This window comes from Passer montanus, unplaced genomic scaffold, assembly GCF_014805655.1.
Source record: "Passer montanus isolate IOZ18808 unplaced genomic scaffold, ASM1480565v1 scaffold9, whole genome shotgun sequence".
NCBI lineage: Eukaryota > Metazoa > Chordata > Aves > Passeriformes > Passeridae > Passer > Passer montanus.
In genome coordinates, this window is record NW_024374367.1 from 16,137,011 (window position 1) to 16,207,871 (window position 70,861).

Here is a 70,861-nt window from a genome sequence, read left to right on the forward strand (position 1 = left end):
GGTTTTGTTGAGTCTTTTTTTCCCCATCTAAATTATTTCAGGGTGAAAGGAAAGGAAAGGACAGGGACCCTGGTGAGGTGTTCGTGCAGGAGAGGGGGCAGGCTGGGTGACAGCCCCTCTGCAAACCTTGGATCTGGGAGCTGGTTTATACCCTGTGCTCATCCTGGAGCCTCAGGAGAGCAAGGACGAGGTGGCTGGGGCTGAGCAGGCTGAGCCCTGGGTTTGCAAACCTTGGATCTGGTTTATACCCTGTGCTCATCCTGGAGAGCAAGGACGAGGTGGCTGGGGCTGAGCAGGCTGAGCCCTGGGCTTCTCCTGCAGGGCTCCCCTGGAGGGCTTCAGAAGCCTCATGGATGTGGCACCTGGGGCCATGGGCACTGCTGGGCTGGATGGAACTGATGGCCTTGGTAACTTCCTGGGGAGTTCATTTATAATAGAAATAACTTGTTTATATGCTTAGTTTGTTTATCACTCTGTGTTTTAGGAGGCTGTTTCCCCTGAGCTGCCTCTTAACCAGCTGGACTCCAGGAAATTAATGTTCCCCTGGCCTTGGAGGGCTTTTCCAGCCTCAGCGATTATCCCATGACCAGGAGCAATCCCCTGCAGGGTTTGGGGAAGTCCTGCAGCATTTTGTTTCACAGGGATTGTTTTCTGGAGGCCGAGGCAGAGCCCAGGATGTCCCAGCCCTCAGGAGAGGCAGCCCCAGGGGATTTGTGCCCTCCCAGCCCCTGCCTGGGGCACGGGGAAAGGGTCCAATATTCCATTTTGTGCATCACTGGCCGGGTCAGGACGGGCTGATTGATACTCAACATGGAAATTGGATTTCCAGGCACCTTCAGGAGAGCTGCGAGGAGGCAGCTGGGCTGATGGGGAGATTATTCTGTATATCAGTGCATGATGGAGCTAATGAATTAGATCCAACCACCCACGGTGAAATCTGTTTGCTGAGTACAAAAATGAACAGGAAAATGAGGTTTTTATTAAAAATATCACAACTATTTTTTCCTTCAGCCAGAATGTGTAGTGCATCCATACATCACCCATACAGCTGTAAGGCTAATGCTGTTACACCACAGACATTTCATCTAAATAACAAAGTTAATATTGAAATATTGTTCTTACCAATGGCAGGGTGGTTTTTAACAGCCCATTGACATCAAATCACATGAACAATACCCACTGCAGCTCCATTTTTCACCTCCTCAGGCAGGAGGGGATTCCCTTCAGGTGCCATGTCTCCTCCCCAGGCAGGGATGGGCCACCAGGTCCCCTCTGCTGCTGCACCCCCTTTGCTGGGTGCAGGGGGCTCCTGGCAGTGCCACTGAACTCTCACTCTCTGGCTGGGTTTCACGGGGGGAAATTCAGTGTTTTAAAGCAGCTGAGGCCTTTGTGTGCCCCTGGGAGCTGGGATGCTGGAACCCACCCGTGGCTGAGGCTGGAGGGTGTAGGCAGGGCGGGATGGGATGTGTGCAGTAGCCACAGTTCCGTTCCTGGCACATCCCTGGATGAAGGCAGTGATGCAGCAGGCTCTTCATGGCTGGGAACACGGCACAGAGGAGAGCCAGCAGTCCCAAAAGGATTGCAGATGTTGACACCGGAGCTGGAGCTCTCACTCTGGCAGACCAGGAGTGTTTCCTTTGGAATCAGCACTGTTGGAGGAACTGAAGGTTCAGAGTGCAAAGCAAGCAATGGAATTAAATTTTTTTTTAAGAAGGAGTGCAGGGTGAAAGAATGCTTCTGGTAACAGCAAAATTTCATTTGCTTATAGTATATTTTGCTGGAATAATCACTGTGGGTTCCTGCTTTTTAGCAGGTATTTTATTTGCCTCAGTGAGAGAACAATGACCCAAAACATCTGGCTGTAAACAATTGTTTTCCTAATTTGTTCTCCTGTGAGCTTTCAAGGTGTGATCAGAGCTAGTTGTGTTGTATTTTAGAAATACAAAACTGTGTGGGACACTTGGTTTCTGTGTTCAGTTCTGCCATGAGGAGAAAAACAACTGTTCTGCTGTCAAGGGCTTATTTCCTGGGCAGATTTTACATGAAATGTAAATGACAATGCCACCAAACACTGTCAGCTCAGAACTGGCTCCTTTTGGGAATTGTGTTCAAGGGAGATATTGATGGAGATCCGAGTGCGGGTCCCAAAATGTGCTGGGGAGTTTATTTTGAACAGAAATCACTTATTTACCTGCTTGTTTTGTTTACACTGGATTGCAGGAGGCTGTTACCCTTGAGTTCCTCTGAACCAGCTGAACTCGGAGATTCCTGTTCACCTCCAGCCAGGGGAGAGTTCTCCTGGCTCACACTTGCTCTCCTCAGAAACATCTCCTGACAGCTTTTCCAGCTCTCCCCCTTGCTGGGGCTGCCTGGAGGTGACAATTGGGCTGGGGCCAAAGCTCAGCCTGGCCTCCAGCAGGACGTGTCCCTCTGGGGAGGTGTCCTCTCCTCCAAGGGGTTTTCCCATCACTGCCCAGCACAGGGTGCAGGTGAAGAGAGCCTCCAGAGGGTTTTCTGCTGCCCTTCAGCAGTGCAGCTGTCTCCTGGCATGGGTGGTTGCTGTTCAGCTGCTGACAGAGGTTTCTCTCTAATTAACCTGGGTTCCAGGTTAATTCATCTCTCCCCAGCCAGGGCTGAGACCCCCAGCTCCTCTCTGCCAGGGAAAGGTGGGGATGCCAAATGGACAAGCCCCAGACTTGTTAAAATTCCAGGAGAGGAGCAAGCTTTTGATCAGATACAATCTGTTCTCAAGCTCAGTCTAATATCCCTGGATGGCAGCTCTTTCTTAAATCTCTTTTTTTTTTTTTTTTCCCCCTCTTATTTTATCAGGCAGTTTTCTCATGAACTTTCTCCTTTCTCCCTGCAGGACCTTAAACGTGGAGAGGTTTTTTTTACAGTGATGATCTTAAACAGGGATCAGCTGTGCCAGAGGAGGGATTTTAACCCACCCTGGAGCTCTGCTGCCTCGTGGGTGCACTGGCTGGGTATCCTGGAGATAAAAAACCTTTCCACCTGCTGGAGGTCTCAAACCTTTGCTTTGTCCCTGTGCAGCCTTACCACAACCAGCTGAGTTCAGGGCCTCAAAAGGAGGGTGTGATTTTGCCCAACGTTTGAAGTTGATCCAACATCCCTGCCTGGCGGTGTTCCATCAAACTGCTCCTGGTCCGAGGGTGCTGCTGCCTCCAGAGGGACACGGCTGGCTCCTGGACCAGGCTGTGTGTGGCTGCCATGGAAACGGCCCGAAATTAGGAAATCAATTAAAGCTGGAAAAAGTGCTATCACTTCAGCGCACTAAATGCTTTTCTGTATCTTCTCGGTCTCTGCGGCTTCTCCATTTTGACTTGCAGGTAATTGAAGTTTTAATTTGTTACTGTGTATCAGGTTAATGAAAGGAGCTGGAAATGAAGCTGAATTCCCCGGTGCCCCCAGAGTGAGGGCAGGAGAGCTGCAGCTGCCTGGGGAGGAGCAGAGCCTCAATTCCTGCACAGCCTGGAGGGCTGACTTCTGGAATGAACCTGGGAGAAATGCTCATTAGCAGCCGGGGACAGGGGCATGCAGGAGCTCCTAATGGCTCAGTCAGTCTGCGCAGCAATTTGGGCTAAAAAAAAAAAAAAAAAAAGGCATTCTCTACCTTTTCTATTTCTGCTGGTTTCAGGAAAGGAAGGATGTGCTCAGCAGTGACAATAATTGGCTGTAAGCAGGCGGCGTGTGCTTTATGAACTGGCTGGGAGTGGGGTGTGCAGCACAGGGAGCAGCTCCCTGCTTTTCCTGCTCAGGTTAATAAACCCCTGGCAGGCACTCCCGTTTCAAAGGGCAGGTTTCAATCCCTGCAGGAGCTGGGATGGTTCAAGGCCCTGCAGGTCCTCAGGGCACAGCCAGGTAGAATTGTGGCCTTCAAACCTCAGCCAAAAGTTGCTCCTTGTTGGCTTCTTTGTTTGGCAATCAGAGTGGGACTTTGACCTGCCCAGGGAGATCGAGTTCCACTGAAAATCAATGGGACTTTGACACTTTAATGGCTGAAGAACCCTCAGAAATCCCTTCTTCAGGGCTCTAAATGGCTCTCTCATTCTCTGAAGTCCTCCTGGGTTTTACAGCTCCTCCCTTCCACTGGGCCTGCCTGACTCTGCTCCCTTGAAGGTGAGGATCTGGGAGCTGTGCTGAGGGCACACCTTTGGGAGGTTAAATCCCGTTTTTAAAACACTTGACACAAACCTCGACCATAGAGATGAAGCTCTGTGTTATTCCCTCTTTGTCAAGGCCTCAATTCCCTGTTTGATTTCCAGGATCTAAGTAAACCAGCGTGTTTGCCTGCCTTGCTCAATGTCTAATTAAACATGGAGATTGCAGATATGCTTGAACTGAACAATGAACGCTTGATACATTTTCACTGAGATCTGGGGTTTTAATGAAATTATTTGTAACTTCCAAATTAGAAGCATCAGAAGAAGCCACAGTGTTTGTGCTGGCTGCAAACTGCTTGTGGTTGCATCTCATTTTTGTGTGCCAACACCTTCCCTCTTTGGCCAGACTGCCCTGAGAAGATGGCACTGCCCATGTGAGACTTCCCTTTTTTGGCTGAAGCTTTTTCAGAGACAGCAATGCCTCAGGGAGTGGCTGAGCTTTAATCTCTCACATTTCTGGTTCCAGTGGCTGAACTCAATCTGAGGCTTGAAATGCCACACTAAAAATAACATTTGGGGCTGCTACAGCTCCTCTCCTGCCTGTAGTTCTGGCTGAGTTCCACAAATTTCATTTAACATCAGTATCTAGTTTGATGGTTTTTTCCAGGAATATTTTTCAATTGTTCCATAGGTTTAGAGAGTGTGTGGAAGTCAAAAATGAAATTCTTGCTGAGGTGATTATGGTGCCATGATAAACTTGGTGGTAAATCCCAACTGACCCTCGTGGCAAGAGATGACCAGGGCAGGGGGTTGGAACCTGAGGCTCTTTAAGTCCCTTCCATCCCAAGGCCTTCTGTGGTTCTGAGAAGAAAAACTACATCTAAACACTAATGGTGTAAGTGTGATTTGCAATATTTACTGAATAGTTGAGAAATGAGATTAAGAGCTTCTTAATTTAATTAAAATCCGTATAAATGGTGGAATTTATTAGTGAAAATCAGCTCTTCTCATCTTTGCTTTGGGTTTCCCATGATCTGGCATAAAAATAATGTGTAATGTAAATGTTTATACCTTGGTGGATCTCGTTAAGCCATTTAAAGTTAAGTAATGTTTGTCTGTTTCAAAACTTTAATTAGCATTTAACAAGAAAGCAACAGTCTAGCCAATTAGAGATTTAAGCAATAACACACACTCACTTCCATTTTCTAGCAATTAATTGATAAGTAGTTTACTCTGGGCTAATAATTAAAAGAGAAAACATTCTGAGCAAATTGAAAGCATTGATGCAAATGAGTTCTGCTTTCCTTCTTTTCAGACTCACTGACCACGGTATCTAATCTGCTGTGAGCAGAGGAGCTGAATTATCCCAAACTCCTTGGGCTGCCAGAGCAGCATTAAAGGGGCAGCAGGGGGGCTGGGAGTGCTCTGCTGGGGGAGCAGCCTTGGGGATGGGAGTGGGGATGGGAATGGGCTCCTCTTGATGCCTCAAGTTTCAGCTTTTCTGTTTTTCACATTCTGTGCTGCTTTAGTGTGGGGTCTGAGCTTCACATTGGGGATGGTGGGGTCAGCCTTCACCAGGCATCACTCTCCTTGTGCTTGGGATCAGTCAGGGCAGAAATCCTGGTGCTGCTGCTGGGGCTCTGCACCCACCCATGTCCCCTGGGTCATTCCCAAGGGGAAATCTCCCTGTGCCTGGACCCAAGGGTTGTGGTTCCTGTGAGCAGCAGGCCTGCCACAGCAAGAGCAATGGAATGCTTAACAAAGAAGGATCTGAGTTGGCCAAATCACTTGGTGCATTCTGGAGGTGGAAATTGAAGGCATTTTTCTCCGGAATGCGGCGGTGATCGCTGGGAATGGCTCCTTGCTAACAGGAAATATCCCTGGCTCCTGCACTCCAGGTGCAGCAATCTCCCTGGATGGAGCAAAAGGTCTCATTTTGTCTCGGAGTTCACCCATTTATGAGCTCTTCCTCATCTGGATGGGCAGAGAGGTGAAATTGCCTGAGCTCTGTTAAGCGTTAAACACGAGCCATCCATCCCAAGAAAACACTCCTGAAGGGATTGTGCTTCTCACTTCCCCTCCTGCCTGCTCCCAGTCTGCCCTGTCCATGGCAGGGGATGAAGCCAGGCCCTTTCCACTGCACCACGGAGCTGTGAAACGGGGACGTGACACCAGCAGTTCTGTGGATTGCTCCCTGTGAGATTCCTGCTTGTTTATCCTCTCTAAAGTAACAGCTGCTGCTTTTCCAGTGGGAACTCAGTGTATGTGACCTCCTGACAGCACTTGAAATAATTCACATTAGGAAAGGCCTTTGATCTGAGCGGGAATTGCCCCAATCTTTCATTTGTTTGAATTCTAATGTATTGTGTTTAACATATTGTGTTTTCCCTCACTAGACTGGAGATGAGAAGTGGGAATGTCAGCTATGCTGAATTCCAGGTTGAAGATTTAGCAGATCCCTCTGCTTTCCCTGGGAGGAGCTGAGGAGCAGCCCTGCAGTGCCCGTGGCAGGGTGGTGACCTGGAGCCTCCTGTGAGTGACCATCCCCTGGTCAGGTCCCTTCCCTGCCCTTCCCTGCCCGTTTTATTCCCAGAGCATCCCTCTGCTGCTGTTCTTTGGACTGCTGTAAATGCAATTTCTCCAAGGCTGCTGTGGCCATTCCTGGACAAGCTGAGGGATGACCTGTCCCTTCCCACTTATTTAATAAGCAGCTTTTACTGGGATCCCCAGTAAGAGTCTCTGGCTCTCCCTGAAATGCTTTCCGAGCTGAAAACCAGATAATATTGGGAGTAACTTGGACATTTTGGGATATTTCATGTCAGAGAAATATGGTAGAACTGCACAGTAAGTATTGGTTCCCATTTATCACTGCTTCATAATAGTTTTTTATTAAACTTTATTTAATCCTTGCTTTCCAGCTCATTCCGTTGTCTCCGGCTGTGCCAGGCTTTGATGATTTATTATGTCCTGTTAATAGATATACATTTGGAGCTCCAGGGGGGAGAGCCAGATTAGTTCCTTCAATCTTTTCCAGTGCTCAGAGAGGATTACTTTGGGGAACACTCGCCTGAAAACCCTTCCTGAAGCTCATTTCCAGTTGGAAGTAACTCCAGGGATGGGCTCAGGGCAACTTGAGCCAGGGTTTGAAGAAAAGGTTCCTATTTGGGGGCCTGGATAAGTGGAGATTTTAGAATAATTTGTTTTTTCTTCCTGCAGAATGACACATCCCGTAGGATCTGGGGTTATGGGGTTGTTTCACGTGGAAATAAGGGCAAGGCAAAGCTCATCCTTCCAGTTTTCCCCTCCTTCCCAGCAGCTGTTGGGAACACAAATATTATCCTGCTGTATATGCACAGCTATAATTTGAAATTATAAATAGTGCCTAATTTTACTGGTATTTACTCCACAGACATAAATAGAGCTCAAACGAACTGGAAAATAAAAATAAAAGAACGCTTCTATCTCGTGGAGATGTCAGTGCTAGGTTGAATTTATTTTGATCTGATTAAGTATCGCATATAATTTTTCATCACACTGTATATTTAACAAAATCAGTCTGTGATTTAATATTTAGATGAAAAACAGTGACAAATATAAATGCTATTTATTAAGCAGCAAATAAGCGTGGCCAGTCACCAAAAGGGTTGAATTTTATAGTGAGTGTCAAAAATAAATAGTATGAATATTTCAGGTAAAAATGTATTTATTTTTTCTTATGGGCAGATTGAAAATTCTGAAATTTGGCAAGATAATTTTTAGCTATAATGCTCAGGAAACAATTTATTCAAGAAACAGAGCTCCTTATTTGTGGAGTTTTGAGACACTTCTTGCATTTTTTTGCCCGTCACTGATTTATTGGAGGTGTCCCTCAGAAGTGTCCCCTCTGTGGAGTGGCAGGGTGTGCCACGGCCAGTGCAGTGGGGAGCCCCTCCAAAAACCACCGGTGTGGGGTCACTCACTGATGTGACAGCCCCTGAGTGCTTTGTGCTCCTTTCTTTTAAACTTGCTGCTTTCTCCTGGCGCCACGACTGAGGTTTGTGATTGTCATCACCAGAGTGCAGCCTTTTCAAACCCAAACCACGTCCTCCAAATCATTTCAGGGAGCAACTGAGACAATTTGTTAATGAGCTGATGTCTGGAGTGCCTCCTCATATTGAGTAGCACCCTAGAGCATGGAAATTTTCTTTATTCCTGGCTGTTAATAAGTTATTATTCCCCCATTATCATCACTATTATTTATTAATGGCTGTTCCAGTGCTTTGGCCATGCTCATCATCCCCTTTTCCAGCAGCAGTTCTGGGATGTTGATGCTGTCCCTCTTTCCCTGCAAACACAGCCAGAGGTTTCTCTGCTGCAAGGCAGGAGAAAATCCTGGCTTGGGTCCTGGTGACTTCTGGGGGTGGAATTTCCTGGGAGGCGCAGTCTGAGCAGTGCTGGGAAGTTGGGAATTGCTCCTTAAATTCCAGAGAGCTGCCGAGAGCCTGGAATGGCCCCGAGCCCCTGGAGCTGTCCCTGGTGCTGGCGGCACTGGGCTCCTCCAGCTCCTGGACACTGAGATGTGCAGGGGACTGTAGTCATGATATTTTATGAAAAATCTTGTGCTGGGATTTTTCTCCTGAGGAGCCTCAGGAAAGAAATGTGAACAATTAACTCTCTGCTGCTGTGGAATGCAACAGGTGCAACTGGGATTGGTGCATATTAATTGTTTCTAATTAAAGGCCAATCACACTCAGCTGGCTCGGGCTCTCTGGGAGTCAGGAGTTTTTGTTATTCATTCCATTCCTGTTCTTTCCAGCCTTCTGATGATCCTTTTCTTTCTATTCTTTTCGTATATAATTTTAATAGAATATATATCATAATGTAATAAAGCATCCTCCTGAAACACTGAGTCGAGATTCTAGTCTCCTCGCACAAAGCATCAACCACAGGGAACAAAGCTTTTTTTATACTTTTGCACTGGTTTTCTGGTTTTTATCACGGAGGAGGTGTTTGATCAGCCCCTGCCCCTCTCTGTGTGTTGGTGAAGGAGTGTCCTGCAGCGCTGGGAGCTGGAAGGTGCCAGAGCTTGGCTGCAGCCAGCAGGGCTCGGGGGCTGCATCCCCCTCCTCGTCTGCAGGATTTCTGCTCTCCTCCAGCAGAGTGCATTGCAGCAGTGCTGTTCAGCTTGGCTCGCTCTGCTCTCCTTGTTTTGCTCAGTGCGCTGCTGTTGCTGGTGTTTATTTTCATTTATTTATTTCCAGCGGATTGCTTTCAGGGAGATATTCACCAGACACATAAAGAGCCGTGGGGCTGTCCTGCCCTGAGGATGTGCAAAGCTGCAGTGAGATGGGATGGGCAGGAGCTGCTGCTGCCTCAGACTAGAGGAGCTCTTTCCTTCCACCTGTGGGAATCATTTCTCACTGTGCTTTACAAGGCTGTGCCAGCTGGGCACGGGGAAGAGGGATGGGGGAAAAAGGGGCAGGATGTGCCAGGAGCCCCTCTGCTTCCAGCAGAGTGCTGATGGACAGCTGGCAAATCAAACAGTGTCCCAAACGTGGTGAGTTCCTCTTTACATTCATGAAAATGCCCCACTCTTCTTCCTTCTGCTGGGAATGCACTCAGTAACTCAAAGCATTGGGTGAAACTCTTGAGTTTCCACATGAGCAGAGCTCCAGGGGAGGTATCCCCTCCTGCCCAGCCCTGGGTGCCAGCACCCTGCCTTTCCAACCAGGAAGATTTGTTTGAATAGTTTGGTTTGTCTCTGCTGACTCACAGCTTAATGGGGTTTTAAATCTGTTTGTCTCAGTGCCTCGTTCCAGTCTCTGGGTGTTCCCTGGGACAAACTCCAGCACCTCCCAGGGCATCCCACCCAAAGGGCAGGGCCATGGAAGGACCAGCCTGCAGAGGGAACAAGGGGGGACAGAGCACGGGTGGCTCGTGCTCTGCAGGAACCTCTGCAAGGCAGGAGATCTTCTCCCAGTTTTTTTCCACTTGACTGCACTGGTTTTTTATGGAGGGGAAAAAAACCCAAGTACTTTTTAATGTACTGTGTTGTTTTTAATAGCTCAACGCTCCGTGGATCTGTGTACTGCTCAAGACCTCATGAATTTTTAAAAAAACCCAACTGAAAACACAACCAGAACATGTTTGTACCCGGGAGGATTTTTCACGCCTTTTCTGACTCTTCTCTGAGCTCCTTGGGGTCACAGCTCCTCCTGCAAGGCTGGAGTGCTCCAGGAAATCCTGGGGCTTCTCCTTGGTGCTTGGAGCTGTCACAGGAGTCACAAAGCACCTCTGGCTCTGACCTTGCTGAAGGAAAACCCAGCGTGGAGCACTCGGGGTTCCAGCAGAGCTGGGGTTTGCTGAGGGACACCCCAAGGCTGCCACCCACAGGAGCCCAGCACTGCCAAGCAAACACGAGCAGGGAAAGTTTCTTCCCATTAACCACTCTTGGTTCCAGTAATGATTTTGGTGGTTTCCTTCAAGGAAACTTGGGTTCAGAGGGGCACTGAGCTGCTCCAAGTGCTTCATGTGAGGTGAGAGCCCAGAGCAGCTGGGGCTGCCCTGGATCCCTGGCAGTGCCCAAGGTTGGACACTGGGGCTGGAGCAGCCTGGGACAGTGGGAGGTGTCCCTGCCATGGCAGGGTGGCACTGGATGGGACTTAATCTTCTGTCCTATAATTCAAAGTTCTCCAAGGTTGTGCCTGCACCAGGCAGCTCCGAGGCCTCTCCATTCCCTGAAACAGTTCCCAATATTTCTGCCTTATATTATCATTCTTCAGTGAGAACATTTTCTCTTTTCAGCAGTCTTTCCGATATGGAGGATTTAAGCTTCTGTCCTATAATTCAAAGTTCTCCAAGGTTGTGCCTGCACCAGGCAGCTCCGAGGCCTCTCCATTCCCTGAAACAGTTCCCAATATTTCTGCCTTATATTATCATTCTTCAGTGAGAACATTTTCTCTTTTCAGCAGTCTTTCCGATATGGTTTTTTTTCATTCCCTCCTGGTCCATTTTGTGAGAAAATTGAAGCACATTTCAGGACAGGTTGTTTTGACAGAAGGGAAATAACCCTTTTCTTCCCTAGTGGAAGCAGCTCTGTCCAAATTGGTGAGATTCTTTCCCTCCCAGGCATTTCTGCTTTCCTGGAAGGGAAGCTGGGCAGTCATTCTCCTGCCACATGGAAAATGAGAGTTCTGCTGTTGGATTTTCAAGTGAGAACAGGATGCAGATGCCTCCACGTTATGGGAAAACAGTATTGCAAAATCTGCTGCAAACAGCTCATGGGGAAAAACTGCCCATGACAAGGGACAGGCACTTTAAATCTCATTTTCAGAATTTATAGGAGATCTGTCTGCCTTAAGGGGCTTCTTGGAGTTCATTGTCCTGTGCCAGGAGGAGGGACTGAGTGAGAGGTGCTCTGAAGTGAAGCATTTCAGCTTCTCTTTGGCTCTCTGGCTCTTTAGAGATGATAATTTTCTCAGCCACATGCCTGAGGTGGGGTTTAGAGGCTGCCCAGGCTCCCCAGGGAATGGGCACAACCCTGAGGCTGCCGGAGCTCCAGGAGCCTTTGGAAAATTGGGATTGTTGGGGGTCTGTGCAGAGCCAGGGGTGGGACTGGATGATCCCCGTGGCTCCCTTCCAGCTCGGGCCATCCTGTGATTCCAAACCCTTTCCAGTTCTCCCTCCACGAGTAATGTTCTACAGGAAGGCGCGGAGCACTGTGCTGATTTTTGGTGAGCTGATTGTTTTTCCCTGAATGTCCCCAAATCTCCTTCCAGAGTGGGGCAGCAGCAGGTCCTGTCTCTCACGGCGTGTGGCTGTGCCTTGTCCCGTGCCTGTGGCCCAGGAGCGACCTGCACTCCTCATCCTGTGCCTGCACAGCCCTGGAGCCACAACAGCAGCAGCAGCCAGGGCTGGACACTTCTCCTTCTGAAGCAATTTCATCCTCCGGGCTAGAAACTCCTTGGGATAGCAAAATCCAGGAAAAATACAGCTTTTACGGCCTTTAAATCAAAGATTCCTGACAAGCTAATAATGGGCTGCTTGCTCTTGGTGACGAGGATTTTGCAGTGGCAGCGTTAGGAATTGCCTCTGTCATTGCTCCTGGCTGGACACGGGCTGGGTTATGGATGGAGCCTTCCCAGGGCAGTGCAGGGCAGGAATGCTGCCTGAATAAATGCAGCCCCACGCTGGGCTGGAGCGAGGAGCCCTGGCCAGGGAGAGCACAGGGCAGAGCACTGCAGGAGTGCAGCTCCGTGCCGCCAGGGCTCCATCTCTGCACGGTGATGTCACTTAGGTTTTCCTCCTTGCCAGCACTCATTGTGGAGGATTTCCATCAACATTTGCTCTGAAGGAAAAGGGTCAGGTCAGCTCTTCAGGGAGATGTTATATTAGGAAGCTGCTTTAGTAGGCTGCCTTGTAGTTTTGAGGCTTCATAAGGAAAGGTTGTGGATATTCTAGCCTTGATTTTATAAATTGCTTTTTAGCACTGTTTACAGGGGAATCCTCTGTGTGCTGGGAATCCTCTGTGTGCTGGGAATCCTCTGTGTGCTGGGAATCCTCTGTGTGCTGGGAATCCTCTGTGTGCTGGGTATTCTGTGTGCTGGAAATTCTGTGTGCTGGGTGCTCTGCTGGACTGATTCAATGGGCCCTCAGTGGGGAGAAGGTTCCCCTTTCCCAGCACTTTTTGAGTTGTTTTTATCAGCTTTCAGAGAGAACCTTGGTGAAAATCTCTTGAATCTTCCCCTGGCTGGGAAACAAACAAGCTTATATTTAGAATGCATGTTGAGGGTGAAAGGAGGGGAGGTTCAGAATGAGCATTTTGGCCCAGGCTGTGTGTGGGAAGGGCCATGTGTGCATGGGGAGGAGTGACAGAGCTCCTCAGCCAGCTGTGCTTTCCAGGCCAACTTTGGAAAGTCTCCCAAGCAAACTTGTTTATCCCATGCCATTGTATTTCTCTTTCAATGTGCACTGGAGGTGACGTCAGGTATACATCAAGTAAATGGCTCAGGAGAAGGGAGCTGTCAGGCAGCCATAAATTACAGAGAGTTATGGTCGAGTTTATGGTTCTTCAACTCTTAATACACCTTGCAGCTTTAGCATAGCACTTGAGCTCACAGTGAGACAACAGTTGACAGGATTATATTTTATTTTAAGAAGTTTATATTTTAAGAAGCCCATTTGCTGCTTTCTTTTTCTCCTACTTCAGTTTTTGTCTTGGAAACAAATGATTATGGAACTTGGGCTTCCTTGTCACTGTCTGAAGTGCCCCCTCAGGTCAGTTGGTTTTTTTTCCTTCCCTCTTTCCCTGCACATTTAGGAGCACCTGGTCCAGAAGATGAAGTGGGGTTTGTGGTGCTGGGGCTGGGCTTTGCCTCTCCCTGGTACCTGCAGGGCCAGGATGGGGAAGGAAGGCATGGAACAACTCAGAACTGAGGTGAAATGTGTGTCCTGTGGCATCTCCAGGGATAAATGTAAATACTTAAATGGCCTCATGATCTATTAAAAAATAAATGTCTAGAAATACCTTCAGTTTTTATACATGCACGGATGGAGGGAGGTGGTTCTGCCCCTCTGCTGGCTCCAAGGGCTGCTGCACTTTCCTGGGGAGCAGGACAGCCTTGTTGCAGGTGTCCCCTCTGTGCTGGGACAGGTGTGCAGGGCTGCTGGGCAGGGATGGCTGCAGCCCACACTGTCCCCTGGCAGGCAGGCGTTTGGCACTCTGCTCTCATGGCAGGCTCCAGCTTCATTTTCCTGAGCTTTCAGCCACTTCTGACTCACTGGGACATCCTGAGCAGCACAAAACCGACTGGAAAAAGGACAAAGCCCAAGGACTGTGTGGTTATTTACCCCAGTTTGTGCCAGGGGCCCTGAAGGAATTCAGCTTTCCTTCAGCCAGGCCAGCTTCTTGTCCTGGCACAGGTGAGAGAGGGCAAAGCTGGGCTGGAACTGTGCTGAGGGATGTGCTGGGCACTAGGTGACCCCTGGGGACACAATTCAGCCACTTGTGGCTCCTGGGAGCATGCTGAGCTGGTGTGAGCAGCTCTGCCCGAGCTTGCTGGTAGATCTGCCAGAGCCAGCAAAGCCTCTTTGCTGCTGCCTTTCTGTTCTGGAGCTCTGCTCCTCGCTGCCAAGGATTGCAGAACTAGTTTTGAGCCATAACAATATCCTGTAGAACAGCAGGCTCTTGGGGGAGAAAACAACATTTAAAATTAAAAAAGAAATGGTATTCAAATAGAACTGTTTATGGTTCTCACATTTATTTTTAGCAGAGCAAAAGGAAAACCCCATGAATTCACCTTTCTGTGTGCTCCTGCAAATTGGAACGCCCTGTGCCTTGTTTATTTGCAATTCTCCCTGCATTTTTTTGCAGGGTAAATCAGCTTGGATGAAAGCAGAGCCAGCCTCGTTCCTGCCAAACCCTCGGGGACCTGGGGACGATGAAACCCAGCTGGATCCTGCAGGATGGGCAGAGCCCAGAGGCAGAACCCTGTTCCTGCAGTGCAGCCCAGCCCGGGTGGGTCTGACACTGCTGTGGGTGAGCTCTGGGCTGGGAACAGACCCGAATGTGTCCTCAGCACGCAGGGCTGGTCCTGTTTCCCTGTCCTGGACAGTCCTGGGAGTGCTGCAGCAGGATTTGGGAGTGAGGTGGGGCTGCTGCTGCAGGGCTGGGGGGGTCACTCCTGCTCAGCCACCTCCAGAGTGCTGCCAGAGCCCCCTGCCCAGCTCTGGGGTGCTGGGGCTGCCCCTGCCAGCATTAGATAGAAGGTCCTGGCCCCTTGCACAGCTCCTGGCCCTGCCAGAGGGCTCTGAGCAGGCGGGTGACCCTGGGCTGTCCCTGCCAGAGGGCTCTGAGCAGGCAGGTGACCCTGGGCTGGCCCTGCCAGTCCTGCCAGAGGGCTCTGAGCAGGCAGGGTGACCCTGGGCTGTCCCTGCCAGCCCTGCCAGAGGGCTCTGAGCAGGCAGGTGACCCTGGGCTGGCCCTGCCAGAGGGCTCTGAGCAGGCAGGTGACCCTGGGCTGGCCTTGCAGGGTCGCTGAGCCTTGCCCCCAGTCCCCTTGCCCTCCCTTTGTGCTGTGCATGACCTGCAGGCAGTTCCCCAGCAATGCAGCTGCAGCAGGTCCCCGGTGATCCTGAGCAGGGCTCTGATGAAAGCAGGGTGGGTGCAGGAGCAGAGAGCTCCTGATCGTTGCTGTTGGGTTGCCTGGTGACTTTGGCACCGAGGGATGCTGCAGTTCCCAAACGCAGTGCTCCACAAGGGGATCAGTAGCCAGCAATGAGCAGGGGATGTGTTGGAGGCCTGTCGCTGCAGCTGCGTGCTTTCTGCACTGCCTGGTGTGTTAATTACCCCATTTTTATCTGGTCTGGCTAATGCCATTCGAAAAAATGAGATCCTGTGAGGGGAGAAGAGCCTGAGAGCAGAGAGTGAGACATGGCCATTGAATGGCACAGCTCATCAGAGGGGAATGGTTTTGTTTGGTGCCTGGCCATGGTAACAATGCTTCCCTGGGTGGGAGAAGCAGGAGCTGCTCCTTTACCCCGTGTTTGCTGCCAGCCCCGAGTCTGAGGGAGGAGCTGAGCCCTTCCCAGCGTTGCTTTGCTGTTGGGTACAAATAAAATCTGAATTAACAGCAGAGCCTTCCCCACCAGCTCCCGTTTGTGAGGCTGCCTTTGGAACCTCCACGGTAAATCAGTAATTGTGTGTTGGGAGGTGGCAGAGACGAGTTCATGTACATTTGTTACACAGAGAGACCTCTCCAGGTGCTCCTGTGCTCTGCCATTACTGTAATACATGGTTTATTTTACCAGCTTGTGTATCTCACTGAGAAATGGAGCTATCAATTTATGTAGGCATTGTAGTCCTCTTTCCATTCCTGTAATAGCTGCTGTATTTCAGCCATTTATGTACTGCACTAAACTCTTTATTTTTGTTCAGCAAACATTTTTGCCTTAAAACACAAGTTGCAGCTGATACAGTTATAGAAATGCCCCATTCTCCAGGAACTTCTTGGAGTAAAAAGCTCATTTTAGCGTGGGTTTTTGAAATCATCTCTAAAGGCAATTAAAAAAACAAACCCTAAAATTCTATGGAGCTCTGAGTGCCCACAGTGGGGGTTAAAGTGATTTTTAGCCGAGCTTGGTTTTTTTTCTGATCTAGGGGTATAAGTGGCTGATTTTCTGTCGGTTCAGGTCTGGTACTGGTGGGTCTGAAGTACCCAAGGCCCTTTGGGATGTTCAGCCCTGGTGCCCCTTAGATTGATCCCATTTCTCCCCTTGAATTTTTCCATTAAAATTTTTCCAGGCCCATCCCAGCACGATTCTGGGACTTGTCTCATTCCTGAGACAGGCACACTTGTAGAAAAGTCTCCAGAAACTGAGCTAAAGACGTACAAACCTAAGGTCAAAAGGATTTCTGTGGAAGAGCGGGATGTTTGAGTCCTTAAAGAGAGCCCTGAGAAAAGCTGGTGTGCCCAAACTTCCTTTGTTGTCTGTCTAGACTCGCAGCCCTCAGGATGTTTTTGTTTCTGCGGCTCTGAATTATGAATGGCCTTCACTTTTTCTACCTTACACTTCAACAAAAGAGCAGGAGGCACAAAGCAGGGGAAGAGTAATCCCGGTGGGAATGGGTAGAAATCTCTGTGTGACAGCCCAGGACATTTCTATTGTCCCTGCTGAGTTATTTCTGAGACAAAGCTCAGCTGCAGGCAGGGAGGGCAGGCTGCCCAGACCCCTCTGGGTGCATCCCTTCCCTCCAGCAGCACCCACTCCGTGTCCTGGGACACCTGGAGAGGGTGTCCCAGTGCCCCTGCCCGGGTCAGCGTGGGGAACATCCCTGCTCACTGCTGCCCTGCATGGGCACCGAGCTCCTGGAGCAGGCAGGAGCTGAGCCAGGAGCTGACCCAGGAGCTGACCCAGGACCTGAGCCAGGAGCTGACCTAGGAGCTCACCCAGGAGCTGATCCAGGTCCAGTCTCCACTCTGGAGACAAGGCTGGCATGTGGGCACTGCCCAGTGCTCTGCACCAGCTGATGCTCCACCAACGCCAGGACTCCCCCAGGTCTGCCAGCTCTGATTAACCTCCTGTCTCCTCCTTTAATCTCCCCTGGACAGATTTGGGATAAAAGATGTGCTTAAGATCAAAGGAAGAGCAGCAGCACACAAAGGCATTAAAGCTCGCAGAGCTCAGCAAGAGCAGTTCTTTAATCCCAGCCAGAGCAATTCCCCGGTGGGAACGTGCCCAGCGTGGGACATTTCTGCTCCAGAGCAGCCTGGGGCTCACCCCAGCCCCTCCTGAGGAGCTGGCCAAGCTGGCTGGAGCACCACAGCCTCTCACTTGGGGCAGGCTGGCTTTGGCTGCCAGGGAAGTGCAGTGCCAGTGCCATGGCAGGAATGAGAAGCAATTCCCAGGGACTCTCCTTGGAGGCTGCAGCTCCATCCCAGCTGAGCAGGGCTGTGCTGGCAGAGCCCTTCCCTCCATGGAGCACTCTGCCTTGCCCTTCTGGAATTCTCTGTCTGCAATTGCTGCTGCTGCTTCCCTTTTGGATGAGCCCAGAGTTTCTGGGGTGCTCTGCTCACCACAGTTGTGGGTTTGGGGTTTTGCCCTTTCCCAGTAAACCCCTGCAGCACAGGGATCCCCTTTGTCTCATCAGCTGTTCAAGAAGGAGGTGTGCTCCTTGGAAACGGGGAATGTGGAGGTGTTGGTGTTGGAACTGGGGCTGGAGATGGATCCCAGTGTCCCCCAGGAGCCAGAGCTGTGTCAGACACAGCTGTCCAAAAATCCCCAGAATTTCAGGAGCTGGGAGAGGCTTGGAACAATCCCCAGGAGCCAGAGCTGTGTCAGACACAGCTGTCCCAAAACCTCTGGAGCCACAGGAGCTGGGAGAGGTTTGGAACAATTCCCATGAGCTGTATCAGACAGAGCTGTCCAAAAATCCCTGGAACTTCAGGAGCTGGGAGAGGCTTGGAACAGTCGCCGTGGTACCCCCATGGGCTCAGGGTTTACCTGCAGCTGGGGGTGTCACACCCAGGGAAGTGGGGCAGTCTCTTACACCAATATTTATCTGGAGCAATAGATCCCTTCAGGAATGTGTGTAACTCAGAGCTGCCCAACTTGCCGAGCTGAGGGTTCCAAAAGCTTCAAAATCTCCTTATAAATACTGGGGTTTTCCTGCACATTTAACTGATTTTTTTTTTTCTTTGAAATTAGGGCATGTTCACCAGGCCATGCACAAAACAAGTATGAAAATGATGGATATTTCAAATGAAAATACAAGGAGTGTTGCCTCAGGGTGGAAGTGGTGCCCTGAATGCTGTTTTGGACAGTTCCTGCTCGCTCTCCATGGAGGATTTTGGCTGCTGTGCTGAAGAGTAAGTGGAGCTGCTTTGCCACTTCATTCCAAGTTTTAATATGGCAATGGAAAAATGTTTTGAATGATCACATTCTCTGATGGGGTCTTTACTTCATTTGTGTTGTTAACCAACATTAAAATCTGCATTTTTATGCTGGCAAAGTCGCCACAGGTAAAACTTTGCCGTACAACATATGGAATGTATATTTTAATAATTCAGTGTAATTGTGATGGAAAAGAAATCATTGGTGTTGGTATTTGAGCCTTAATGAATATTGTGGTGCCTTTAATCACCTTGATCTCATTGGCATTTCAGCAGAGCTGGGTCTAGAAGAGGTGATTATAATATTTTAATATTACCATCAAATATTCATGAAGAAACAGCAGTTGGTTCTCCCATATTACAACTTTGCTATTGTTTTAGTACTTACTCCATTGTTCTGGAGGTGCTTGGACTCATGATCTTAAAGGTTTTTCCTAATCTGAATAGTTCCATGATTCATTACACCTTCCAAAGCATTGCCCTGGTCCCTTCACTCAGTTCTAACAGTCCCAGTGACATCTGTGAGTGAAGTTAATTTATATTTGAGTGTGGAGTCAAGGAGCAATCAAGCAGATCCTAAATAGTGAACAATCACTCAAGAAATAGTCATGGTTAAATATAAAAAAATAAATATCTGGTTGTTCTGATCTTATTCTCAGATGGCAAGCAATTGTTCTTTATGGCTCATAAAACAAATGTGGCTCAGAAAACCTCCAGCACTTGGTATAAAAATAAATATATTTTACTGATTAACCAAATTAAATTATAATTTGATTATTTTGGACTTTTTGTGCTGTACTCCAGGTGTAAAACTAGGAGCTCCTTAGTTTACATTCATACCTCTGCCATCATCTCTTGCCTTCTGAGATGATTTTGTTGTTCAGAATGGCTCCAATCAGTTCCTGATTTTACTGTCAGCCTGAAAAGAGCATATCTGAACTTAAAAAAATAAAAGAGATGAGGGGGGGAAAAGAAGAAATAGGTTCAAAAATAGATTCCTGCAGAGAGTATAATCAGGAGTAATTTTCTCTTTGCAGAAATACTGCAAAACAAACTGTGCTTGTTCTAAAGCAAGGGAAATATTGGAAGATCACTCTCTAGTGGTAGCAGCCAAATAGGTTTTTGAAAGTGCAGCGAGTCCACAGCAATTTTACATCTAATTCTGTGCTCTCCTCATAACAACTGACTGTTTGTTTTGCCCATATTTTCAGCCTGGCTCGCAGGAGGCGTTTTCCCTGGCACAGGAGTGGCACTGAGGTGCCTGCAGAGGAGGGGAGGGCTCCAGGGGCAGGTTTGATCCCCAGGGCCAGCCCAGCTCCTGGGGAGCATCTGACACCCTGGGCAGGAGCTCTCTGGGGGGGCAGGCTCACAGAACATCAAGGAGATGCTCTGAGCCTTTCCTTTGAAGCTGCTGCTCTCAGGTTTCGTGTTATTAATTCATTATATTGCTCGTTAATGACACGATCCAGCGCGGATGTTGTGCGGTGGGGGTCCTGAGCAGGCTCTTGTGGTGTGTCTGCTGTCAGCCTGGGGGTCAGCACTCCATCCCTTCCAAGCTGGCATTCCTGATTTCAGCCAGCCCAAGCCCAGGAACCTCCAGGCAGAGGTGACTTGAGCCAAGTTTGTGGTGCCAGGCTGCCTCCTCCAATAAACCTCAGGGTTTATTGCTGTGTTTGGCCTGTGAGCTCTGCCTGGGTGGACAATGTTGGTCTCTGGCAGTGAAACTGAGAAAAGATCTTTTCTGACACTGCCCAGCCCATACCTAACATTGCTAGTGGAAATTTAAAGGAAATCATCCAGGATTCCCAGTGCAGTGAGAGATCTGCAGGAAACTCTGGCCACAGTCAGGCTGGGATGCCACGAGAGCTGGAGCTGCAAGACAAAACCTGTTTGCTAAGCACAGAAGGATTTTTCCCAGGTATAAATTCTGAATTTAAACTGTAATATTTAAACCAGGTTAGTCCTGGTGAGGAGCAGTTTAGTCTGGGAGGAGATGTAGATTGAGCTAAAAGTTACTGCATTCATCAAACCAGCTCCAGCAGACTTGTTCTTAAAGGCACCCAATATAATTTTCAGAAGTGTTTTTCTAATCATATCAACAGGATAAATGCTTGGGCACTTCTCAAAATACCACTGGGAAATTCAGGAAACATTTCAAGTGTCTGGAGCATGGATAGCTGTGTTTTCATGGCCATTAATACTCAATTTCATACCACAGGAGCTGCTGGCACTGCTAATTTGTCACAATGTCACATTCTTGTTGTATCTGGAATATTTAAGGTTTGTGCCAGTGTCATTGTGGGCACCTCAGTTTGCAACCTCATTTCAGATTCCCTTTGTCCACTGGCTGCCAGTGAAGCATCTGCTGCTCATCTGAAATGATTTAGTCACTTAATCACCCTGGAGCATTGATCTGTCCATAACCTTCTGCAGAATAAAGATTTAATGTCAGTCTTGGAGGCTGCAGCAGATACCTCCAGTCTGGGCTTGCTGCAGTTCAGCTAAGCTGTTAACACATTTTTATCTTTTGAGAGTACTTTTTGAATAAGAAAAGCAAGCAAAGAAATCTTTTACCTCAGTTATCTTAACAAGTGTTTAACTTGCTGCTGAATCCTTCAATAAAAAAGGAGTCAAATATGATGTAGAGGACGCTGGTCTGCTTTTAGGACCTAAAGGTGGGTAAGGCAAGCTGGTGAGGCACCCAGAGCAGACGTGACCCTTTGTGGCCAGCGAGGAGCTGAGGTGACAGCATTCCCCCCTGCCTCCTTCCCTGGAGCTGCTGCAGCTTTGGGGTCAGGACGGGGCCCAGCTCTGGGACAGAAGGGTTTTGTGGAGGGCTGCAGCTCATCCCTGGCGCCTGGGGCTCACTCCTGAAGGCTCTGCAGCCACCTGCATTCATCTCTGCCTCTGCATGAGGTTTGGGTGGCAGAATTGCTCTGCTGCCCTGGAATTGAGTTAACGTGGCAGCCAGCTGCGTTGTTACTGCCTGAATACCATTCATTTTGATGTGACATATTTCTTGCTAATGGGAACATTCATATTATCAGTGTTTTCAAAAGGCTGCAGGAAGGAAAAAGCTCTGCCACAACACTATCAATATTCCCAGGGCAGGCAGTGCAGGAGGGAGCGCTCTGCCTCCTGGAGCCCTGCCTTTATTGATTGCTAGAGGTCTTAAAAACATTTTCACCTTCTTTCTGCACCCTTTTTCCTGTCAGAGGCTGCAAGTGAAGGGGGAAATTAACATAAACAGGTAAAATAAATGGGAAAGCAACATATTTCTGTGAGGAATCCTGAGGTACCTGCTCTGTTTGGGCAAAGGGAGCACTGTGATAGGAGCAGCTCAAAAGGGAAGTGGAGTTTAAAGCAGACTAAGGAATGCTGGACATGGAGTTACTTGGATTTGAAATGGGTTGAAATCCTGCTTTTCATTGATTTTTGTGAGCTGGGAAAAACTGACAGAGGTTTTGGTGTGGGACCAGGTAAGGTGGTCATGGGGATGGGGTGGTTTTTGAGGAATGGGTGAGCTGCCCCCACATCAGCTGAATCTGATTTCCCAGCTCTGGATTAGCTCTGTTTAAAGTCAGGTAATAACAAAGTAGGAAACAGGTAAAATGAAGGGGGAAGGTGACTTTGGAGCAGTGTGAGAACAGCTCTTTCTGTGCTTCCTTCAAAGGGAGTGCTGTGTTTGGGAGAACGAAGATTATGAAAAGAAAACAGATTTTAAAAAACACCTAGAAATCCCAAGAGGCTAGGAGACGGATTTTGAAATTATTTTTATTATTTTTCCCTATTTATAAAATTGGTGGTGACTGATTTCTGGATTCATAATGATATTAGAAAATAAATGAACAGACTTTCTCTGCCCAGTGCATTTTAACTTTGCAGGCACTGCCAAAGTTCCGAATTGAGGCTGAATTGAGACCCAACTTCCCTGAAATAAGCCATGACAAAAGTTAACAGGATCCAGGCACTCTGATATGAAATACCTCATCTGGGCTGATCTCACAGAGCTGAGGCAGGGAGTAATTCAGTCCTGTGGGTGAGTTTGGTCAGAGATCTCGCTGTTATTTCAGCCTGTTATTTCTGCCTCAGCTTTTCACATTTGCAATTACTCTGTGGCAGTGAGAGAGGCAGGCTGCTGGAAGGGAGCAGCCCCTGGCTGATGCTGAGCTGCAATCCCAATCTCAGCTCTCCCTGCCCTGGGAATGAAAGGGCCACGTGGAATCTGAGCACTTCGTGTCACGCTGCTGCAGAGGATTGGTGTTTTGTGAAAGGAAAAGCCATTTCTCAGCAGAATTAAAGCTAATGTGTGACTCCAGAAAAGCCCTGTGAAGCTCTGCGTTGTGATTTGCTTTCAGGATGAGATTTTCTAGTAAACACCAGCAGATGTAGAATGAAAAGCCCTTCAGATGGGCACCTCCACAAGTGTCAGGAGCCATCAGGCAGGTCTGGAAGTGCTGAAAAAGCCCCCAGAGCTTGCAGTAGATCAGCCCCCTCAGGCTGAGGGTGCCCTGGCTGCCTCTGCCTTGAGCTGAGCATCTTCAAATGCTTTATCAAAAAACAAAAAAACATCTTAAATGCTTTATCAAATCCTGCTCCACACAGGAGATACTGTGTGGCTGGAAGTTCCTGTGTCAGAAAAGAGAATCCTGGAATGCCCAGGGATGACTCTCAGCAGTTCAGCCACAAATGTGTTTAGAATGGCCAGACCCCCCTGCAGCAGGGCCAGCACTTTCCCAACATCACCCGATTATTTCCTGACCTTTGGCAGCCCCTGCACTGCTCTGCTGTGACAACATTTTATAGACTCAGCTTTGCAGGAGGCACTGAGAGGAGAGAACACTGAGTGGGCTCTGATGGAGCTTTCAGACCCATGCAGGATGTGCCAGGTGGGCGCCTTGTGGGATGGGGTTTGGGGTGTGGGGCTGCCCTTCCTCCCTGCTCCTGGGGGTTATCCTGCCTTGCTTTGTGGGGATTTGGTTTGGGATTTGGGGCTGCCCTTCCCTCCCTGCTCCTGGGGGTTATCCTGCCTTTTAAAGCCTGCTGCTCCCACACATGGAATGGCAGCACTCCTGGTACCTGTTGTGCAAACCATCTAAGGATCAGAATTTACCCTTGGATTTTTAATCCAGTGACAGCTTATCTAACTTTGTTTTCATTAAGTAACATGATGCTGTGAAGTGCCTGGGAATATTATTTTTGAGAGACTGCAGGTTAATTATTGAAAACTTGAAAAAGGAAATATTAAGCCAATTATTAAATTAGAGTTGATTATTAATCCCGGAGAGATAATTACCAAGGCCTGAGGCAATTTGTCTTCTGTTTGAAATAGATTTTTCCTTGATTAAGTTGTATTTGTCACTTAGTCCCATGGTTATTTCTGCAAAGGACTTTATTATCCTGCAAAGTAGAAAACACTTCTCTGAAGTTGACCCCAAATAATTGGGAAACTTTTGAGCTGAATTCTGTGCAAGGGCACACCAGCATTGGGGAATAATCTGTCCTTGCTCCCCTCAAAGGCAAACTGCTTCTGAGTGAGTAGGATTTCTACCACAGCATCAAAAAAGAGCAATTTATAGCTGTAAAAATGCATAAAATGTGAGTTTTGTTTCAGAAACCCACAGGTAATGCTGAGCATTAAATGCACATCTTGTAGTGTAATCAAATGATTGTAGTGAGACTTAAAAACTGCAATAGTGAAAGACAAGATAAGTGATGTTTGCTCTGAGGCACCATTAAAATTCTGCGCTTGAGGAAAGCAGAGGCTGAAGGCATTTTAACCCTTCAGCCCAAGAGCTGAGAATCCCAGGCCATCAAATGGATCTGAGTGCATTATTCTGGATTCTGTGTTGGTTGCCCTGTGGCACGTTAAATACAAGGGGTCTGGGAATGTTCCAAGTGTTTGTGCTTAAACCCGAGTTTAAATCACTTGTGGAACAGCTTTTCTGGGTATCTGAGCCATAAATCTCAATTTAATTGCTGTGGAGAGGATGGAGGAGCACTTTGGAGTGAAGTGGTTCCAGGAGGGCAGAGCCTGTGGGTTCCTGGCAGATTTTCTGAGCTGTGGCAGCCCCTGGCTTTGGAGGAGGACTACACAGGACACTGAGGGTGTTTTCTCTTTCATATTTCTCTAGCAAGGTGAAAATGTACCCATGTTTTCCCTAAAGATGAGGCTTTCAGTGCATCCAGCACAGAGAGGATGAATGTTCTCTGCTTTCCTGGAAGAATCAGCTTGACAGAAGAATCCTGATTCTTGTGCTCAGTCACTTTTCATCCTGGAATTCAAAGAGCATTATTCATAACCCCCTTCTGGAAATTCACCACAAAAAGGCCTCATTTTCTCCTCAGCTTAATTTTATTTTGCTCTGTGTACAGGAAGAGTGAGGATGCTCAGTGTCCATTGTGTCCTGTCCCTCCCCAAATCTGGGAGGAGAAATATTCCTGTAACAAATCCAGGCTCCTCTCCACGGACAGCATTTGTGAGGAGGTGCTGCAGTGCAGAAATGGGCTGCCAAGAAGGCTCAGATGGACAGGCTAGAGGAAAAAAAGGAAAATATTTTACTAAAGAAGTCAGAATGCTGTTTGTAAGGATTCTGGTCTGACTTTACCCTCCTGTGTTGGCAGGGAGCAGCATTCCTGCCACCAGGAGCAAGAGGAGAACACTCCAGGCTGTGCCAGGGGAGAGTCAGGCTGGACAGCAGCAGGAATTCCTCCATGGAAAGGGTGCTCGGGCCTTGGCACTGCCCAGGAGGTGTCCCAGGAATTCCTGGAGGTGGCACTCAGGGGTCTGGGCTGGGGACAAGGTGGGGATTTGCATAGATTGGGCTCAGTGGGCTGGGAGGGCTTTTCCAGCCTCAGTGGCCCTGGAATGCTGGGATTTCTGAATTTAATAAAAATCCCAACACAGAGCTCACCTTCCATTCAAGGACGTCTGGCACTCAGGGCAGGGTGCCCTGGGCTCCTCTGTGCTGTGGTCGATTCACCTGTGTTTGCTGTGGGGGATGGCAGCCCCAGACCCCTCTTCCATGATGGACAGTCGTGGATCAGGGACTGTTAGGAGTTTCCATGATGGGACAGCCATGGATTAGGGGTTTCCACAATGGAACAGTCATGGATCAGGGACTGTTAGGAATTTCCATGATGGGACAGCCATGGATTGGGGACTGTTAGGGATGAGCCATGGATTAGGGGTTTCCACAATGGAACAGTCATGGATCAGGGGCTGTTAGGGGTGTCCATGATGGGACAGCCATGGATTGGGGACTGTTAGGGGTGTCCATGATGGACAGTCGTGGATCAGGGACTGTAAGGGATGTCCATGATGGAACAGCCATGGATTAGGGATGTCCATGATGGAACAGCCATGGATCAGGGACTGTTAGGGATGTCCATGATGGAACAGCCATGGATTAGGGACTGTTAGGGATGCCCATGATGGGACAGTCATGGATCAGGGACCTCTCAGAGGTCATTTGGAGCACAGTTTACCCGACCTTTGCATTTACTGCGGCGCTGCTCCTCCACTCCAAGGCAATTCCACACTTGGCATTCCCACAGACAGCAAGCAGGCCTGAACTTATTAAACCTCCCCCCAGCTGTGGGAGGGAGGCAAATATTTATTGTCTCATTTCATGGCTAAGGCAACACGAGCTGAGACAGCCTAATGAAAAATGATGAGCAAACCTGCCGTGGTGCCCGGCCAAAATCCGGCCGAGCCAAGGACTGGCAAGGCTCCCACTGAGCCCGGACTGTGCAGAGTCAGAGCTCTGAAAGAGCTTGCTCTCCTCAGGAGATTCTCTTTACGTGTTTTAAGTCCTCCCTGCATGGGTCCCAAACAAGATTTGTAGAACAAAATAACAATTTTTTTTGTCATTTACAGGCTTTGAAAACCTGCTGTCGATTTTTTTTTTCCTTTGCTATTTCATTCTGCTTGAGTAAGGATTTTATATCTTGGCTCTTCCTGAGATGTGAGTACACCTGACAGTCTGAGTCCATCCCTGGAGGAGGGGTTGTGCTGCCCTGTGAGGCTGGGCACGACAGGAGCAGCTTGTGCCACCCGACAGGAGGAGCAGCAGGGCAGAGCGGGGTGGGAGCTGGCAGCCTGTCCCCTGGGATGGCAGCAGTGCTGCTGTTAGTGAAGCTGCAGAGCTGCTCGGAAGGAAGAGCAGAGCTTTGTTCAGCAGCAGTTGTGGCCCCAGGGACACTTGGTGCTTTCCTGGGGAGAGCACAGCAAGCCCAAATTGCTGCCGAGCTCCCGTGGGACGGAGCTGCGGGAATGGGCTGTGCTCCGGCTGCTCCAGCTCCTGAAAAATCACACCACGAGCAGCCAGGCTGGGCAAACAAATAGGATATTAGAGAGTTTATTCCTGTGTGCTGCTTCCACCCCATTTGTCAGCATTTCATCCCACCTGCTGCTGGAAAGGATTCTGCTGCTCCGAGATGCCTGCGAGGCGTTGTTGGCATCTCGTACTACACGAGAATATCAATATCTGCTTTGAATAACCTCGATGTATTTTAAACAAGACATTTCCAAATGGTTGCTCTGTAGCTGTGCGGGAGCTCTGTGGAGCTCCAATTAAGAGTCTGTCAGCATTTGCAATGTGATCCATTGTGAAAATTTATTCTGGGTAGAAATTTGGCATGTAGTAACCCAGACCTGGAATTCTCCTTTCTCCTTTCTTTGCTGTTCCACTGGTTTTCTTCCTCTTCTGTGTTGGAAAACAATACCTGATGCTGTAAGTGATAAATAATGGAGATAAAAAATTGCTCTGCATGAGAGGCCAGAGCCAGGCAAAGGAATGGCTGTTCCAGGGGTGATCACAGCTCCCCGACTCCAGCAGTGAGGCAGAATGGGAAGGAGCTGTTCGAGCAGAAAAGCTTCTTGTGAAGTAACAAATAATGGCTTTAAGCTGAAGGAGGGTAGATTTAGATGGGATTTTGGGCAGGAATTGTTCCCTGGCAGGGTGGGCAGGCCTGGCACAGGTGCCCAGAGCAGCTGGGGCTGCCCCTGGATCCCTGGCAGTGCCCAAGGCCAGGCTGGGCACTGGGGCTGGAGCACCTGGGGCAGTGGGAGGTGTCCCTGCCATGGCAGGGGTGGCACTGGGTGGGATTTAGGGTCCTCCCAACCCAAGGTAGAGAGTGATTCCATGTTTCTGAGTTAGAACATCACAGTTTGAGGCCTGGAGGCTCCTGCAGCTGAAGTGGAGCAGCAGAGGTGCTGCAGGATTTCTCCTGTGATGATCAGATTGTGTGAGTGGGACAGACCTGATGGGAAATTCACTCGGTGAAGTGCAGCTGGAGCTGGATCCCCAGCCCTGTCGGGTGCTGTGCCAGGCTGTGCTGCTTCCCCTGGGGGCACTGAGTGCTGGGCATCATCCCAGCTCTGCACTGAGCCATGAGCTCTTGTTAAAAACCTAAAAACTGGAGCTGGTCTCACTTGAAGTTGTGAACTCGTCCTTCAGGGTGCCCATGTGCTGCTCCCCTGGGGGTGTCTGGCTGCAGAGGAGGTTGGGTGCCAGTGCCAGCATTTTTGGATGGTTGAGTGGCCTCCAAGCTGCTTTGTGTGAAGACTCTGCCAAGTCCATTATCCACCTTGGATGGCAGTTTGCACACTGCAGCCACCCGTTATCCCAAGATGTTGCTGCTGGTTTTTTCCAGGTTCTCACCACTGGTGAGCATTTAGAGAACATCTGCAAACAGCAGGAGGGGCTGGCACAGTGTGCTCCCCTGGCAGATGGCATCTGGAACCCTGGGACATTGGCACAGGGGAGCTGAGCCCCTGGACAGCATCCAGACAGGGGAGCTGGGAGAGATCACCTCCAAAATTCAGCCAGAAAGGAAATCCTGAGGAGAGCTGGCCTGCAGCAGGGTAGGATAAACATATTTCAAATAAATGAGGTCTTTTTCTGCAGCAGCAGGGAAATGGAAAGGTGTTGGAGCGAGGGAGGGCAGCTGCACGTGGAGCTGCTGCACTGGGTCTCCTCGTGGCCTCCAGTGCATCTGCAGTAAATGTTTGATCTGAGCTGTCAGAGGAGTGCTGTGAATCTTATTATGCACCTCAGAACCGGGCTCGGCTCCGAAATTTGCAGTGAAGAGTCCCTGATTTCCTCCACATTCCAAAATTAATTTGATTGCACGCTGCGCTTTTAGATGCGGTAGATCTGTGTGGTTGTGGGAATAATTCTGTAGCAGAAAATGGAATGGGCATGAAATGGAAAACTGGTGTTGAAAAAACCCAGTGCACTCCTTTACAGCCCAAATTCTGTTTGCTGCAGCCATGGGGGTGTGGAGACCAATGGACACTGACCTCAGTAAACACCAGGGCTGGTGAGGTCTGCTTTTAACTTCTCATAATTTAAATAGTAGTTAATGTTTCTTACCAAAATGATAACAGCTGTGGAGGGGTGTCATATTCAGGCTTTTTCAGGTGTTCATTAATATATCTGAAGTCTCTCTTCTTGTCTCAGCCCCTTCCCTTCTGTCCTTGGCTGGGTGCTTTGGAGGATACCCTGAGATGTGCAAGGGGTGCCCAGCACCCTGCCTGGGTGCTTTGGAGGATACCCTGAGATGTGCAAGGGGTGCCCAGCACCCTGCCTGGGTGCTTTGGAGAGCTGTGATTTATGGCTGTTGACAGTGAAGGCTTTGCCCCAGCAGAGACCTGAGTCAGGCAGGCAGCTCCTCCTTTCTGTGGCTCTCCATCTGAGCTGAGCAAAATGCTGAGAGAAGCAGCTGTGTGCTGGCTGGGCTGCCAGGCCTGGCTGGTCCCAGCTGGGCTCTGCACAGGGGCTGCTGCTGCTCTCACACTGCCTTGGGAGCTGGGAAAGAACTCCTTTGTGTTTTTCTTCCTGCCGTCCTTGGTCTGGTGTTTGTTCTGTGAGGTAAATGGATCAGGAGCCTGCTGTCTGCCATGGCTGAAAATCCAGTTTAATTTCTGCTCCCTCAAGGTAACGACACAGGTTTTAGAAATCTATTTTGTACAAGGGAGCTCTGAATCCTGTGGCTGTTTTCTCTGAGGTTTGTCGTGCTGAAAGCTGCCATGGCACCATAGGGTCCATGTGGGGACAATTGCCATCCTGTGCTTTGGGAGCAGGGCAGGTACAGTGATGGCACAGCTCAGAGCTGAGCTGCTGCAGGGCTGGGCTGATCTTGGGGGGCAATTCCTCCTAGAGCTCTTCTACTCTGCAATTCTGCTCTTATGAAACCAAAAATCCTCATAAAATAACTTTTAGTCATTTCTCTGTGGGGAAAATGTACAGCAGCAGGTGGTCACAGAGAACGGAGTTAAATATCATGGATTGTGCAGAGAAGACAATGAGATTTTAATGTTGTTTCCTGGTTATTATTTTTGTGATTTAGATTTCAGATTGGATAAAGGAAAATTGTGGAGGAAGAGAAGGATGCAGGCCTCCAAGGATGTGGTAAACATCTAGAAGAATTTATTGTATCTAATGATTTGAAAATTATTTCATGCACTAAAAAGGCAAAGGAAAAACAAGTTAGAGACAAAGCCAATAGAGCATTTACTACAGAAATCCTTGTGTAATGTATCCACAGGCACAAGTTTCAATGACTTAAAGGAGGAAAAGAATTCACAGGTGAGCTGCACCTGAGCACCTCTGATTAAGTGAAGGCAGAGGATGGAATCCTGTCCAATCCAATCTGCCTTCATGCCAGCTGGAGTATCCCTGGTGGCATCCCCTGGGGAAAGCACATCCCAGTGCTGCCTTTGGCACTCAGCAGGGTTCAGAGGTGTGCCCTGCAGGGTTCAGAGGTGTGCCCTGCCCAGTTCAGAGGCGTGCCCTGCCCAGTTCAGAGGTGTGCCCTGCAGGGTTCAGAGGTGTGCCCTGCCCAGTTCAGAGGTGTGCCCTGCCCAGTTCAGAGGTGTGCCCTGCCCAGTTCAGAGGCGTGCCCTGCCCAGTTCAGAGGTTTGCTGTGCTGTAGCTCAGCACAGTCTCTGCCCCAGCAGTGTCCGTGGGCAGGGCTGTGTGCAGGGAGGTGAATCCTCCTCCTCGTGTTTGTCTGATCTCTTCCTCAGCAGAGGTGACACCTGTGAAGGGCCCTTGTCCAGCATCCCAACCCAGCCCTTGCAGAAGGACAGGCAGGAAGCAGAGGGGTGCAGGGCAGGGAGCAGGGCCAGGCTCCAGCTGGATGCTGAGGGTGTCCAGCAGCTTGGCTCTGCTCAGCCTGCCAGCATCTGCAGCACTTGAGTTTTCATCAACTTCTGTTAAGTACTCCTAGCTTAGACAGTTTCTGGGGAGAAGCCATTTGGACAGCAGTGTTCTGGAAGCAGAAGTTTGCAGTTCTCATCCCTGGAAGATGATGTTGGGAATGCCCAAAGCCAGCTCATTAAATATTCCTGTTACTGATGGGCCCTCAGGGGCCTGTTCTTTATAAGCAGTTGGTGGTTCCCAAAATTAGCTGGAAGGCTTGGCCAAGTTTGATTGCTTGGCTTTGAGGATGTTTAGATCAGACTGATGCCCTTTAGTTGCAATCCAGTGTTTCTGATTTCTCTTGGATTCTCATTTATTTCCTCTGATTAATTTGTTTCAGGAGGTGCAGCCAGCATCCCTGCGAGCCTGGGCTGCCACAGGCTCTGTGTGTGTCAGCCCTGCACTCATGGCTGGGTGCACTTCACCACAGATAACCCCAGACTGCTCTGGGGGGGAAGGACATGGAGGTTCTATCCCCTCCCACTGCCCCAGGTGCTCCAGCCCCAGTGCCCAGCCTGGCCCTGGGCACTGCCAGGATCCAGGGGCAGCCCCAGCTGCTCTGGGCACCTGTGCCAGGGCTGCCCTCCCTACAGGGAACAATTCATTTAATTAATCCAATCTGAACTTACTCTTTCCATTTAAAGCCACAAAACCCTTTTTTAAATTTTGTTTCTGATGCCATGTTTCAAAGGGTAATCTAAAGCAGCAAAGGTTTGTCGTTTGCATTTTGAATATTTGCAGGAGTGCTTGTTTTCCCAGAACACTGGAAGCAGCACAGGTGCCTGAGGAGAGCAGAGAAAGCCTCGGTGAGTGCAGTTAGTCCAAGGAGAAGAAGAAACTGTTGCTTCTGCACAATTCCATTATTCACTGCTGAATTATACTTCATTATGAGAGGCTGCCCAGCACCCCTGGGGCTGCAGTGGTATTATCAGCTTCAAGGAACTCCAGCAATAACAGCTTACCTTACATTTATGGAACGCTTTTCATTTGCAAATGCTTTGCAAACAGCAGCTCCTCTCCTCCCGACATCTGGAACGCAGATAAAGGTTATTGGATCTATAAAGCAGCAAAGAAAGAGGGAAATGTTGAGCTTTATTTAATATGAAACACAATGTGCACAATCTCAGATCTGCTGGTATTTCTCAGAGCTATTCATGTCCGAGATCAGGTTTTGTGTCACAGTGGCAGGCTGAGATCAATGGTGATACAACAGCAGAGCCCCAGAAGTGCCAAGTGTCTGTGGAATCACGTGGAATCTCTCCCACCAGTGCACAAATCCCTTTGAAAAAGGAGATGTAACCATTGCAGCAGTTGTTAAAAATGCATGTGCAGCCTTCACAGGAGGCACACTCCATCTGGAATGGCAGAGCAAACTGGTGGCACTGGGCAGGGCAGTGCTTGCACGTGCAGCTGTGAATTCAGCTCGAGCTCAAAACTCCTGGGCCCCTCTTTCCCTCTCAGAGGAGCTGAGTGAGCCCTGGGGAGCTGCTGCCATCCCAAGGAGCAGGTCAGGAGCTCCCTGGTGACTGAAGGGCCGTGCCTCACTCCCTGCCCTGCAGTCCTGTCCCATCCATTTCCCTGAGCAAACTCTGCTGGGGAGGCTGGGCTGGGTCACTGAGCTCTGCAACTGCAAAGCTCCGAGCAGCAAAATAATTGCAACTGCTCTGCAAAGCTCTGAGCAATAAAATAATTGCAACTGCTCTGCAACTGCAAAGGTCTGAGCAATAAAATAATTGCAACTGCTCTGCAACTTTAAAGCTCTGAGCAATAAAATAATTGCAACTGCTCTGCAACTGCAAAGGTCTGAGCAGTAAAATAATTGCAACTGTTCTGCAACTGCAAAGGTCTGAGCAATAAAATAATTGCAGCTGCTCTGCAACTGCAAAGCTGTGAGCAGTAAAATGCCTAAAGCACTTGCTGAGGGCACAGCAGGGCTCAGGGCCGGGGTGCCCATGCCCAGCCACATTTTTGAGCAGCTCCCACAGTGAGGGGAGGAGGTTTTAATCAAGTGAAATTCCAAGATATTGCAAATGAATAATGTCCCTATTTCATGAGCTGGCTTCCAGGCACTTGGGCATTTCTGTATGATGAAAAAGACACCTTTGTGATATAGATATTTGTGTGTATGGGTGCAGTGTGCCTGTCACAAGGTCCTGTAGTGACAGGACAAAGGGGAGTGACCTGGAGCTGATGGAGGCACACATTTAGGTTTTGTTGTCTTTTCTGGCTCGCTGGGAGTTGGTGACTTTTCCTTGTTTAAGCACAGAAGAGAGTGGGGCTGGTTGTTGTCTTGCTTTGGGTTCTGTGTGCACTGGATTGAGCTTTATAAAAACCAGGAATATCTCTGGGCTAGCAGCAGGTGTATCTTCTGGGGACACCTTTATCTTCTGTGAGTCTCATTACCCTGACCCTAACTCTGCAATTAGCAGCCTTTAGTAAATATTACATATTATTTATGCTTCCCAGCCCTCCCATGCTGGCAGGATGAAGGTTTCAGGGAAGCAGGGGGAGTGCTCTGTTACCTGTGGGTGGAATGGGGGCTCTGTCCCCAGCAGCCCTGGCTGATGTTTGCCCCTGGCCCCAGCAGGATTTACCAGGAGGAGGGCTGGGACCTGCCTCAGGTCCTGGCAGCTCCAGGGAAAACATTCCTGGTGTGGCACAGAGCTCAGGGATGCAGAGCAACTTTTAACTTTAACTTTTTGAACGCCTGTGAACCTTTGCATCTCTCACAGTGTTTGTGCAGCTTTGCTTTTTAACCCACTTCCAGTGTCCCGATGTAGCCATGATATTTTATGAACAATCCTTTGCCAGGATTTTTCCCTCCTGAGGAGCCTCAGGAAAGAAATGTGAACAATAACTCTCTGCTGCTGTGGAATGCAACAGGTGCAGCTGGGATTGGTGCATGTTGGCTGTCTCTAATTAATGGCCAACCACAGATGCAGCTGCATCGGCCTCTGAGAGTCACAAGATTTTGTTATGCATTCTACTCTGGTTCTTTCAAGCCTTCTGATTGCTCTTTTCTCTGTATTATTTTAATACAGTTTTAATGTAGTATTTAAATATAATATATATAATAATATAATAAACCAGCCTTCTGACTTTATATATATAATGATATAATAATCAAGCCTCACATCTCCACACATGAAGTGTTTCCAACGTCCCACTCTGTTTCCTTCAGTGGCTAGCCAAAGTTTCCAGGAATTCCCTCTGCCAGTGCCCTGATCATTTGAATTACCTGAATAATCTCAGCAAGGGTTTGTTTTGAAAGCCAATATTTAGATACAGAGCTGCTCATTTGCATTTTCCCCCCCTAGGCCTCGGATGGGTTTGTTTGTCCCGGATGGGTTTGTTTGTCCCAGATGGGTTTGTTTGTCCCGGATGGGTTTGTTTGTCCTGGATGGGTTTGTTTGTCCCGGATGGGTTTGTTTGTCCCGGATGGGTTTGTTTGTCCTGAATGGGTTTGTTTGTCCCAGATGGGTTTGTTTGTCCCAGAGCTCAGCCCAAACCCTTGTCCTTGTCCTTTGCTGCTGCTGATCCTCAGCCCTGGGAGCTGCAGCATCCCGGATCTGGGAGTAAACAAACTCAGCCAGTGCAGGCGGTGTTTGCAAGGTGTTCCCTTCTTTATTTACCTTCTGCAGGACATGAAATAAATCTGCAGTTCTTCTCTGTCAGAACCCTGGGTGATTAAAGGTGTGAGGCTGGGACTGCCTGGGAATAGAAGGCTCCAGGGAAACTCTAAATCCCCCTCCAGGAATTAAAGAGGGCTTAGAAAAAGGGGGGAGAGCAAATATTTTCACAGGCAGAGAGTGACAGCAAAGGAGGTTGTTTTTAAGGTAAAAGAGGGTGAAAGGGAATGCCAGCATTTGGCCAAAAAAGCACTTGACTCATGAGAAATAAAGAGTGGCAGGAAGGTGTTTGGGAGCTCAAGTTGAAATTGTTATGATTTAAGAGTGAAATTGTTGCTTGTCAGGATTAATTAGTTAATACAATTCCTAAGAAGACTATTACAGGTTCCTCTTTCCTAATGTTTTCTCTCTGATAGTTATACATTAATTTTAGTGACTATAATGAGAGTATAATGCAGAAGAATAGTTTTCCCAGTGTGATCTGAAGATGTGATGAATATTTGAGGTGCTTTTAATTTTTGTCCATTTGAGGTGAAGTTTTCCATGCATGTTTGCTATGTAGGCAGAACTCCTGTTTAATTTACATTTTGCATGTTATTAATTACCAGTGTTTAATGCACTTTACCTAAGCTTCAAAATTTTAATTCAATTTATTTTTGGCACCTCATTAAGTAGATAATCTTGGTATGCTGTGTTACTTCTGGAATACTTTTCCAGTGCCTAAATGCCTAATTTTAGCACTTTTAAAATTCCTATCCAAAAATACATTTCGTTTCTCCACTTTCATAAATAAAACCGTGTATTCAAGACTTCATTTTTCTCAGCACTTTGTAAAGTAAACTTTAAATATTTTCTTTACTTCTTTATGTGTTTTTTTTTTTGAGTTGCCTGGCGAGAAGATGCAAATGTGGCACATATAAAAGATCTTCCATTTTAATTTAATTGCTGAACGTTTGTGCACAGTGCAGCCATGATGTGTTTGGCTTTTATTGCCTGCTCCAGCAGCTCCCACCGTGAGCCAGCGAGTCCCTGGGAGCAGCAGAGCTCTGTCCCTGCCTGTCCCCTGGCTGTGCTCCTGGCTCCACGCTCGCTGTCCCTGGAGCTGATGGAGACCTGCAAGCACCACAAAAGGGCACGTTAGAAAAAGGATTTTTAAATATTTGTTTATTATTTTAAAGAAAAGATAAAATTCTTCCAGGCGTTCTGGAAGTGGGAGTGAGGAGTTTGTCTCACAGAATGAGAATTCCTCCAGCTTCACTGAGGGCTCCTGGCTGGGGAAGCAGGAGTGAAATGCCTGAATTCTGCACCCAGCTGGGCAGTCCAGGGATTTAAACACCAGATTGAAATATCACAGAATATCCTGAGCTGGAGGGGACCCACAGGGATCATCCAGTTCCCACTCCTGGCCCTGCACAGGGCACCCCACGCACCTTAAATCCACTGATAGCACCCATGAACAATTGTCTCCATCAGATGTTTGCTGGGACAGAAATGGGCTCAAAAGTAATGAAAAGAAATTTCTTTTTATTGGAGCAACATTTGGGCTTGGTCCTGATGCTCTTCCTCTGTTTCAGCCACTTAGAGAAATTATTTTGCTGAAACATCACAGCAGCTGAGCCTGCTCTTGACAAAGCAGTGCAGAGAGCCCTGCTGTCCTCCTGGTTTTACCTAATTAATTAATAGAAATATTTCTTCTTTCACAGGTACAGAACAGGACAATTTAAATCAAGCCATCCCTCCCCTTTCTTGGCTTGGATTTGGCTGTGTCAGTCCTCACTTTTCAAGGGGGGCAGAAACCCAACCCGTGGGTTTTGTGCCTTTCTAAACCTTTCTTGGTGTGGTGATTTCACATGGGAGCAGGAATTGCTGCTGCACAGGGAAGGTGAGTGAGTACCCAGTGAAACACAGCCCTGTGCTGGGCTGGGGGGAGTCTTTTCACAATTTCCTTGGCAAAGGGTTGCGGTGTGGAGGTAAGTGATGTCTGGCATTACAATATTCTATTTGATATTTAGGATGGGCTTGGAGCAGCCTGCTCTGGTGGAAGATGTGCCTGCCCATGGCAGAGGCTGGAATTAGATGCTCTTTGAAGTCCCTTCTGGCCCAAACCATTCTGAGATTTATTCTATAAATTTCCCATTTGCTGTTTCCTTCCCTTATTAAGGGAGGCCAATATAACCAGTGAATCCCAGTAACAATTCAGAGTCCTGTGGTGGTTTTATTTTCTGCCCTGTCCCCGTGCAGCTGCCAGGCACTTGGCACATCAGTGCTGGCCTGCAGGAGCTGCCCTTGGTGCCAGGTGAGTGCCCAGTGGGGTTTTGGGGCTTGCCCACCTCAGATACACATCCTTTGATGCCATAAGGAAGTCTCTGGGGAATGGAATGGTGTTGCTGGCTGTGGTGTTGGAATCCCCAGCTGGATTTGGGACAGTTTGGAAGGGGTTCCTCCAGACAGCCCAGTTCACCCAGAGTTCCTCTGTGGCTCCAGCAGGTCATGGGAGCTCTTAAATCAGAGCCCAGAGACTCACACAGCCTTGCAAGGGTTCTGTAAATTACAGCAGCACGGGGAGGGAGCTCTGGCTGTGGGCTTTTAGCCCTGATTTATGGCCCTCCTCAGGAGAGCACAGGGAGGACAATGACTTCCACATGCTGAGTCAAACAAGAAACAGCCCAAACTTTGAGTTGTTTTGCTCTTTAGCTACTCCAGAAAGCCACAGCACACATTTTGGACCTGTCTGGGGCTCATATATTTTATCTGATAGGTGTTATCTGGTGAGAAATGATGTTCTGGTTCAATAAGAACTGGGAATTCTGGGCTGAGCCCACCCTGAGCCCCTGCTCTCTGCAGGGTCATGCTTTGATTTGCTTTATGAACTGAAGCTGCTCCCACTTGTGATGGCCTCTCCTGGCCCCAGCAGCATCCCTGGTCCCCAGGTGCTTCCCCTGACCTTCCAAATATTTTATGGAATATAAAATATGCTTCTGTAACGTAGAGCTGTTTTAGGAGGTTTATTAACATTTTATGTAGTGTACAATGTATGAAAGTAATGGTCCAGTTATTTATGTGACAAGGTGTCCCTGAAAATGTTCCTGTCTGTGCTGTTTTAATAAGGCACTAAAACACCAGAACCCCCTGCTGCTGAAGCTTCTCAGCCCTCAATTCTATCCCTGCTGCAGCTCATGCAACATCTGCATTCAATCTGTTTTGTTAAGGTTTTCAGTTAATGCAATTTAACAGGAGCATTAAACCCTGGTGGGGTCTGGTTTTTGCCCTGTCCCAGTGAGAGGAGCAGGGACAGGGACAGGTGAGTTTAACACCTCTGACAAGTGCATTTACCCAGGGCAATGAGGGCATGCAGCACGAGGCTCGTGAGGAGCACTGTGTCAGAAACTGGTGGGACACTGGGGGTGTCCAGGAGGTGGCACTCAGGGCTCTGGGCTGAGGACAAGGGGGGACTCCATGGTTTGGAGGTCTTTCCCAGCCTCAGAGATCCTGGGATTGTGTTCAGGCCATTTTCACTAGGAATAGTACCCAAGTCAAAGATGAGCTTTTTGGCCTGCTGGTCACATTATATTACAAAAATATCACATGATTTTTATTTTTTTAAATATTTTGTCAAGCATCTTCAGCACTTTGGAAGTTGTGTTATAAAGAACATTTTCCCTCAGGCAGCAATGGGTATGTTTGTTTATTTCATGCACAGTTGGATAAGTCCCTTCCACCTGGCCAGAGGAGATAAATGCAGGTGTTTTTGTCTGAAAGTCTGAACAAATTAACCATGAGAAAAGCCACGTGGAAAACGAAGGGAATAATTTTGGGTTTGTCCTTATAAATGCAGGAAAGTGTGAAGGTGCATTTGTTTGGCAGTGAGAAGATGAATAAATAAATGAAATGTAGTGGCTACTGATGGTGGACAATGAAATGCTCTGAGATTCCTTTAAGTTTCAGCTTTAAAAATAAAGTAAGGAAAACTTTTTTTTTTTTTTGTATTGTGAGGGGGAATAAAAGGAAGAAGCAATAGCTATTAAGTGCTGTCAGATAGCTGGTGGGCTTGTGTTCAGGAATCAATCTAGGTATCCGAGACAAAAATGAGCTCTGAAGTTGTTCTCTTTAATGCTGGCAAAATCTGCAGCAGTTTTGTCCCTGCTAAAGGCAGTGTTCTCAGGACACCCAGGGATGGGGCTGGCAGATGTGGGAGATGGAAGGGCTCTCCCTGCTCACTCCCTGTTAGGTTCTGTTTTGTCGGGCCAGGGTTTTATGAGCCTTCAAAAGGGAACCTAAAACACCCAAGGATAGCTTGGCTATTACCTTTGGAGGCAAAGAAAGAGCAGGATGGCTTCTGCTGCAGTGTTAGAAACAAAAAGGTTTAATAAAAGGCAAAATAAAAGAAAATCCGAGCCTGGTACAGGGGTCTGCCCCTGGTACAAACACCTTCACAAAAGCCGTTTATTTCTTTTGTCCTCCTCTTTTTCTACCTCATGGCCCAGGCAGGACTTTTTGGCTCCTATCCAATTAGGTGACCCCAAGGTTTTAGTGAAGTCTCTGGGGCCCTATAAGGTGGCTTTTCACCTGATCGTTGGGAGAAACTTCTGGGCTTCTTTCCTTTTTTGGGGGGACAAAGGCTGGCTTTGCCACTCTGTCATTAGGGGCACACTCCTACGTTCCTACAACTCCTGGCTGCCCACGCTCTGAGATGTCCCAGAGCAGGAGGGCAGCACGGATGTGGAAGGGCTCTCCACCATCCCGAGGATATTCCAGTCTGGAAATGGAAGTGGGCCGGACGGATGTGGAAGGGGTCTGCACCATCCCGAGGATATTCCAGTCTGGAAATGGAAGTGGGCCGGACGGATGTGGAAGGGGTCTGCACCATCCCGAGGATATTCCAGTCTGGAAATGGAAGTGGGCCGGACGGATGTGGAAGGGTTCTGCACCATCCTGAGGATATTCCAGTGTGGAAATGGAAGTGGGCAGCACGGATGTGGAAGGGCTCTCCACCATCCCGAGGACATTTCCATCTGGAAATGGAAGTGGGCAGCACAGATGTGGAAGGGTTCTGCACCATCCTGAGGATATTCCAGTGTGGAAATGGAAGTGGGCAGCACAGATGTGGAAGGGCTCTCCACCATCCCATGTGGAAGGGCTCTCCACCATCCCGAGGACATTCCAGTGTGGAAATGGAAGTGGCAGCACGGGGGATGCTGATCCCTGCCTGCAGCCTGGCCAGGAGAGCTGGCACAGCCCTGCTGTGGCACTGAGCCTCGTCCTGTCCTGTCCTGTCCTTCCCTCAGCAGTGTCAGTGTCCCAGCCCTGCTGTCAGCGCTGGAACTGAGCACAGCCCCCCAGGAGTCCCCCAAACCCATTCAGTGCCTGCCTCAGCACCTCACCCCTCCTTGCTGCACGAGCAGCCTGGAAAAGGGCAGGATCCGGGTCCCTCTCCTTCTGTGGCCCTGCAGAAGCCGTGGAATGAGCTGCAGACAGGAGTTGGAGTGTCTGATTCACATCACTTCTTAAATTCAATGAGCTCACAGCTGTGCCACCCATGTGCTTCAGCACTTGTCCCTTCCACAAGTTATTTCTGTCTCGGAGTCTGCTCAGGGAACAGCTGCAGGAGTGGTGGCTCTGCACTGGAGTACCTGAAAGCTGAATGTTTAGCAATATTTAACTGAGAATATTGCAGAAACTGACCCACACTTCTGAAGGTTTCACTGTTTAGTGAAAATTTTACTAAATTTAGGATTGCACATTAAATATTTTTTTCCCTCTGGAGGCTGTTATATGTGGTTACATCACAATTTATACTGGTTTTTGGGGTGAAAATCTGATCCTGAAGGGTGCTTGTTGTAAACAAATACGTAATTGTATTTATGGTGGTTAATGTGAATGACTGAGGTAAGCTCATAATTCTGGTTATTATGGAAAAGAAGTGCACGTAAGAACTATTTAAATGAGACAGGTAGAAGTAGAAATGCTAAATTTGATCAGTTAAGAAAAAGTAAAGGCAGGAAAGGGGGTTAATATGAAATCCTGGTTGGTCTACATGCAATAAATCTTATTCTGAGGGGAAGAGCTGATTCTCTGAATGGGGGGCAGGGACCAAAGCAGCTGAGCAAGAGCTAAATGAGAACCCATTTTCCTGCTTGTGGACTGAGTAAACTCTGCAGTGCTTTCTCCATGTGGGACCACAGGAGTGCCTGACACACAGCCACAGGAAATTCCCAGCAGTATCTGTGGCAGCAGACGAGGATTTCTGTGGGACACACTGGATGTGAAGCTAAAATGGATTTTTGTTTGGTGATCCAAGGCACTGCTGCTGTTAGAATATAAAAAGGACGGTCCTGTGAGTTGCCAATTAACCTAAATTTACCCAAGGGGGGGAAAGAAGTTCTAATGCTTTGGGAAGGGTTTTCCTGGCCTTTCCTGTGCTTTGGGAATGGGTTTTCCTGGCTTTTCTTGTGCTTTGGGAAGGGTTTTCCTGGTTTTTCCTGTGATTTGGGAAGGGTTTACCTGGCTTTCCCTGTGCTTTGGGAAAGGGTTTGCCTGGCTTTCCCTGTGCTTTGGGAATGGGTTTTCCTGGCTTTTCTTGTGCTTTGGGAAGGGTTTTCCTGGTTTTTCCTGTGATTTGGGAAGGGTTTGCCTGGCTTTTCTTGTGCTTTGGGAATGGGTTTTCCTGGCTTTTCTTGTGCTTTGGAAAGGGTTTTCCTGGCTTTTCCTGTGGTTTTTGCCTGTTTTTCCTGTGCTGTGGGAGGGGTTTTCCTGACTTTTCCTGTGCTTTGGAAGGGTTTTCCTGGCTGTTCCTGTGATTTTTGCCTGTTTTTCCTGTGCTGTGGGAGGGGCTTGCCTGCCTTTTCCTGTGATTTTTGCCTGTTTTCCCTGTGCTGTGGGAGGGGTTTTCCTGGCTGTTCCTGGCGAGGGTGTGCAGTGGAAGCTGGCACCGTGGCAGAGGTGCCCAGCCCAGGAGGGGCAGGTGAGACCTGGCTCGGAGCACTGCAGGGACACCTTGGACCAGCCTGGGAGGAGGCTCAGCTGGGCTGGGCTTGTCACCTGCCCCTGCAGGTTCTGCCTCTGCCCCCAGCAAACGCTCTGATTTCTGCAGCTCTCCAGTAAATCAGCACAAATGCACTCTGACAACATCACAGCCACTCACAGACCTGCTGGTTCTGTCATATTGTCTGGCTGCACTGAAGAATAGAATATTTTGAACAGATGGAATTTGTATCAATGTTTCTTGTAAATTATCATCTACCCGGCTGCTTTACATAGCAGTAAATTTATTTATTTATTGCTGGATTATTGATGATATTCTTCCCTTTATTTCAACTCTGACCGTAAAGAAGAGCCCAAATCAATGATTTGCAATGACTCTGAAATGCCTGTAGTGTGTTTGTGAGGATGCTTCTGAGACCCTTTTTGTGGGCTTTAATGAGGTGCCCTAACCACTAATGAAGTGTGTTTCTCAGAAGATACCACAGCAATAAAAGCATCTTCTTGTGGTAAATACCATCTCTGGTGAAACACCGGAGAGCTTAACGTGTTTAAAAGTGTGCAGCAATTTAAAATCAAATTACCAGTTAATCAAATAACATCAGCTTTGCCTCATTTCAGTCCTGGAACAAGCACAGAATTGTGGATTTTAAACAAACACAGCACACGGCTGCAGCAGGTCAGGTCCAGCCTGGACGTGGCTCCTTGGCTCCATCAAACTTCACATTTTCCACCTGGATGTTGTTTTCATTGGAGCTCTCCCAGTTGGAGTTGCTGGCTGCAGAAGGGGGGCTGATTGATTTTTATGCTAATCCTGGGTGAAAAGCAGCCGCTGTAGCCCCGGCTAATCCAGCTCATCGGGGCTGTGGACAGGCAGAGAACGGCTGGGGATGTCAGCCTGGGACGTGTTTAATCCCTGCCAGCCGGGCTTTCCCTGCCGCTCACCTGCCCGGGATCTGCTCCTGTCCCTTCTGGGGGGCAGAAGGGATGGAAGAGCTCTCCCAGCCAGCTGTGCCCAGGAGGAGAATTCCCTGGCGTGGGCACTGCTGCTGGGTTCTGCTTTGGTGGGTGCCCCTTTCCCCAGCCGGAGCACAGCCCTGCTCTGACCAGGGAGGGATTTACAGCCCGCCCTAAATTTGATTTGTTCCCACAAATGTTGTATGAAAAGGAGCTTGTTCTCTTTATTAAATACTCCCAGCCTGAGGGCACGGTTTATGCAGCATCATTACACCTGGTGGGAACGAATCCATCCTGCTCCCTTTGAAATGATTCATGGCAGGGGGTGGATCCAAGAAAATGGGGTTGGGATGTGCGTTCATCCAGCAGCTAATGAGAACTAGTGCATTTTAATGTCATTTAGATATTTCTTATGGAGGGGTTTCACAGCTGGCTTGCAAGTAAAGCTGAGTTAATAGGAGAAATAATAATTGGTGATTCTTGAGTGTGTTTATGGTAAAGAAGAAGACAAGGTTGTTAGCATGGAAACAGATTAGAAAAGATACATGAACATTTTTGTGAGCTAGATACATGTATAAGTAGATGTGTATATTATTAAATGTGTTTTATTGGATAACTAACTAATAAGACACATATAATAAATATACTTTATTAGACTTAGTATATTATTAGATGTGTTTTATTAAATTTTTGTAAAACTTTTGTTAATTACATTGATGTTAATTGCTTTGCACCAATGAATATAATAAGTTATAGTGATGTACTTAATGACTTAAAATCACACTTTATTAAGAGTATATAAGCTAGAGAACACGCAGAAGAAAAAACCTTTTCTTCTTAGACCCTGATCATGTGTGTGTATGCCACATGTGACCTAACAGTGACAATTCCTCTCTATACATCTATATATAGATATGTATGTTTGTGTGTGTGTGTATATATATATATATATATAATATTTGTTGTGTACTGGATGGGGCTCCGATTAACCTGTTCTAGTGGAACATTTCCTGACCATGGAATGGGGTTGAACTAAATGGTCTTTAAGGAGCCTTCCAATCCCAGCCTCTCTGAGATTCCATGATTTCTCAGTACAAGACTCAGGGCTGTGTCCCCCCTCTCCCCTGCACTAATTACCTGTGCATTCACTCAGCACCTCTGAACTGCCACACACAACACTGAACGCAGAATTAACTTCTTCTAGTGCCTATAACAGAATTAAACCCCAGCTTAAGCAGGGCAGGCTTCAGTTATTAATCCTCCCATGAGCGACTATAATTATTTTTGCCAGCACTAATTTCATTTGCATATGTGTAGTTAAGGGAAGCAAGGGGGGCTGGGGGGTTTTGCTGAATGAAGCAGAGCTGATTTAAAGGAGGGAAAAAGCAGCAATGCCCTGCCAAAAAAAGGCAAATGAACCACTCTGAGTGTTTCTGATCTCTGTGTGTGAGGGGATTCCTGGGAGAGTGTTGTCCTACATCTGTCAGGAGTGACTGGATGTGACAGGGAAGGTGACGGGTGGTGGGGCTGAACAAACACTGCTCAGTTCTGCTTTCAAACCCAGCAAAAAGAATCACAAAGAGCTCCAGCTGGAGATGGGAACTCAGTTTTATTGGGCTTTTCTCTCATTGGTGTGCTCGGAGTTCTGAGGTGATGCAAACACCTGATTGATTGTTGGACAAAGGACAGGAGCAAAATTCCATTTGGGCCAGTGGATGTGCCACGATTTTTTCCTTCCCAGGTTTTTAGGAAACTTCAATCTGTGTCACTGTGCTTTGTTTTGCAGGTTGTTGTGGCCTTGCCTGTCAGAGTGTGGGGGTTTGCTGGCAATAATTCCTGTTCCAGGCCAAAAAAAGCGCTCACGTAAGTCAGCTCAGATGGTTCCTCCTTTCCCTCCTTTCCCACAACTTATTTTTGGGTGCTAAAGTTGTCACTACCAGTTGGATGGGACAACACAGGCTTTGCATTTTCCTTGTGCTGTGGCAGGAGAAGCAATTTCCATAAATTTTACTGGGATTTGCTTGGAAATGTATTCAGTGCCAGCTGGTGAAGGAGAGGTTTGGGAGGGACGTGGGTGGGCTGATGTGTGTCCACCTTTGGCCCTGTGGGCTGTGCAGCAAACAACCAGATCTCCCTGCCCCGGAGCCCTGAGAGCCTGGTGTCTCTTCAGTTCCTGCTGATATTTATTTTTGGCAAACAGTCTCAGCACCGAGCTCAGCTTTCTGTGCTCAGGGATGACCTCGAGCAGCTCTGAGGATCAAAAATGTGAGAAAAGAAGCTACAAATGCAACAGAGCTCACCAAACCTCTGCAGGGCACCCCGTGAGCACCGTGGCACTGAGACACCATAAAAATATTATTAAAAATCTTATAAAAATAGGCATGTTAATAAGGGAGAGAAGTTGCCAAGGACTGGGGAGCAGCAGTATCTCAAAGCCACAGCTGGGAGTTGCACAAAGCTTTTTTCTTGCTCAACAGGCAGAGTGAAATAAATTTATTTTATTAATGGAAATCTGGTTTTCCAAGAAGAGAGCTCAGAAGGCAGAGGGCAAGAAAAGGGAATGGTCAACTTAAGTTCTTAATGCATGGCATTTTAAACTCCTTCCTTTTTACAAATGTTTAATTCATCACTGAATATTCCTTCTTTTAGTGCTGCTGAAACGGAGTCAGAAATAAGAAATCCTCCAAGACCTTGGTCCGTGCAGTCACAAATGTTCCACATGATTTGTGTTGAAATCTTCAGTGCTGGACAACTCTGTACATTTAATATTGAACTCCTGATTTTCCAGCTTGTTTCCTACCTGCACAGTGGGTTTATGTGTCAGTCCAGTCTTCCCACACTGGGTCTAAGTTTATCCAGTTAATTTGCTCAAAGCCAAGTGTTGAATGTCTAGATAAGCCTTGTTATTAATTAAATCCCTTCCCTCCATATTGCTGCTCATAAAGTGAATTTAACATTAAAATAAGGACCATCTTATTTTTGTCCCAGGAGCTCTCAGTGGTTTCCAGAGCTTCTCCTGTATGTGCAGTCTCCTGTCAGTGTGGAGCCAATTAAAGCACAATTAACCCATTTATCTGAGGGGCTCAAACACAGGCCTGGTGTGGAACCCAAATGTTGGGCTGGAAGCAGCTGGTGATGTGAAGGGAAGAGGGGAGAGGAGTGTTGGGCGAGGGAAAGAAATGGAAATAACATTGTTCAGTAAGATGTGAATGAATTTCAGGTGATGTTTACCATGTTTGCCATGACTGGCTCTGGCTCTGGTTTCCAACTTCCAAGCAAACATCCAACAATTCTGCTGGCCCATCCCTTGTGGATGCTTGCTGTAAAACTGCTGTCCCAGCTTTAACACCCCAAAGCTCTTTGCTAAGTGGAGAATTGTTCTCAGGCTGAGGAATTAATAGCAAAGTTTCCCTGACAGAAAGAGCCAGGCATTCATCCCACAGCAATTGTTCCCAGAACTGGCAAATACAAATTAAAGCACTTTGCTGCTGCATTTCTTTTTTTCTGTGAAGGTCTTTATTTATTACATTTGCTGTTTAGGTTTGCAGTCTCAGCCCTATATACAGTTACACACAAATTACACATGAAAACAAAATGTGGCTGGAGACAAGAACGAATGCTATCACTGAAAGAAATGATTGCTTTCAGAAATATAGCCAAACCTACCTCGTTCTCTTGTCTAAAAACTGAGTTTTGCTCCTCAGGACCTTTGTCAGACTGAGCAAAAAGATGTTCTGGCATTAACTCTTTTGTGCTGAGGGTTTTTCCTGTTCTTCAGGGAAGGAAGAAGCTGCACCTGAGCATCCCCAGGGGTGCACACGTGCCAGGGCCAGCACTGGTGTGTGAAGAACCATCCCCAGTGTCTGAGGAGGGCACAGGGACACTCTCACCGTTAATAAAGGGTTCTCTGGAAAGCTCTCCAACACAGCTGGAGTGCCAAAATGACTTCAAGTGCTCACAAACTCCACTTATGGGGCTGCAACTCAGCTGAGAGCAAGAGCTCCTGCTTTCTCCACAGAACGTGGGAGTTGTTCGATCCCACAGCTTTCAGTGACTTCGGAGTAAAAGGAAAGGTATTTCAAAGGAAGTAAAACACTTTCACCAGTGACAAACTTCCCCCAAGGTCTGATTGATGGTTGGAGTGAGCTCTGTAGAGCAGAGCTCCTTGAGGTGTGTGCTGGCTGAGGGGAGAGGGGAGCAGCCGAGCTTGGCTCACAAATCTCTCCTTGCTGCTGCCTTCTGTTGAACTTCAGTGTGTGCTGGTGTGTAATGGACAGAGAAAAACACATCTGAAAGCAGCAAACGTGAAAGGTAAGGATGCACTGAAATAACACCAGATGGACACTGTGCAGGAGGAGGAGACCCCTGAGCCAGAGACTGAGTCACTCGAGGGTCAAACTGAGCAACCCACAGGAGTTCAACACTCTGCATTGCTGTTCTTCAGTGACAGAGGTATTTGTTTCATTTAGTAACAATTAAATGAGCTTTTCTAGTTTTTGTAGGAGTCAGTTTTTCAGGCCTTTTAAATTAATGTGTATTTGTTTAAAAGTGCCAAAGCCTGGGAAGGATCTGGCAGTGCCAAACCACTTTTATTTCCCTAGCTCGAGGTGTAGAGAGCCTGTCTGCCCTGGTTAGGCTGATCTGCCCAGGAACCTGAATTTAGCTGACACACAGATGACACCCCCAGCCAGCTCTTCCCTTCCCCAGAGTTATTCCCATCTGTTTCTGAGGAGAGGAAAAGCAATTCAGGTGCTGGGTTGGTTTTGTTGCTGTTTTGTTCAGGAGAGAGCAGGCTCTGCTTCCTGCAGGTGCAACCTTCATCCACCAAAGCAGATTGATTTTTTATTTTAATGTGGGGCTAGAGGGATTTCATCCCTGTAGGTGTGGGAGCAGGACCTGCACAGGGTTCCATCTTCCCTTGCTGGAAATTCTTCATGGATATCCAGGTTCAGGGCACGTGGATGGTGGCTTGGCCACATCTGGACGTGTCACCTCCACCTGCTCAGGGCTGAGGGGCATCAGGTGGTCATGGGCTTAGCAAAACCACAAAATAGCCCAAAATCAAGGGATTTCCAGGGGCCCTGCAGCAGCCAGCTCCCCCTGTCCCCTGCACAACTCAGGGTGAGGATGGGGAGAGGCTTGGGAACATCTCACTGAAATTCCTCTCTCCTGATGCCCAAATTTGCAGCACAGGGAAAATCACAGCCTTTATGCAGTACTGGAGAAAATAAGCAGAACTTTCCATCCCTAAACTGTTAGAGTTGAAAATCCTGGAAATGCTTCATACACTTAAAAAATCCAGGGCTCCATTTCTGTATTTTTCTGATTGTTGCTGCACTTTCAGAAGCTCTCATTTCACACGTGGAAATTGGTGATGAGCAGATTAAGGGATTTCCTACCACCTGTGGAGTTAATAGAAAGAGCAGATGCTGGTAATGCTGGACAGAGAATTCTAGCTTGGAATTCAGGCTTCTTTCATTTGCACATTTCTGAGAAATGGAATATATGTGGCTCCTAATGATCTAAGTTATTAGGAAAAGAAAGCTTTAAGGGATCTGGCCCCGAGACTGTGTCCTATTAATTCTAAATGTAAAATAATTTCTCTGATGACAATGGAAAACTGCACAGTAATTACAGTGGCCCAAGAGGAGAAATTACTGTGCAGTCTCAAGTTATCAAACAGCTCCAACCTTTTTTAATATCACAGACATACTTAGGCTTCATGCAAGAAAAGCAAAGTACCCCAAGGTAGTCTAATTTCATCTCCCAGCAAACAGAAATCTTTTTTTTTCTGTGAATGCAAATCACATTTTTATTACAGCAAAGAGCAACGAGTCCTTTTTTTTTTTTTTCCTTTTAGCTCATTGGAAACACAGCTGATGTAATTGGACAATTGATGTAATTGCAAATGCAACTGCAGTAATTGCACATGCAAATAAGGGATTGTTCGCAGGGCTATAAAACTGGTGGGAGCAGGTACAATGTACTCCTGCATTGCCTGGCTCATAATTGGATGGGTGTTTTGCACCAAGGCTTTAATGCAGCTCCTTCCTCCTTATTTATCTGGGAACAGCTCCCTTCCCTAAATATGAAATATCCTTTACACAGCAAGCAATAAAAATAATGGGTTCCCCATAATACTCAGGGCTGGGAACGCATTATTTCTAAACTGTGGTGCCTTTTACTTTATGGAGAGTGAAATAAACACTTACTGGAGATAAAAGCTGCTCTGAGCTCCACAGCCACCAGGAGCCCCCGGAGCGTTTGCTGGCTCCACTGCAGGGGGAGGGGAGCGTGGCAGGCAATGGTTTGTGGTGGTTTTTTCAAACCTGTTGGTGCTAATGATAACATTTTAAATGTAATAACTTTTCCTCTCACTCCTTATCTTGGCAGTTTCCTTGGCATCAGCAGCTGCTCTGTGCTGAAATCCTCCTCTGCGTGTGAGGAAAGCCAGGAGTTAGTGCAGCCCCAGTGTGCCCAGCACAGCTCTGTGCCCAGAAGGGAGCTGGGCACACTCAGCTCATTCCCTGGGCTGGGAAAACACCTCTTCTCCTTGTTTTCCCCTCCTTTTTTACCCCCTGACTGCAGTGCAGGTAGCAGCAGAGTGTTCCAACAGCACCAGGCTTTAAGGGAACTGGTGGAGCCAGGTCCAGGTAAAATGAGTTTAATACATTGAATTTATTACTTTCATTGTGTTGTTCCAGAGTAGGACTGCACACAAGCTCCACATCTGCTGTGAAAGAAAACTTTGAGTTTATGAGGCAAGCAAAACCTCAGGCTGGGATATCATTGTTGGTAAATCCAGTGGCACTACAGGGATCAGGTAAAGATCCCAGTGATGCCCCCTGACATTTGAGAGGGCCAGGAAACATCCTGTGTGTGTGGCAGGAAGGGAAATGAGGGAGAGCAGGGCCATGTGGGGACCAGCAGAGATCAATTGCAGTGTACAGGAAATGCTTTTCCCTACAATCCCAGAAACATCTCCTCCAATTCATATTTAGAGCTCGAGGGATCCCCAGGAGGAGCTGTGACATCTTATTTCCCACAGTGTGCTGGGCCAAGAAAGGAGCAGGAAAAATACCTTCCCATTCACTTAATTATGGCCCAAGGAATAAATTATTCAAATTAAGCCAGCATTTCTATCCTGGTGTGGCCACTCTGCATCCAGAATAGCTCCAGGACTGACCCAGGGGTGATGTGAGCCCCCTTTTTCCTCTCTGTGAGGCCAATTCCTGTATTTGTCCACGTTCCTGCCTCAAGCTCCACATTCCTCATCCCTCTCTGAACACTGGAGTGACTCTCGGGACAATGGTAGTGAAGAGAGAGTTGGATTCCCAAAGGCTGTGCTTGCTCCTGAATCCCTCCCTGGCAGGGTGGTGCTGTATGGAAAAATTCATGGGTTCTTGCTCTGATGAAGAATTGGTGGCCTGGCACTGCCAGTCTGGGTTGCTCAGACTTTTCCTCAGTGCAGTCTGGCAATTCCTGTTCCAAAGCTGGTTCTGTGCAAGCCCAGAGCCCTGAGGCTCACCCTGCACAGAAGGGCTGTGGTCTGCAGGGATAAAACCCTGGGAATGACCTGGGTCAGGTGGGCAGCTCCAGCTCTGGCCTCCAGCAGTGCTCTGTGCGTGTCTGGGCAAGGGAAGGGCTGTGGCACTGCCTGAATTACATTTGAGAGCAGGATTATTTGCAGGTTCTTGCTCTGTTTGAGCTCCCTGGGAAGGCCCTGCTGAGCTTTGTTGAACAAACACTTCTGTGAGATGGGAACTTGATCTTCACATGACATTTATAGCTTGATAGGAAGAACCTCTGGCTTAATCTGTTCCACTGAGAGATGGGGATTTCTTTTATTTATCAACCCCAAGTGCTGCTTTGGGGTTAGCTCTTCAGCTGATGTGCTCCAGCATGGGAGAGTGTCAGATCTGGTGGAGAAATTGCAGTGTAACTAAAGGCTTTATGCTTCCCTCATTTCACCTGCTCTCATTTTCTCTGTCTTAATTCCAATGAAAGACAATGTGGTTTACCTTGGATCGTGTTTATTCTCAGAGTGAGAGCTTCCACTGCTCAGCCACACTGTCCATGGACTGGGAATGCCACTCCTCTGGAGCCAGGGCATCCTCACACTCCTGCTGGGCAGGTGAGCTCGTTTTGCCTCAGTGCCACAATGGCTTGGGTTGGAGGAGACCCTAAAGATGGTTCCAGCCTGGCACGGGCAGGGCCCCCTTCCCTGGAGCAAGCCACGCTGTCCATGGACTGGGAATGCCACTCCTCTGGAGCCAGGGCATCCTCACACTCCTGCTGGGCAGGTGAGCTCGTTTTGCCTCAGTGCCACAATGGCTTGGGTTGGAGGAGACCCTAAAGATGGTTCCAGCCCTGGCACGGGCAGGGCCCCCTTCCCTGGAGCAGGTGATGAGGGAATGGTCAGTCCAAGGCTCCTTCCCCTGGAGCAGGGCTGGAATGCTGCAGCTCCAGATGCACGGAGCTGTGTGACACCAGTGGGTGAGACAGGAATGAAATCTGTGCCACGGGGAGCAGTGGGTGCAGGTTTTTAAAGGGGAAGGTGATGCCAGCCCTCAGTGGGACTGAGCTGTTCCCATGCCATGATTCCCAGGGCTGTTCCTGTGCCACGATTCCCAGGGCTGCTCCCCTCCTGGCCCTGAGCTGAGCTGAGGCTCCAGCCAGCTCTATTGCAAAACCCCAAACTGGGCCTTGTATTAAAAGCAATCCCCCATATGGTGGCAGCCTTTTGAAAGAGATGGGGAAAACCTCCCTCAGTGTTTGTTTTAATGCAGCCAGAAAGAAAACCAGAGCCTGTGGAATGGCTCTCCTCAGGTCCATGGGGAAAATGGGCATCTCTGAAGCACTTCCACAGAAACCTGGGAGAGGGAGAGGCTTTCCAGTTCCTTGCCTACAGGATTATTTCCATTCTTGGCCTTGTATCAGGACAGGAGTGGGTTTAATCATTTCCATCACTTCTCAAGTGCTTACACAGTCAAAGTCTTAGATAAATACAATTTTTACCTTTGTGTAATAGTCTTATATTTTCATAGAATAAAACGATGTTTTAGGCTAAAAAAAGGTGTGAAATTTCAAATGGGCAGTGCAAACATGCAGTTTTAATGTAAGAATGTACTGAGGGCTGTAAGGACACAAACCCATGAGCACATAACCAGAATCAACCCAATGTGTCTGCATGCACAGATATAAAAATACCAGCTTCATTAGCAGGGTGAAGACTTTGTGTGAGTCCCTCTGGAGAGCTGCCAGTGTAACAAAATAGAACCAATATTGTAAATACAGGACCCAATATAACAAATGCAGGTCCCGCTTCTGTTATCTGTGCTGTGCTGAGTGCCTCAGCAGAGGCTGCACGCTGTTGTTGGAAGAGTTTGTTCCTCTTCCCTGAGCTCTTTCTGCTGCTGTTCAGCAAATTCCAAAATTAGGTGTTCAGCAGAGTCCTCCTTGTTCCCAGCAGCTTTTTGAGAGCCAGGAGCCCTGTGCTGGCAGCTCCTCTGCTGGGGCAGGAAAGGCAATCCGTGCCCTGAGGGGAGCAGGGGTGTCTCTGCTGGAGATGTAAATCCTGTCAGTCAGGGCATGAACTGGACAGCACGCTGGCAAAGTGGGGTTAATTCCCTTAACTGCCCATTAGGCCTTGCTCCTTCCTCCTCCTCCTCCTCCCATTGCTGAGGAGAAGGGTCCTGGGAAGCTCTGCCAGCCCTTGGGGGTTTGGGGCTCTGCAGAGGGCGTGCTGGGCAGCACTGCTCTGACTGAGGAAAGGCTCCCATTGACTCAGTGCAAGGCAGATTTCATTTTTATTCCCCTTTTCCCTTGGTTCAGTGAGTGCTGCCCACCAGAATCGCTCAGCTCAGGCGAGCAGGGATGCTGGCAGGCAGCACAGGTCCCAACACCACGGCACAGTGGCAGTGTGTGCCCCCGAGCTGTGGCAGGGAGGAGCAGAGCCAGGAGAGCTTCTGAGGGCAGCTTTGGAGCTCTGGTGCTTGGCAGTGTTTTCTCTTTCTCGCTGCTGCCCTGAAATGACCTGCTCCTGCACCCTGGGGAGCAGGCAGGGAGGGAATGGAGGGTGTGGGAGCTCAGGACAAACCCGTGCCAGTGCCACAGGAGCTCAGGACAAACCCGTGCCAGTGCCACAGAGCCTGTCCCTGCGCTGGGCAGGAGCTGAGCCCGGGCACGGGGGAATTCCCTCATTCAGCAGCCTGATAAAGGATGGGCTGGTGCAGGTCCTGGCTCTGCCCCGGGAGCACAAACCTCTCCCCACAGCTCCCAGCTGTACTCTTCCATGCCCTGCTCCACTTCCCTTGCAGGAAAACCACTCCAGCAAAGCCGTGCCCTAATTTTGTATTAATTTGCCCAATACATGTACATTTTTATTGCCTTAGAACACTGCTGCTGCTGGAACGCTGCAGCTCTGAGGCTCCAGAGAGGGAAATGCTGCCTTTGAATCCCCTCCCTGGCCACTGGCTGGAGGAAGGGAGCTCCTGGAGGAAGATATTGGCCTTGTGGACTTTGCTGACAGTCCATAAATCACAGTTTTGTCAGCCCAAGGAGGTGCCATAAAGAGAGCAGATTAAAGGAGATTAGTTCTGCCAAGTGCCTGCAGGGAGGATTTACAGCTCCCCCTGCCCCCCAGGAGCTGCAGGGGCTCAGAGAATCCTCCTGTGGCACCTGCAGCCGTCCTGGGGAGGGCAAGCAGGGATCAGGACAGGCTGGGGTAATTCTTCCATCTCTCTTGGGTTTGGAGGAGGAGAATTCCTGATTTCTGTCACCATGTTTGCAATCTGTAGAACCAAAGGCTGCTGGAATGGAAAGCGTTGGGTTGGGTGGGGAGGGACCTTAAAGCTGGTCCCATTGCAGCCTGCCCTGGCAGGGACACTCCCCTCTGTGTGAAACGTGCCCAGGTGATGGTGACTGATCCCTCAGGACACTCGTGGGACGCCCAGGACAGCAAAAGCAGGATGTGAAGGCAGAGGAGGAGGAGAGATCCCAACAAGCACCAGTTCAGGTGCCATCATCAGCTGGGTTTGGCTAAAAACATCCCAAAAGCAGAGCTGCTGTTGGCTCTTGTGCTACCCTGGAATCCGGGCACCAAAAAAGTCATGGAAAATGTGAATTCCCTTTGGGAGTGCCAGTGGGGTGTCATTCATCCCTGGGTTTGTGCTGGCTCAGGAAGGCTTCTCAAGCCTGGTTTGCAAGGCTCAGAGCTCCCCTGGACTCAGCCAGGAGCCTCTGGGAGAGGTTCAGGGCAGCCCCTGCCAGAAACACCTGGGAAGATGGGATAGGAGAGCCAGGAATGAGGAAGGGAGAGCTTTTCCTGGAGAGTCCCAGAGGAGTGGGGGCTGTCACAGACGGGCTGCACTGAGCATGGTTTGAGATCTGGCAGAGCATAGGAGCCTCAATCCCTTGGCTGGGAGCAAGAGCCACTGACTGTGGAGCCACTGCCAGCTCAGGTGAGACAAAACGTGCCTTTGTTCCCTGCCTGCTGCACAGAGAGGCAGGAAATCCCTGTCCCCTGATGGAATCCCTGTGCTCTGATGGAACCCCTGTCCCCTGATGGAATCCCTGTCCCCTGATGGAATCCCTTTCCTCTGATGGAATCCCTGTCCCCTGATGGAATCCCTTTCCTGTGATGGAATCCCTGTCCCCTGCTGGAATCCCTGTCCCCTGCTGGAATCCCTGTGCTCTGCTGGAATCCCTGTCCCCTGCTGGAATCCCTGTCCCCTGATGGAATCCTTTTCCTCTGATGGAATCCCTGTCCTCTGATGGAATCCCTGTGCTCTGCTGGAATCCCTGTCCCCTGCTGGAATCCCTGTCCTCTGATGGAACCCCTGTCCCCTGATGGAATCCCTGTCCTCTGATGGAATCCCTGTCCCCTGCTGGAATCCCTGTCCCCTGATGGAATCCCTGTGCTCTGCTGGAATCCCTGTCCTCTGATGGAATCCCTGTCCCCTGATGGAATCCCTGTGCTCTGCTGGAATCCCTGTCCCCTGCTGGAATCCCTGTCCCCTGATGGAATCCCTGTCCCCTGCTGGAACCCCTGTCCCCTGATGGAATCCCTGTCCCCTGATGGAATCCCTGTCCTCTGATGGGCAGGCTTTGATCAAGCCTTGCACGGCGCCCCAGGGGCCTGAGCTGTGTGCCTGCATCCCTAAAGAAATGTTTCTGCTCGAATTTCACCTGAATTTTGCACGGGTAAAATGCCTTCCATCCTGCTTTTTCTGCCTCGTTTTCAACAGCAATTTCCTGTTTTCCAATAGAAATGCAGATGTTTGATAAGTCCTGATGACGGGATGCTGCAAATCTGTCAGTGTAATGATTTCTCTGCAGTCTGGAAGGTGCCACTGTGGTTCTTATTTTGATCACAGGGTGCTACAGAGAGAAAACCTGCTGGAAAAAGGAACTGTGAGCCTGTGGGAGAGCACCTTTCCCATTTTCCTGCTTCTCTCTAATTTTTTTGGTAAAGTCTTTGGAAAATCCTCTTTTACATTATTTTTAAAAGGGATACAAGGTGAGGGCATGGGAGTTTAAATGGTTGTTGTTAATAGATAAATATAAAAATCAGAATTTAAATAGAAATATTATTGTGTATCTTATCATTTCAAAAAGCCAGTTGATTTCTACAGTCACTTTGAAATACTTGGAGATAATTTTCCTTTCATATTTTCCATTTCTAGTCTATCATATCCATGAGAATTACTTGATAACCTGAATTTTCCTGTGGTTTATTTATCTGTGGAGGAACTGGTCTGGAGAGCACAAGTCCATCCAGAAGTGTCTGTTTTGCTTGATGGGACATTTGCTCCCTCCCAGAGATGGAATAATCTGTCCCCATCTGACTCACTGAAGGAAATGAAATGCAAAATAAGCAGGGAAAGGGAAGCTGTGATGATAAAATATGAGATATTTGTTAATGTGCATCGTGCACACGTTCAGAGCCTCCAAATGGGGCCCTAAAATTTATCTGAATTCTCCAATGTTCCCTCCTTGCTGGGGAGTAACAGCCCCTGCCAAGCCAGCAGCACAACTTGGGGAGCACCAATATGGGGGAACTGGGGCCATTTCAAGGGTTTCAAATTCAAAATAAATAATAATGTATAATCTGGAATATTGAATCCATAATATTACATATATAATATATAATATTATAGTCAAAATAATATATAATAATATATAATAATGATAAATAACCAAGCCATTCTCAAAGTGGTCAGCTGAATGCATTTTAAAGCAATTAATTGCTGGTTAATTGCCATGCAGGTTACTATGCTGTGCAATAGAATTCCTGGGCATTTTTGTTGCCACGATGTGAATTTTTGTGCCTGGGCTGACAACCCCGAGGCAGCTGCACAGCTTCTGCCTGGTGTACAAATCTCAAAGAGGTGCTCATCAATTTTTTAAAGCCATGAGCTGGCAGTGATTCGGTGAAACAACTGAACTGAATGAAAATCATGACATTGGGAAGCTTAATTAAAATAACTGCTGATATGAAGGGTTAAGGGATAAGAGCTGTACATGATGATGATAATAATAATAACAATAATAGTAATAATAACAATAACAATTTTTGTTGCCACGATGTGAATTTTTGTGCCTGGGCTGACAACCCCGAGGCAGCTGCACAGCTTCTGCCTGGTGTACAAATCTCAAAGAGGTGCTCATCAATTTTTTAAAGCCATGAGCTGGCAGTGATTCGGTGAAACAACTGAACTGAATGAAAATCATGACATTGGGAAGCTTAATTAAAATAACTGCTGATATGAAGGGTTAAGGGATGAGAGCTGTACATGATAATAATAATATAATAATAATAATAACAACAACAATTGGAAATCTGTGCAAGACCCTTTCCCACCTGCTGGCCACTGGCTGTCCCTGGTCACTGCAGCTCTGGGCTCTGGGATAACTCTGCTGGGATAACTCTGGAAAAGCCTTCTCCAGGATGTGACAAAGCCCTGGCGTTTCAAACTCCTCCTGGAGCCAGGAACTGCTTCCCAGGGGAACTCTGCTGCCACTGAGGAGCTCCTGGATGGAGAAAAGCACGATGGAGCCCCAGGTGTGAGGCCTGGCTGCAGCACAGGTAAAATGCAGATTTTCCTCTGGGATGCAGCCTTGGCTGCAGGAGGAGCTGTGCTCTGCCTGGGGAACATCCAGGAAAGAGAATGCAGACATTTTAAAGCCAGTTCTGGCTGTTTTTCAGACCTGAGCTGTGCTTTTGTACGTACTTGGGTATTTGAAAAGCCGAAATTAGCATTCAGAGAGCTGTTGGCAGTTTGGGGGCCAGACTTTGCTCTTATTTCCCTCTGTACAAAGCAGGAATGTGCAAGGAGAAATTGGCAGCACACCAGGCCAGAGCTGAGCTTGGTGAGACAAGGTTTCTGGAATTGCTTTGCTCTTCTTGAGGTGCTCCTCTGGGGCAGGGCTGGGTTGGGGCTCCTCTGGGGCTGCCCTGGGCTCTGGGCACATGCCAGCCCAGCTCCTGGGCACCCCCCTGGTGAAACCCTGGCTGCTCCCGAGTCCAGCCCTGCCCTGCTGCCCCTGATTCAGTGTTTGATGCTCCCTGGCTGCTGCCAGCGGTGCTCCAGGTGTTCTGTGCCTCCTGCCAGCCTGCCACCCCTGTGCTGAGCAGTGCCAGGCTGGCCAGAGGCTCCCGGAGCTCCTCCTGGGCTGGGATTGTTCATCCTGTGTTTGGGCTGGAAGGCACAGGGAGGTTTGGGGGGCAGAGCTGAATTGCTGCAGCAGAGAGGAAGCGGTGGAGGTTTCCAGCTCCTGCATCCCTGGCAGTGCCCAGGGCCAGGCTGGGCACAGGGCCTGGAGCCAGCTGGGGCAGTGAAGGTGTCCCTGCCCCTGGTGTGGCACTGCGTGGGCTCTGAGGTCCTTCCAACCCAAATTTGGGGTTCTGTGATCCCATAAAATCACAGCTTGCAGGTTGTTGAGCTTTGGGCACCTCCTTTGTGTCCTGTCCTTTCCTGTTTGCTGCAGAGGATGGAGCATTTGGGGTGGTGAGGAAAGGAGGGGCTGAGCTTTGGCTCCAGGCTCCAGGAGAGTGGCACTCACAGGCAGCTGCACAGGTTTGGAATTATTCTGGGAAATGTTTGGGCTCTGAGACCCAAACCCAACAGACTGAGAGCCTGTGGGACATGGAAAGACCTTGGAGCCCCGAGCACCCCCACTCTGCCTGCAGGGAGCAGCCAGAAGTGCTTTGTTCCTCACTTTCCCCGGAAGGAATTAGAAACATTCCTCATTTAGGAGTTAATTTTCACTTTTTCATTTTTAAGGCTGTTATCACGTGAAGCATTTCCCTCAGTGCAGACACAGGGCTCAGGTTTGAGGGCTGGGGGCTCCTGAAGTGAGTCCTAAACAGAGAATTCCTGCAATAAATGGATCATTCTTTGGTTTGATGCTAACAGAGAGTCTGGCTCCTCTGGGTGGTCAGAGGGTGCCGTGGTTGGGTCACTTTGCCCTTTCCTACCTCTGTAATGAATTCTGGATCAAATGCTGCTGTGTTTGTACCTCTAGCAGCTCCCACTGGGGGAAGGAGACTGGGGGAATATTATTGTTCAAGCAGTTTAGGACTAAGAAGGGATGAATCACTTTTATGGGAGAAGAAGAATATGTTTAATTTTGAGTTTGCTATTCCTTGGCTTCGTGCAGCCTGCTCTGCTCCTGGGTTTTGTGGCAGAGGGAGACAAGAGCTGCTGCACTGTCGGGGCTGATGAATGCCCTGGAGGAACCTAATGGTTATGGGATTACTGCGTGTTTGAAGGGTCTGACACGGCAGATAATTCCTCCCTGCTCCCCCTGCCCTGGCAGCACAAGATTTAGACTTGCTGATGCTCCTGAGGAGCTGTCCCAGGCCCAGAGATGCTGGGGATAAGGTAAATAACCTCTCTGGCCACGGGCAGCTTATCTAAATGAAACCCAGCTCCAGGCCCTCGGAATCTCTGCCATCGCTCCTGCCAAAGCCCATATTTAAAAAAGAAAATGAAATGTTGCACTTTTCAATTTCAAGTATTTCAGTTTAAAAAAAAAAAAGTAAAAATTTGATGGTAGATTGTTAAAAAAATAAACGCTTCAGTGCCCAAAAATGACAGAGTGCAAAATGCCACATTTTATTCAGAGCAAACAAAACCAATCAAGGCTTTTCACAGGATGTGAATGGAAGGGACCCACCAGGAGCCCTGAGTCTGCTCAGAGCCAGCTCTGGAGTTCCCCCAGTGCCTTTGTGGCAGGAAATGTCAGCCGTGGCACGGAGGGTGCTCATTCCCAGCTCCCCGTTTTCCCTGGGATGCTCCTGTTTCCTTTCCCCACGGCACAGCAGGGTGCACCAGCTGCCCACAGCTCACCAGGGAAATGATGAAAGAATGGGTTTTTAACCTGAATCCAACTTCTGCTGTTCCCAGGCCTGTCTGGGGCGTAAATTGGAAATCAAACACCCAACAAGTTCCTTCCATCCCTGCTGAAAGGCTCCAGGCTTCGTTTAGTCAAGGCTCAGAATTAATTTTCCTATTAAATGAATGCTTTCTTAAAACGAGGGGGGGAAATGTTTTCACTGATAAGATTGTTCTGTGAACCATTTCTAATGAGCTGCTGTGTCATCCCCTTCTGCCTCCTATTTATCTTGTTTAGATCCCTTCAGTTTGAACTGTTCCAGTCCTTTGCTGCCTGCTAAGAGTTTATTTTATTTTATTATTTTTTTTAATTTTAACTGGGAGCTTCAAATACCTTTTAAAAGCAGTTAGTGAAATATTTTATTTCTTTCTTTATTTTGGTATTTTTTTCAGGGAAGTGGATTTAACATCTATATAATATATTTTTTCACTTTTTATCTATTTCTGTAAGTTTTATAATCTAAATTTCCATTTTAATACATGGCCTTGCTTATTTCCCAAGGACATTTTACTTCTTGCCCTGGGGAAGGGCTTGAACTCCTCCCTGGCAGCTGTAGGACCACTGGTGGGGCTGCCTTTAGGGTGATTTTTATATGAAAAGGGTATTTTTGCCCAGCAGAGGCAGATTTTCACTGCCTGTCTGGTGTTGGGTCCCCAGCATCACCAGCCCCCAGCAGTGGGGATTGGCAGCCCTGCATTCCCTTCACATGGCAAAGCACTCTTGTGGATAAAACAAATACTCACAACTCCTCAGAAAACATCTTTTGAGGTGCCTTTAAAACAGGAGAGATGAACACTGAGGGGGAAAATCAAGATAAACGGAGTCATTTTCAAACTCTGCAGCCAAACAAGGCTTTGTTGTGTGACTGGCTCGTCCAAGGTGACTCCCAGGCCCAGCCCCTCCAGGCACTGCTGGGTTGGGATTTCTTCCACACAGGGGGATTTTGTGAGTGTTTCTGGGATTCATGGTGGTGTTCACGTTCTGCTGTAGGAGGGGTATTGCTATTGATCCTTCTTGTCCAGCCAGTGCACCCATTTCCCACTCTGTGGGCACAGCTCAGGCTGTGCCCAGGGCTGTCGGTCTTTGTTGGGTACCATGGACTCTCCCTCTATTCAATCCCAATTTCTGAATGCAGCAGCTGTTGGTGTTTTTTCTCCCTCTGTTTAATCCCAATTTCTGGAAGCAGCAGCTGTTAGTGTTTTATTTCTCTCTATTCAATCCCAATTTCTGGATGCAGCCGCTGTTGGTGTTTGTTGGATACCATGGAATCTCTATCTGTTTAAGCCCAATTTCTGGAAGCAGCAGCTGTTGGTGTTTGTTGGATCCCATGGAATCTCTATCTGTTTAAGCCCAATTTCTGGAAGCAGCAGCTGTTCCAGAGGTGTTTGTTGGTGTTTTATTTCTCTCTATTCAATCCCAATTTCTGGATGCAGCCGCTGTTGGTGTTTGTTGGATACCATGGAATCTCTATCTGTTTAATCCCAATTTCTGGAAGCAGCAGCTGTTCCAGAGGTGCCTGTGGGTGCAGGGGGATCTCCCTGGGGTCCCTGGGCGGTGAAGCCCAGCCTGGCTGGGGGACCACCACCAGCACTGAGACTGCTCTCTGCCTCCAGAAATGTCAGGGAGAGGTGCTCAGCCTCCCAGCATATTCGAAGGAATTGAAGCAATTAGAGAAACTGTTGAAGCAAGAGCTTCCCTCTGCCTCTGTCAGGTAACGCCGCGCTCGGGATTTATCTCAGCAAAGAAGAACTTCCACAGCCCAGTGATTCCACTCTTTATTCTTTCTACACTGTGAAGTATCATAATATTCTTTAATAGTGTCATACTTATATTTCACGGTCTAATCCCCTTTTCTCCTGCCTTCCATTGTATTTATCCAGCTGGAAGTCAGTGGCGTGCTCACCATCAGCTGCTGCGGCGCCGCGGGCTCAGGCAGCCTCAGCCTTTCATCAGGAACCGCCTCCTTCTCTTACACTGAAACACTGCAAACTTGGTGCTGTAAAGAATGAAAATGTCCTGTGCATAATGTGCATTTTCTTTACCTTTTCCATTATGTGCCTCGCAGCAGAGCGTGTTTGTCACTGGTTTTCTCTCCTCGTGCCTTAATGAGAACCTCGGGTTTGGGAATGCGCTGGTTCTGTCCTTTGTGTCTAATCTGTGCCCTCTATTTCTCTCCCCCTCTTGGAGATAAAAGTGCGTTTTGCTGCTGTTGCAGTTCCAGCTGAATTTGATCAAGATAGAGGAACTGACTCATCACCTTTCCCTGAATCCTCAGGAGCTGCTGTGGCACACGTGGCCCGGAGCAGCGCCGGGCAGCGTCTGCTGGGGCTGCTGAGAGGGAACAAGAGGCTCTGCTGTTGTTTTCACCCACATGAAGTCTCCTTTGGATCCTGACTCTCTCGATTTTATCTTCTATAAGTGGAGAGAGAGGGGAAAAAGCTGAGCTGATGGCTAAGAGAAGGACACAAAGCGTAAAGCTTCCTGCGATGTTTTCTGTGCCTAATGGGCTGGGACAGTGGCTGCTCTCCAGGGAATTGTGCTGGGAGCTGTGCTCACTTCTCTGTCCCAGGCAATGCTGGATCCTTCACAGGAGTTGCTGCAGGCACCACTTTTCTTCTGGCGTACATGATAACAGGGCTCATAACTCCAGTCCCAGGCAATGCTGGATCCTTCACAGGAGTTGCTGCAGGCACCACTTTTCTTCTGGCCTGATAACAGGGCTCATAACTCCGGCTTCATAATTCCCTCATCACTCAGCCGGGATCAAGGGGAAGCTCCTAAAGGCCCCTGGGCCACTGCAGGGCACTGGGAAACAGAGTTTAAAGAGGAATTTAAATGGAAATGTTCACCTGAGGAAGGGCTGCTTAACAAGCAGGAACACTTCTTTCCTGCCAAGCCCTCTCTGCCTGCAGGAGGGAGGCAGAGGCCAGCCTGGGCTGCCGGGGAGTTGGGATGGGATTTCTGCAGGGGTTGTTCCTGAGCACAGCCCCTTTCCAGCCTGTGAACAGCACATTCCCCTATTCCCTGCCTGGCCTTTCCTGGGGCTCCTTGGCCCCTTCCTGGGGCCATTCCAGAGGCTGGGAATGGGGGAGTTTCCTGCAGGAGCTCAGAGTGGTGGAGCTGCTTTGGGCAGCCCCCAGAAGGAGCAGGACTGACTCTGCTCCAGGCTTGCAGTGACAATTTCCTTTCGAGCAGAGCTGTGCTTTGGGCACTCTTCAGGGGGACAGAGGGCTGCCAGGAGAGGATTTTAGAGGATTTTCCATCATCTTACAGCCAAGCATTTCCCCTCCCTTCCTTTCCCTGAGCTCGGGGTCTGTTGCCTGCCCCAGCTGCAGTCCAGGCCAGTGTCAGCACACCAGCTCCCCAAAGATCACTGAGCCATCCACTCGTTTGGGTGGGAAGGGAAAGCTTTGACTTGTTTGGATTCTCATCTTCCCAAGCTAGTTGCTGAGTTTAAATCCATAAAGCTGGAATCTGCCTTTAGTGGGTCCATAATTGGATTTTTTTATCCCATGTTTTCCTGCTCCTCACAATGGATATTTTTCCAATGGATAATGACATGACACTGGGTTTGTGTCTTCTTTTTTTTTTTTACTTTACTCCTTTAAGCCTCATCCCTGCTCCTCTAATTTAATAAATTACTGAAATTATTATTTTTTTTTTCCCCAGTGCTGAGGCTGGAGTTGCTGAGCATGATGAAGTTTTTCTGTGGAGATGCAGAGCCCATGTTTTAATTACTGCCCAGGCCAGGTGAGCTCATCTGGGGTTTTTCCCAGGGAAACAGCCTTGGCTCTGGCAGTGCTCTGCTCCCACCACTGCTATGCAGCACCCTCCACCTCAGATGTTTGCTGATTTTATTTTGGGCAAACTCCTTGAAATCCAAAGATTTTCCTCCGGTTTGTTTTGCTTTGCTGGGTCAGGAGTTCTTGCTGCAATCTCTGCTGTTGCGGGGAAATTTAACTGGGGTTTTTCCCTCCTACTCCGAAAATCCAGGAAAAGAAAGTGTCTGTGTGGAGGGGAACTTGGAAAGGGAAAGGAAAAGCTGTTGTGTTATGCAGAAGAATTTCCTTGCCTCTTTTAACTGCCTCTCGAGATTAAAATTCTCTGCCTTTATTTTTAGCAGCCAGGCTGGTGGCAGGAACAATTCCTTCCCTTGGCTTTGTCAATAGGTAAATACCAAATTTATTTTATTTCAAGCAAAATCTGGATGCAGAGGAAATGCACCAGTCCTGTGAGGCAAGCATGGAGAGCTGGGAATGCAGGCACAGCTTTCCTGCACTCATAATATTGCCATTACCACTGAATTCCTGCTCCTGGCTTTTATTTAATGGTAACTTTGTGTGTGAACAGATGGGGCTGTGCAATGTAAAGACAATCAATTCTCATACCAAAATGACAAATGAAGAACAGAAAAGCGTGTCATATTTTGAGGGATTTTTAACATATTCATCTGTGTTACAGTGAAAGTTCTAAAGAAAAATTGCTGATTAAAGCAGGTTTTATCACAGGTGAACTCCAATAGGTAGAGGAATGTTGCCTTTTAGTTTTGATTTGTCCTTTTCTAACCCACCAAATCCCACTTGTGATTTGTGCTTTTACTGAAATAGAAAAGGATTAAGTGACATGGTGGAGCTTTAGATGTTGTGCAGCAAATCACACTGTCACAAACTGGGAGAAAAACTCCCAGGAATGTGAATTTACACGGGGTTGGAGAGAGCTCTTTTGGCTTGCAGGGTTTAAATATGATTATGAAAGGGGGTGGAGAGAGGCAGAAAGCAAGCAGAGAATCAGAGGAATGCTGGGATTTAAATTTGGGTTATTTTCTATTTAAATCTGCAGGCAGATTCTCCTGAGGGAAGGAGCCCAGGCAGCTCTGGCTGAGCCCATATGGAAAGGCTCCTTTTCCTCCCCACGGGAATGTGCTCTCCAGCAATTCCCAATATTTCCTGCCAGCACTGAGGGAATCAGCACAGGTTAAACCAGGCCACGGCTCCTCAGGCAGCTCCTGGAGGAGGAGGAGGAGGAATGCACTCTGGGGGGACAGGAGGTGACAATCTGGGAATGGGGGCAGGCAGAGGTTGGGATCCACCAGAGCAGCTTGGGCTGGGCACAGAGTGTCCTGCTCAAATGTGAAATCTAAACCTCTGCTCTGCTCAATGCCCAGCAGGGCACACAGGGTTAATATTGAATATTGGTGCCTTTTCACAGCTGCTGGGAGGAAACTCCCTGCCGAGCTCACCACAAACAGGAGCCCTGCGTGAGGTGTAAGTGCCTCCAGCACGAGGAGCAGTGAAATTCCAAAATGGAATTGTGCCATTGGTGCCACGCTCAGCTGGAGCTGGGCAAGGTGTTCCCACTGAAAGGCTGCTGATCCCAAGCTGATCCCAAGATTTCCTATCCATTTTCACTCCCCTTTGCCAAGATATTTATTACCTGGGCAGGCCGGACCTTGCTTTGCACTTAGATCTGAAATGTACAGGTGATACCTGGCTGCAGCCCAAATTGTGAGAAAGGGGTTCAGGATTTCAGTGGTGCCATAAAACCCTTCAGCAGGTGTGGAGCCTCCACGGGCAGTGAGATCCAAATCACCCTCCCAGTCCTCATTAACCAAACCATTTCAGCTCCCAGCTCCTTCCTTGGGTTGGTTTTGTGGGGGCTGAGAAGACAGAATTGGAAATGCGACCTAATTCCCCCCGTTTGGTAAAACAAACAAGCAGATGCCGTGGACGTGATGCTGTGTGTCACATCCCGGGTCCCTGCTCCACCTCCTCGGGGCGAGGAGCCTTTGATGTCCTTCCAGATTGTTCCTCTCACACAGCTTTGTCTGGGAGGGGAATTCCTGCCTGACAGCTGCTTGCACTCCCACATAGCCACGCTGTCAAAATATTACATTCTGCCCTAAATTATTTGGTAGCAATGGGAAAAACACCTGCTTGCTGAGAGCACTTCTTCCTTTTCATTATCTGCAGGAATCTGGGGGGAGATGGATTATTTCCAATGGTAATGACAGCCCTGTGCAGGAGCAGGGAATTTTTGATTCTTCTTCTTCCACTCCTTGACATTCAGGTGCGTTGTTCTGCTTCCCTTTTCATCGTGTGGGAGCAGCCTCCCGAGGTGAAGGAGATATATCCTATTATTTATCCATTACATCCTGTAGCATATGATCTACAGAACCTTTTTGGGCTAACGGTGCAGCAAAGGCTGCTTTTTAATTATAAATACACATCTAATATGCAGGCAGGCAAAATTGACAGGAGCAAGAGGAGAGCAGGAACAGGAGGAATGGCTTGGAAGCACTGTGCTGTGGGAAGTTTAGAAAATTAGTGTTGAAATATTCAGAGGTGTGTTTTAATTTGATTGAGAAATGTGACATTTAGATTGGCAGGCAATGCCATTCTGAAAAGACATTTTTCTGTCTGACTGTCTAAACAGTGGCTATGTAATATTTATATTTGTCATGTGTTTTTCTAGATACAGGAGTTCTTTAGATACTTAAATTTATCACATTAAAACCATTTTAAAGTTCTTATATGTAAGTTTTCATAGTATTTGGTGATTTATAGGGTTGGTTGGGGTGTTTTTAGATGGTTTTTACAATATTAAGGTGTCTGTAAAGTGAAATACACAATCAGGGGCACTCTCTTGCTTTCCTTGCAGATCTGCTCCAAGGGGAGGAGCTGAGATCTAACCCACGGGGCTTTTTCCAGAGCTCTGTTGGGATGCCAGGCAGAGTTCCTGCCAGGATGGGGCTCCTGGCTGGGAGTGGGGGATGCTGGGGATGGAGCTGGATCCTGAGCACCCCCTGTGCCCTGGGAATGAGCACAGCAGGACAGGGAGGGAATGGGGGATACCCAATGTGGATCTGGATCCTGTCACCCCCCCCAAGAGCATCCTCTGTGCCCTGAGCACAGCAGGACAGGGTGGGAAAGGGGGATGCTGGGGTGGATTTGGATCCTGTTAATACCCCAGAGCATCCCCTGTGCCCTGAGCACAGCAGGACAGGGAGGGAATGGGGGATGCTGGGGTGGATTTGGATCCTGTCACCCCCTCCAAGAGCATCCCCTGTGCCCTGAGCACAGCAGGACAGGATGGGAATGGGGGATGCCCAATGTGGATTTGGATCCTGTCACCCCCCAGAGCATCCCCTCTGCCCTGGCAGAGAGCCCAGCAGGACAGGGTGGGAATGGGGGATGCTCAGGGTGGATCTGGATCCTGAGCACGCCCTGTGCCCTGGCACTGAGCCCAGCAGGACAGGGTGGGAATGGGGGATGCTGGGGTGGATCTGGATCCTGAGCATCCCCTGGCACTGAGCCCAGCAGGACAAGGAGCAGGGACACCGTGCCCCTCGGGCTGGGCAGAGCCCCCTGGGCTGCAGAGGGACAGGGCAGAGCTGGCAAACCCCAGCAGGGAGGGAGCAGCCCTGTGCCACCCCTGCCCAGCTGTGACAGGCCGGGCTCTCGGGGGGACACCGAGGGTTTGGGGACGTTTCCATCCCTTGTTTCTCCCAGGGTTTTTATGGGTTTCTGCTTTTCTTGCTATCAGAACAATTTAGGCCAGGCAAGAACCAACAAAAGCTTTTGCCTACAAACCCCTTGTGATGAGCAGGCCAAAGCTTTTGGGTTTGGAGCAGGAGAGAGCCCTGAGTGCCATCCCCTTCCCTGCAGAGCCTGCAGGGAGGGCTGGCAGCTGCTCCTGCTGGCAAGTGCCAATGGAGATGTTTTTATGACATCTGCCAGCCATAAAATCTCACTCCTTCCAGGGAAAATGGCAGTTCAAAGCTTGTGGAAATGATAAGTCCTTGTAAGACACACATAAATAAATAAATAAATGGATATGCAGCTTCCATTGACACACCTATGTGTATTTATTGTATTGCACTTTAATGTTCCCCCCATCTATTGCTTCTGATTTATTGCATATTTATTATCTGCAGGTAAAGATGAGCATATTACTAGAAAAAAAAATCTATAAAATATTGAAGATGGGGGGAAAGGAATATTTATTTAGCCAGGAGATTTATTCAATGCTAATATGAAATATGTCAGCACAAAGATGACATTATTTGGCCCCTGTTCAACAACCCTTGAGGTCACAGCACCAATTTTCACTTCTTTCAGCCCCAAGGCAGGAGCCAGGCTGCTCCTGAGCCTCTGGGATCGTTATTCCAGGAGTTCCAAAGCAGGAGAGGATTCTGCTGCAGGCCCTGGAGGGGCTGTGCCAGGGCTGCTTTGCTCCTGGCCCCAGGAAATGCAGATTTGCTGTGCCTGCTCTGACGCCTGTAACAGCGCTTTGGAGAATCAGCTGTGGCAATTAAAAATGCTTCTGAGGCTTCAGCAGGCTGAAATGGCTGGAAATATTGGGCTCATAATCGACTTGAGCTGGGCTGGGCCCATTGTTCAGCGTGGCTTTTACAAAACACCTACTCCAAACCCAGAAGCTCTGTCATGCTCCTCACAAGGGGTTTGTAGGCAAATGAGATTGTTGGTTCTTGCCTGACCTAAATTGTTCTGATAGCAAGAAAAGCAAAAACCCAAGTTAAATTACTCTTTAGCAGGAATTCAGGCAATGGACACTTTTCCATGAATATTTCATGGCAGGCTATAAATAATTCTGTTGGATTTGGAAGAGCAGAAAGTGACTACTCGGATGATGTAGGGCATTTATGTAAGGCTGATTGCCTCGTGCCTGCTGCAAGAGAGAGATCCATTCATGGAATTCAAGGAACGTGTGGCCAAATTGGGCACTTTCCCATGAATTTCTCTTCAATTGCTCTTTGTTTCAACTGTGAAGGCTGGAACAGACAAACACAGCCCCATCATTCACCTCTGATGGTACCTGAGAGCAAAAGGAGCTGTTTTCACAGAGCTTTTCCTTTTAGCAATGTTTTATTCAATATTCTAATGCCAGTGCTGGATACATTGTGCTGATAAAATAGAAGTTTGGTAAGTACTGAGGTGCAGATCCTCTGAACCTTCACTCGGTGTGAAAATCAGCTCCACCTGATGGAATATCTTCCCCAGGAGCTGACTGGGATGGGATTTTTCTCTGGCTCTATCACCATGATCCTTTTATGAAAATGCTTTGCTAGGATTTTTCTCCTATTCTAGCTGAGAAGCCTCAGAAAAGAAAAGTAACCAATAACTATGTGATGGCTGTGGAGTGTGCTCTGGACATTGTTCACCAGCAGGTGCATCTGGGGTTGGTGCATGTGGTTGTTTCTAATTAATGGCCAGTCACACTCAGCTGGCTGGGGCACTCTGAGAGTCACCAGCTTTTGTTTTCTTTCTATCCTTTTGATGGATCCTTTCTCTCTGTTCTTTTTAGCATAGTTTTAGTATAGCGTTAATATAATATAATATATAGAAATGTTATATGATAATATATAATAATACATATTAATATATATTAATATATAATATATCAGCCTTCTGAAACATGGAGTTTCAGAAGGCTGATATGTTATATATTCAAGATTCTCATCTCTTCCCTCATCCTGAGACCCTCAAACACAGCCACAGTGCTCATCTCTCCATATCAGCCAGGGGAAAAAAGAGAAGAATTAGAATTGTTTCTTCTTTATGTCCATCCAGGATGGATCTTAAGCAGAGAAATCAGAATACCCTGTACCCCAGGATCACTCAGACTGGCCAGGCCCTCTGGGATCACTGAGTCCAGCTGCCCTCCCACCACTGCCCATGTCCCCAAGTGCCACATCCACAGCCCTTGAACCCCTGCAGCCATGGGGACTCCAGCCCTGCCCTGGGCAGCCTGGACAGGCCTTTCAGTGAAGAACCACAGTGAAATCCTCCTGTTCCCCTCCTGGAAATCCTCCTGTTCCCCTCCTGGTTTGTAGGGTTTGTTCCAATCACACCCTGTTAATTTTCCAGGAATCACAATGCTCATCCACTGTCACTACAGGACATGAAACAACACAATGTGAACGTGCTGCTGCTCTCAAGGTAAAAGGGGAAGTTTATTTTCTGACTCCTACATTTATAGATTTCTAAAGGTGACGGTGGATTGGAGGGTGACAGTGACAATGCCACTGGACAAATCAACAGTCCATCAAATTTCTCCTCCTCCGTAAAAGAATGCAAAACAATATGTTATTTACAGAAAGTGTGTGAGAAAGTTTGCTACAAGAATGTAAACATCAGAAGGCTCAGAAAATCTTAAAAAATCAGGGTGACAATCCACTTTCCTTTCCCTACAACTCCACTTCTTTGTTTGCCCTGGTAAAACAAGGCTCCTTTTTCCAGCTTCCAAGGTGCATTTCATTCCCCTTTCACCATCTCCAGGATCCCTTTTGTAATGCCAGAAGTGCTGCTCCTCCGTGAGAAGTCTGGAGAGCAGCAAAGAACTTTGCTGTCTCTCATGTGCAGCGTGGCAGGCCTGGCACACAGGTTCCATGGAGAGAAACAGGAGACAGGAGCAGCAGCTGGGAAGTCAAGACAAGGTTTGATATCAAACAGGAACTCGGAGAGCTGGGAAAGCCCCTGGGAGTGCAACAAACCCTTCCAGGAGGTGTCTGCATGGAAGCCCGAGCTCAGGGGGAAGGACCCATCCCTGGCAGCTCTCCCAGGTGAGAGGAGGAGAGCAGGAGCACTGCTGTGCTGGGATCACCATCCCTGCGAGGAACTTCTTCCCCATTCTCTGCTGCTGCCATTCAAGCTCCCCCTCTGCTCCTTTTGCAGCTGCTGTGCGACTGCCTTGCATTGGGGTTTGCCCAGATTCCAGTTTTCCCAGAGTTTTTCTGTTTTGTTTAGAGCTTTTCCAAGTGCTTCCTTGCAGATGTGGAGTTCTTGGATGCTGGTAATGCTCTCTATCCTCCCTGGGAGATGGTGAGAATTCCATGGTGTGCTGGAACACCAGGCTGAAAGGCAGGAATAACCCTGGAGCCAAGGATGTGTCCAGGATCTTCTGCGGGGAGCACAGAAGGAGTTAAATAAACCAGAGCTGGAAGGACATTCCCAAATCCATAATGCACAAGATTGGCATTCTGTCTGCATACAAATAGCTTGGATTAGCAGGATGTGCCATTGCTTTCCCCACAAAAATATCCACTCTCACATTATTTTAAGACTCTTTCAAAATAGAGCCGAGTTAAAATATTTGTTTTAAACTATCCAGGGATCCTTGCACAATCTTTTTGATGGCTTTTTATAGCCCTTCTCCACCCTGAGTCACTTAGCAGTTCCCTTTCCCAAAATACCAGTGGTAACTCTCCCTCCATCTCTGTGATGGATGTTTGTGAGAATTCATTTCACTCCTCACAGCTCCTTCAGCACTGCCTCTCCAGCCTGGGACAAACGCAGCCTGAATGGGGGGTTTGGATAAAATATTGGGGAAATAAAGTTCCCAGAGCAGCTGGGGCTGCCCCGGATCCCTGGCAGTGCCAAGGCCAGGCTGGGCACTGGGACTGGAGCCTGGGACAGTGGGAGGTGTCCCTGGGGTGGCACTGGGTGGGATTTAGGGTCCCTCCCCACCCAAACCTTCTGGGGTTCCCTGCTCACTCGCTGTGGAGGTTTTTAATTTACCACATCTCACATTGCACACCCTTTCTTTTGGACCCTGACATTTCACTGTTGGTGCAGGAGGGGCTTCACTGAGCTCCCTCCATGTCCCTCCTCATTGTGTTTGGGAGCTGCTCTCTGAGCCTGGCCCTGCTCCCTCTTCTGCCTCTCACAGCCACAGGTAACACCCCAATGTGTTCTTGTCTTGCTTTTCTAAATTGAATATTCACTTTTCCCCTGCTTTCCCTCAGGAGCATCTGAGTGAAATTGTTTTCCTGTCCTGCAAAACGCTTCAGAAACTTTCCCTGCCCAAACTGAGGTGAGTGGTTTTGCTTCTTTATTGCTGCTTTTCCTGCAAGCAATAGGTTCCATTTGCTGGGCATTTCAAGGAGCTTTGATCTTTATCAAGTTTGAGTTTTCACTTTCTTTCTTTATATTTTGGAATGAAAAGAATTTTTCAGCTTTGTGTTCTGCCAATTCAGGACATTTTCTCATCAGCCCTTCCCCACAAACAACATTGGTTTGTGCCTGTTGGATTTTTAAATGGAAATATTGGGTTGAAGTTGTCACAGATGGTTTTTATACCTTCCCCCTCCCTGATAGGTGAGGGCTGGAGTATCTCCAGCTGTGGGGATCTTTGCCTTGGATTCTCAAGGATTTCCAGCTAATTTTGACATCTAAAAT

At 48.3% G+C, this 70,861-nt stretch overlaps 1 long non-coding RNA gene across 2 annotated transcripts; it reads left to right on the plus strand.

Annotated features, from left to right (window-relative positions):
• The first annotated feature begins 18,214 nt into the window (after nucleotides 1-18,214).
• LOC120495648 lies at nucleotides 18,215-50,447 on the plus strand. Of its 2 annotated transcripts, XR_005626103.1 has the most exons (4): nucleotides 18,215-18,466; nucleotides 36,032-36,210; nucleotides 44,050-44,126; nucleotides 44,913-50,447. It is a non-coding gene; the product is annotated as an uncharacterized LOC120495648 (long non-coding RNA). The 2 variants fall into 2 exon arrangements; XR_005626102.1 differs by having other exon boundaries at nucleotides 18,217-18,466; nucleotides 44,050-50,447.
• Nucleotides 50,448-70,861: the final 20,414 nt, after the last annotated feature.